The following is a 70768-nucleotide window of genomic DNA, read 5'->3' as shown; positions in this document are numbered from 1 at the left end:
ATGTAGGAACCCCCTTAGAGCTCTGTTCCACCAGCACTACACATCCCCACACCTGCGCTCTGTTCTTGCCAGAGCCATGCAATACTCGGGTTAAAGCAGCTTCACTCTTCTGCCGGGATGAACTGGCCTCCCTTCCTGAGGGGGCATAAGGAACTTGAAATCATTTTCAATTTTTAAAAGGTTGTGGGGTTTTTTAATCAGTATTTCCAACAAGTTTTCACAAATCAAAGAGAATAACAGTGCAAACGTTTGTGTTACTGGAGGACTGGTGTGTACCAGTGCAGCCACCCCCAAAACTAAGCGTCCCTGCTGCCTTCTGTGCCTCTAACCCAAGCGGTCAGATTTAAAAGCTCTGCGATTTCAAAGACTCAGGTAAAAATCCTTGCTGAACCCCTGGTTTCTGCGTATTGCTCCTGACATTTCACAATGCCTCCAGACAACTACATACCGCCCCGGAGATCCGTCACAGCTACCCAGGGAGTCACTCCCTGTGTCCCACAGCAGACTGCTGGGCCAGTTCCCGTGACCAGAATCACAGCGACCTCCAGCACGAAAAAGGAGTTGGACATTCAATTAGATGAGACGATTGCTTTTTGCTCTTGTGCCAGTTTGAAAACAAACTAGTGGGAGACACCAAGTCAGAATAACAATTTAATAAGAAAAAAAAAATTATAAAGGCAAATAACACTGGGTTAAACTGACAGAGTCAGGATACAACCTGACACCCTGTTAGTCAGGGTGGTGGCAGCAGTCTGGTAGAATGGCGGCTGCAGTCCCCCCGAAGCAGTGATCCCGTAGAGGGAAAAAAAAAAATAAAATAAAATAAAAAAAAAAATCTGCTCTTCCTCAGAAAAGTCCAGTGGTGGCTGAGCAGCTCCTGTCGTCTGGAAATCCAGTGGAAAAGAGAGATCTGGTATTCAGAATCTCCGGTTATACCCAGGATGGAATGCTGGTTTTCTCCCTCTGGGTGGAGCATCTCACCATGGGATAACGAGTCATGCTGCATGGCATGGATGGCCGTTAGCAGAAAGATAGTCTGGAGGGGGGGAAACAAGGAAACACTGCCCCACCTGATTTCGGCAGCTCATGAGGATGGGAATAGAATACACTGCAACCCAGGACAGCTCTGCAGGCTGAGGTTGAGAAAGGGGGAGGGAATCCCCGGTACTGGCAGGCTGAGGTGATCTCTACAGCCCTAGCTTCTGTGACTTTTTTGGTGACTTTGGATCTAAAACGGTAGAATAATGGGGGGGAAAAAACCCTCAATGTGGCTACAATCCTCTACCAAAATGAAACAAACAAAAAAACCCCACCCTGTGCACAGTTTTTTCTTCACTTATTCATTAAATGTGTACAGAATGAAGCTCATCTGAGCCACACACCAAATCTCATCGAAGTATCTGTCGATCAGGACAGCGAGTGATGTTAAGCAGACGCCCGCAGCCCCACTCCACCCCTGGTTAAGACAGACGGACTGCTCGACCAGAGCAACAGCCCACAGAACTCAGGGCACTGTACTCAGCAAAACATCTCAGCCAAAGCAGGTTACAACTTCCCAGTTAAATATACAGTGAGAGATAACGTTCAATTCTAAATGGCTTGAGAGAGACACAGGTGGGTTTTTTTGGCTGTTGTTGTAGCAAGAAACACGTTTGATGTTACTGCAAGGACAATAGGCAGTAAACAATAATTCAACATTCCTAATATTCTTTCACTTCCTCTTTCATTAGTGAAATGTAAAAAAAAAAATGTAAAGAAGGAAACAGATTTCCAACAAAATGTGGGGGAAAGAAGTAGAATGTAATATAAAGAGGGAAACAGACTATGAGAATAAATACTTTGAGTAAAAAGGTGATTATATTTGAGGTTAGCATCTGCCCCCTCCCATTAAATATCCAACTATAATGAAATCTTCTCCGTACCCAGACTGGTTATCAGAGTAGAACACATTTCAGGACACACTCAGCTGCTGAATCAGTGTGTTTGAGCATCAGATAATAGTCTCTCAAAAAAACATGGTACCTTCTGTTCAATATTCATTCATAAAGTTCAGATCAACACAGAACATACTCAAAATTGCAGCCAGTCCTGAATAAACAGGTACTAAGAAGCAGATTTTTTTTTTCCTAGTTGACTGTAGCTGGCTCATGTACTCTGCCGCCTTCTCTCACGTTACTAACTGACCGCAGATTTTTTATAAAACGTGTGCTACATCAACAAACAAGAAACATTTTACTCCCTTTTGAATTCAATGTTTATCCCATGTTTCCTCGTGTGTACTTTCAGCAGTAAACAAACCGGTTAAAGCTGTTCAGCTCTGAGGAGCCCTTACAGCAGTCTCAGGACAGCAGCTGGACACATCTTTTCCCACAGCGCACCAGATTCTCTCTGTCACGGCACCACCTGTACCGACACGGGGACTGAGTTCCTAACCCGCTTCCCAATTCTCCGACACAGATGAAGCTGCTCCTGTTCCGTCACCCTAACGATGTTTCTGGCCGCAGAGCCCGGCACCGCGCTGTACCTGCCCGCGGGGCTGTGCCGGCCCTCCGGTAACAGCCCTGCCGGCACTCTCGCCGGGACAGAGGGGATGCCACACCGCTGGACACACTGACACCACCGAGCCTCTAAGCCCACTACCCGTCTTTTTACAAAGAGGATGCGACTGTAAGAAAACCTTTCCATCCCTTTGATGCCACGAGCTCTTGTGCTCTTCTAGGTGAGCAGAGGGGGGAAGCGGCACCACAGGTCCCTACAGCAGTCAGCTTCTAGAGCAAAGCAGGATAACCTGCATCTCAGCATGCACAACTACTCGTGCTGTTACAGATGATTAAATTACCGGGACCTGTTAGAATCTAACTCCAGTATTTAACTCCCTGGTTCCCAGCAGGCAGTCTGCAGGGACATTCCCTGACAGAACACATGCCACAATTTAAATTGCAACAACTGCTTGGGTATAGAGTGGTTATGTTCAATGCTGCCATGAAGAACATTCCAGTACAGATGAAAAACACCTCTTCTCAGCATTACATTGACAGTAACGTCCAGACAGCTAAAAAACCCCAGGCTGTTCCTGTTACTCATCTTTCTATATTCATTCAACTTTGATTATTTAGCATGGATTTCAACACCCTTAATAAAGCCAAACATCTTTCCGTTCAATGGTTTCCAGGCTTTTTCGTTTATTCACTGAATCAGATAATTGTATCTGGTTATATATGTGATCACATCATTACACTTTTTATCTATTATTATCTATAGTAGATATATATCTATATATATCATTATATCCAACTATAGCATTATATCTTGATTCCTGAGCCTTTTGCTTTCTTTTCTCCCTCCCATTCCTGAGGGGGAAGGAGGGAGCAAGCAGATCCGCGGTGCTCAGTTGCCCTCTGGCCTCAAGCCACAACAGCCCTGACTGACCAGGGATCAACACCATGCCTACTCAAATACTGGAAAGCACAGCTTTATCTGCATATGCAATAACCCAAGCATGGCTTTTGAGATAACAGTCTACTCTTCTGGAATACATTTTTTAGGCTGCACAGATGCCTTAACCTCTGAAAAGCTGCTAGGGCTACTGTTCACAGCACCACTCTGATAATTTCCTAAAAAAATGTACAAACAAATCAGACCCGTTACTCAGATGGTTAAAAAAATTTGGGCTTGTAATTATTAAGAGATCTCAGCATCATGATGTCACTTTTTCTAAAATTCCTCTTAGCCAATATTCAGCTTTCTTAATAAGCAGCAACCAGGACCTCACGTTCTCAAAAAACTTCAGACCTCCTGCTCTGATCACAGTATTTACCATTCCTTCAAGGTCTAAACTGCCAAGAAAAAAAAACAAAAAAAAACACCAAAACCTGTTTCCAAGCTAAGTTTCTCAGTATGAGCAGACAGAAAACAAGGCAGAGTTGTTTCTCTGTTCAAGGAAAGACTAAAAGTCTAGGCCTGTGTGTGATACTGGATTGCTGGTACTCGTATAAACAGGGCATTAACTTGGCAGCCTTGGGAACTTCACCACTGATCAGATCAGATCAGCCGTCAGCTAACATGTTAACCAGGTGTCACCAGACAGTGCAACGAGACACAAGAACGTCAGTGGAATTGCTGCCTACTGAGGCGATGAACCAGATGTTCAATTACACCTATTCAGACTGGTCTTAAAAAAAAAAAAAAAAGTATTAGCTGCTTCAGCCCTATTTCCCCCCAAAATTCTAAAACATTAGTATAAACTATCATAGAGAAAGCTCCACACACAAAAATGGAGAAGGCTTTAAAAGAAGGGGAGAGCACATTTAAGCAAAGGTGTGTACTAAAGCTAAAATCTAAAAGACAAAGTGAGCTTTTACTTACAACTAACCTGTTCATACACATTAGCTTTCCGGGTGATCTTTACTACAACCAGGTCCCTCTCACAGACATTCCTCTGTTCTTAGCTGCCTCTTGAAGTAAAAGCACCAACAGACCAACACAGAAGATACTCTATGCTGATTATGCAGTCATTACTTGTCCTTTTTTAATTAAAAAAAAATCCCTCTGCCGTTAAGGGTAATCAATAGGCTTCACATAATGAACAAAATCTGTAATTCCGTGGGAATTCAGGACTTTCATAGATCCTTTACAACACAGTGATTTCTGTTGCCAGCTCTCATTTTTGGAGGGGCAAAAGTGATGAAGCTCACTTTCATTTTCTGTGGGTGCAAAATTACGGTAAGGTATTCAGATATCCACCAGAGTCCAGGAAAACTTCAACATGGAAACGTGTTCATAACAGTTTCAGTCACCTACTGACGGCACAAAGTCTCTTATAAAACCCCAGGTCAGCATCGACACCCACAGAAATACTGAGCCAAGGCACCAGGACACAGGACGGTATAAACATTCCCCCCTTCAATCTCCAGGGGATTCTGGACTTTATTAAACAGACGCCACCCAGCCTTCACCTCAGTGAGCTGGAAGAACCAATCAGACGCACGTTTTCGTAAGGAAAATGTGAATTCAGGGGGAAGCTTTGTCTCACACCGGGCCTGTGGAGCAAAGCCTAAGCAAAGCCCAGGCAGGGTCTGTGAGGCTCCTCCCGACCAGGCTGCGGACACAGGGCAGCGAGCGCCTGGACCCGCAGGCACCCGCGGGGGGAAGAGGCAAAAGGGCAGCGGGTAACAAGGAAAGCAGCTGCCCTCACAGCTGGCGCCTGGGGCGAAGAAACATCCGCGTCTGGTTAGCCAGACCCACAGTCACTCGATCTCCGAGTTAGACAAACGCCCCATCTTTCCCCCTCGGCACTCTCGGGAAAGCCCGACTCCGAGCGCACTCTCCCCACAGAAGCGCAGGGTTCAGGAACCCCCCAGCCCCAGCACAGCTGTGCCCGCAGCGCCCGCAGCCCCGCAGCCGAACCCCTCTCCAGCACCGCCTGGAGACAACCCAGAGGACACCTGGGCAGGGGCCCGGGCACCTCCTCTGCTGCCGAGGATGCAGGGAGCGCTGCTCAGGTCCTGGAGCCCGCTTTTCACCCTAAAAACTTGAGCCATCTTATCCCTTGGGCCGCATCCACATACGTTCCTCCAACAGATTTTAAGACACATTTCACTCAATATATAGGCTTGCACACAACAGTCTGCTATGAGAAAATGAACTGTAGCCGTATTTATTTTTTTAAGGCCCATCAAAACCAATTAAGTTAATTAAACTCTCTCCATCAGCTTTCTTAAGTCAGTCCTAATATGCAAGAACACGAAGATGGAAGAGGCCAGATCATTTGCCTACTCTAAGCTGTGAAAAAAATTAAATTAATGGACAGAATAATCAGCATGAGCAGTGCAAATGCTTCCATATTAAACATCTTTTAGTGTTAAACAGAAGATACCTGGACTGTGGACTCTTTGAAAGTGATCACTTTTTCATCCATCCATCAAAGAATGGATGAAAGTTTACCATGTGATAGTCTGCATCCCAGGAATAGCTCTCTTCTCAGATTTTAGGGACAGGGTAACCAGGATGAGCACTGCTTCACACCTCCTACAGAACAGCCCACACTAACCAGTGCCTTCATATTCAGATTTTATACAAACTCTTGTACTTCCAGCTACTAACTAAACTCCACCCTATTTCAAGAAGCTTCCTCTTGCCTGCACATACATTTCCGTATTTTTATTTATATTTATCAAGCTACTTTTTTTTCCTGTTAACTCAAACAAGCAGACTTTTTTTAAACCCCCAAGTTAAAACATTTTCTGACTCTTGAATAAGCTCCCTTCATTTTCTTTAAAACTTCCACAAGCTGACATCATATTTGGCAATGTAAGAAACCAAACCGACTCATCCCAGCAAGCAGTCTCACTGACGAAACACACAGCAGGAAAAACACCTCCTTTATTTCTGCTCGGCACTCCCCCATGCAGAGACATACTGTAGCCTCATCCCCCGTGTGAGATGGGGATTGCTTACCCACCACCTCAGCAAGTCACTATTTTTTTCATGTATTTTAAGAGTGACCTAAATCTTTGCTTCCTTTTCCTGCAATTTTCATTCATTTACCTTATTAAAATGAACGCTGTACCAGTGACTTCATCTTACTATGCAGCACAGACCAGTCTTTGAAATTGAGTTAATTCCTCGTATTCCGCTGACACAAACAGCCTTTTTGTTCATCTAGAATCTGAAAGTTTAAGAACTGGTTTTTGAAAAGAAGTGATGCTGGTCACGGCCACAGTGCTTTTCACATCCTTATCTGCGAAGGGGCCTGGGACATACACATGCTGTGTCAGAATGCAGGGGAGATCAAATTTAAAACACAAACACCCCGGGATTTTTTCTTCCTATGAATAGAGTTGAGAGGCTAAAACACCATTCGACATGAGAAATCTAATGTGAATCGGAAGTCATGGTACAGAACCTGAGATTAATTCAGCTGCCAAGAAATTGTTGCCATCGCCTGATACACAGAAAACAAGATCTGCCTTGTTTGGCCACGTGGGACAGTGGATTATCAAAGTTCAAAAACCAAAGAGAAGATCAGCAGCACTCCCTTAGCTCAGGGAGTAAGATTGTGACCTCGTACAATTCGTATTCTCCTGGGCACTGCGGACATAACCAGCTCTCACACAGACTTCCAGCTCTGAACTTCCACAGCTGGAATCAATTTTAATTTGAGGATGCTCCGTGACTGCAGAACTTGCATCTGGCGTGGCCACTCCTACAATGCAGCCAGCCCCCACACTGCACTCAGGCAGGGCAACATCTTCTGTCCAGGAAGAGCAGAAGGGACTGCCCCCAGAAAGAGTCCTCCCGTGTCCTACCATTTTCACACCAGAATTTCTGTCGCCTTGGTAACACTCCTTGGATTTCACTTCCATACGCTTGTCCTGCAATCCCTGGAAAACATCCAGACTTTCAACCTGCGCCACATACTTTGGCATCGAGCTTCCAGGTTACCCACCCACTGCACGAAGACCATGTTAGAAAGCATTGTTTTTTTAAAACTGGCTACACCTCACTCCATGTGTCACTGCCAGTGACAATCAATAAACACAGATAATATTTTATGCACAAAACCCAACTTAACTATTGTTTTGACTGCATTTTTTACATCACAACTGATCCAGTGAATGTATATACTGGGGAAGCAAAAATCCTTCAAAACATCTTGAAAACTCGGTAACTGCATTTCCTGAGAGCACTCATTCCTTCCATCAAGTTGTGGAATTCAAATTAACTACAGCCTTCTCTCCTAAATCCACACATTTAACTGACTGCCACCACGAAATTTAAAACATTTTCGGCATCTGTGCCCACAAAACAACCTTCCTGCGTAACAATCGTTCATAACTGATAAATTACAACAGGTCTTTCCAATACACCCCTACAGGAACCAGGGCACAACTGAGGCGCAGCCAGCACTGGCTGAAGCACAACTGACACGAACAAAGGCAAAACCATCAGAGGGCAAAAGCAAGAATCCCAGCTACAAACAGATGCTTCACCCCCAGGCACTCTGCTGCACCCGCAGACCTGTTTGTCTCAGCTGAAGTTTGCATTCCAACAGCCAGGTGCATTTTCTGCACGCAAGCTCAGCAAAGGGGTTCACAGGAGCACGGCAGTGCCCACCCGTCTGACAGAGCAACCCAACCCCTTTTTGTAGGGAAACACGCTCTGCAATAATCCCTGCGGGGCCCTGCCCGAACTGCTCTCCAAAACAAACAGCCACACCGGGAGGTTTTTGATGTTGCTGCTGTGCCAGACTCTCACACCATTACCCTTCTTTTTCACAGTCACTCTCTTGAATATTTATTCGGCATGTTCTCCACAGTAAATTGTGATCCACTGTAGGAGCTCAACCAAAATCAAATGAAAGCACGAGAAAACAAACTCGAGAATTCTGACACCCGTTTCCCACAGTAGTTTCCTTGCTCACCCTTCTTTAGTGAACAGCATCGTCCTCAGGCCTCCTTGCACTGAGGCTACAATACAATTGCCAATGCACAGTTTTCAGAAACATCTTGCCCACAACATATTAAACTCCTTAAAACCAGGGTGAGTAGGAGTTTTCTGTTATTTTCTCTCCTCTGGTTATTAAGCATTTAGAGATCTGGCAGTGTATTTTAGAAGCTGTGAACTTATATTTGCATTTTACTGTACTAGAGCGAGTAAATGAGAGAAATCCTTTGTTCTGAAGCATCCACTATTGCTGTTCTACATCCAGAACAGAGCGCAGCTTTCAACGGAAAGCTCCACAGCTTCCCTCCTGGCTGCACCGAGAACATGGGAATTTTACACGCGTGTGTACGTGCACCGGATTTACAGTATGTGTATGTACGCAGGATTTACCCCAGAGCTGATCCTTCCCGTGTCTAGGCAACGTTATGTATCCCTGTCAGCAACTCACCGGGTGGGTTAGCTAAACACTTCATTCACAGCCTAGTCCTCTTCACCTGCTGACACGCTTCATTTGAAACTGTTAGAGGTGTAAATGATGTCTCTCCTGACAAAGAGGAGTCAGAGGCATAATCAAGTTCTTAGGCCTTCAGCTACGCCACCTCAGGGGGCTGTTTGCACGCTCCTAGCCCACGTCAAACACTACATGGAAACAGTTCAAACTAACTTTTCTGTTCATTAAAGCGTAGCAGAGCTGCAGAGCTGACACTCTAAAACAGCCTTGCAGCTTCTGGGTCCGATTTCTGCCCAATAACAGTTTAATCTGTAACAAAATCTATCACAAACAACTGCACGTTAGACCCTTTTTGAGGGCCGTAAGCCAGTACTAAAGACTGGTGTGAAATTGGCTGAGGCCCGCCACAGACAGTCAGCCACCAAAACCAGACTGGACCCAGATCAGGATGTTAATTTTAAAATGAGGCTTTAGAGAGGATCGAGATTACCTTGTGGCTAAAGTGACTAATGCCTGAATTTCTTCTAACAGCCCTTTGGTGGTAGAGTAGAACAAAGGCTGAACAGCTGATTTTTCTTTCATTCCCCACCACCTCTCCTCTACGTCTTTTTCTTCCCCATCTCAGCAGATGCCCCAGAGTTTGCTCACTATAAAATAAAGATTAGCAGATAAAAAGAAGCCATTTGTGGTGTCAGCTCTTAACAGCTGACAAACTAATTTCTCTATATTCCTTTTACTTTGATTTAATGATGTAACAAAAACCATCAAAACCACACACGCTCAGTAGCTTCTGAAGATCATTCCCTGATGAAAATAAATGCTGTACAAACCAAACAGACGCCAAAATATTATTTAAGGATAGAATCAAGAGACCTCATTAAAATCAGCAGCAGTTTTGCCACTGGCTTACAGGGCCAACATTTCCCACAGAGCCTATAGCTGCCACGTTCAAAAAAGAAATAGCTTCAAAACGGTAACAAATGATGATGCTTGAGTCTCCTACCCGCAGCACAATCGCTGCACTAACTAGAGCTACAAACCCCTGCAGAAGTCCCACAAAACCACCCCACGTTATGTCGGCGCTTACGCCGAGGCAGAACCCTGCGGCCCCTTCGCACCCCACATCCCTCCCCCACATCTCCTGCTGGGCTGGAAACTGCGAAACCCAGAGCACGGGAGGTACCTGCAGCTCATTCACCTCCGACAGAGAGAGGAACATCAGGGGAGCAACCGCAGCCCCTTCAGAGGCTGCCTCTGGCAGACACACGCCTCTGCCCGCACATACCCCGTTTTTTCCCCAAATATCCGAGCAGCCACCAGCCAGTGATTCCAGCACAGCGTCTGCACTTCCACGGGCACGCTGCGGCTACCGGGGGCGTTACAGGGCAGCAATTTGTAAATGCCGTTTGCTATAGATCCTCTGGGTCCCAACCACACTTAAGTATCGAGAAATATTAAAATTTAATGTGCACTGATATTTATCAGCCATAGCTACTGGGTCATTTGATGCCCAGCCGATACCTTGCACTCCCAGCCGAAGGCACGATCTGCTCTCAAGGGGTCTGAGAGGTCTGCAAACCTGACAGAACCTACAGCCCCTTGCAGCATCGCTTTAAATTCATGTGTAGAAAGCCACACCATTTTCCCTACTGCCATTTTCTGCTGGCCACCAATATCGAGAGAAAAAACGTTAATATATCACTGGAAGAATCTGCTTACCAAGGGAGTTTGTTAATATTTCTGAACACTGCAAATTAAATGAGCTTGTTAGCGCTTTCATCCTTTCAATATATAGATTCTTATTTAAAATTCCTGTGTTGACAGCAGAATAAATATCATTTTTCTTGCACAGATTGAAGTAGTTAAAGAAAATGAAAGGCAATCTTATTTTTGGCAGCACCGTGGTTATTCCCTTTCCATTGTACGTGTGCCACAACACGTTCAGCTGGGCATCGAGAATCCAGCCTGCGTATTTTAAAGTTATAAATCTGTTCCAACAGTCACCAAGGCTCCTATTCAAATCAGGAGCAGTTCTGTCACAGGCTTAAATGTCCAAAACCTCCCCAAGAATTCAGAGTAAAACTTTGTTCTTCTCCTCCCTACTCATCAGTCACACGGTAAAAAATGAATGCAAAACATGTCAAATGAATAAATAAAAGAGCCAGGGTAGTTCAGCACCGCACTAAATATAGTGAGGAGACACTGCAGAATTTGCAACTCTTACCCAGTACACAGACAAAATTCGAAGCCCCACATGCGGGTTTAGGCTGCTGGCAGAGGGGCAGAAGCTGCTGTTACCCCCCCGGCACAGCACATTACCCCCCCAAGCCCCCTCCTGCCTGTGCCAGGTGCCTTCGCCTTTCCGGGGTCCAGGTGCTGCTGGCACGGCTCACGATGGCAGGGGAACATCATCTGCACAGTGTCATTGCTGCAGGGGTTCTGCTTCGAGTCACCACGTCCCAGGCAGCACAGAGACCAGGGGCCTGCCGGATACTTCTGCACTTCCACCCAAATCTAAACCCCACTGCACCATACACCATCAGCTGCCAGGCAAGAGGGTTCTCTCGTAACAGGCAAAGACAACCGGCTACCTCTTGCACAGGCTCAGTGCAGAGGTTTATGTCTTCTGAGACAAAAGCTTTTACTAAAAAAGAGATCTGAATTAATGATTTTTTCAGAAGGAACACAAGGCAGAGAGATGCCATTGGGATGGGGCAACCCAGAAATCACAGAAAGTGAGTTTCTCCTGAACATCTCACCTCTTTGCCGCTCTTCATCTTTCCATGGCTTCCAAGATGTGTGAAACTAATTTAATCAACTTTAAACAACGTCCTTATCAAACAGAACATGCCAAGAGGAAGAATTTAACCCGCGCATGGTGTGAGAGTACAGACAGTTGTCCTGTTCGTGTCTAATGCCTTTTGTTTCTGAGAAGAATATTTGACACGTGAAGTATATTCAGCAACTTGGCTCTCCCGTTTGCCTTCCTGACTTGCTTCTGGTGCCTCACCCTAAGGGTTATGCATCAGTCAGCGTATTTCATATCCTCCTCCTGGCCTTGAAAAAAGGCAACCAGCCACGAAGCTGTCTAAATGCTGCAAAATTACCAGGTGAGCCTCACTGTTCAAAGACAAACTCATCAATTACTTTACAGTGAGAACAAAGCTAACAAAGAATCAAGAAGGTATTTTTAGCACTAACCAAGCCCAATATATTCCAACACGCTTAAGTACCTACACAGCCATATTTTATCGAATATGTTCAGTTTCCTGAACAGAGACTCAAAAATCAACCCCCTTGCTTTTTTCACCCTTTCATCAGGGTCTGCTGATTCTATAGTAGGACTGTAAGTTGACTAGAAAGGCATGTCCTGGGCTTCCCTCTCCTTCCCAGCACTGACTGCAGATCCCTCCTCTCCCAAATCCTCCTGTGCACGAGGGGTGAGCTGCATTTGCCACTAACCATTCACAAGGGACAGCTGGCATGTGATCTGTCTATCTCCAAATAAAACTTGTGAGGACACAGGAGTGAGGAGATGGGCCAGCTCCATGTGAGGTGAGTTCCTCCGCTCTGTTTTTTCACCCAGAGACCAACGCTGTAACAAACTCTGATTTTGTTCCTCTCTGAAGACTGGGCAGCATCCCCATACCACCCTCATGAATTAGAAAAAGAACGGAGGAGTATTTAAGTAGCAGGTAGAACCACAACTCTGCCTAAGAAAAGACACTTTCCAGTGGCTCAGCCTTGCTTGCTGAGCTGATCTGCCAGGCTGCACCGTCTGCCAGAGCAGGCAGCGGGACTTCTAACAATGAGATCCAGTCACGCAGTGAAGAGATGAATTCACATCAGTTACAATACCTATGGAACAGCTCATTAAATCAGCCAGGCTGTGCCATCCAGCACCCCTGATGGTCTTAATCTAACCTCTCACCCTGGCCCTGGGGTCATCAGTGGGCAGCTGTGACCATAAGTGATGGAAAAGACATTTTCCCAGGAGAGTGTCTGTTTCCTGGAACTCAGGCATCACTGATTATTTGCCTGTGTTGCCCATTCCAATCTTGCCTTTCCAATCTTCTTATCCCCTAGAGGGGCTATGCAGCTTTTTAGTGACTTGAAATCAAGGTATGAAATCAGCAATATTCTGATTACAGGCAAGTTCTGGAGGTAACACCTGTGGGCTTATAACGACACCGCATTAGCACCGTATCGATCTACCATCTGCTGCTGTCTCTGCACAGGTAGGAGCCAATTCATCTAAGAGGTCACATTTTGTTTCCTTATTCCTGCAAAGCCTTGAAGTGTGTTACACTGGGAAGACATAAGGACTTTCAGGAATGCCAAAGCATTTGTACGCGTTTTTCAGAAATTATAACTTCTTTAAACATGAGTCTTTTCAAAGAAAATTGACCCAGCAGGTACACAAATCTCAGCTAACAGAAAGCACATGACATCCACCACATTTTAAGGTTCCCATTTGGCTAGTGGGGTCACTTCTGTTAAGAAGCACCTTGGAGCATGGTCACACCCTGACCTGCAAAGGACCCGTCACTTTACTCCCTGGGATGAGCAGTCTTTCCAGGCAGAGCACGCCACGTGTGCCTCTCCCATCTCTGTTCTTAGCACTCAGCCAAGGGTGCCCACAGGGCCCCAACCCGCAGGACAAATTAGAGGAGGGTTGGTTTTTTTTTTCTTTCCTCTGGTTTCCCTTCAGCCTCGAGGACTAGACTTGTACCACCACCTCATTTTGATGTGAGCTGCAGGCAGCTGTCAGATGGCAACACTGCTCACTAATACACGAGTGGGAATTGAGTCAGCAACTTGGGAAGTAAAGGTTTAGCTTCTGTAACTGCTCCTTTAAACCGCCCAGTCCCTAGAACCTAGGGAGCTATTTTACCTCTAAAAATAACCATGTTCTGGGAAAGAAGAACACACACATCATCCCCTCCAGCAAGGCAAACCTGTCTGATGCCAGCGCTTCAACCATTCCAAACACTGTGCTTCAAACAGCAAAAGTCACTTACCAACATACTCCGAGAGGAGCACAACAAAGAATGGAGTCACCAGGTCACTGATTCCCAGCCACCGGCTGCGTGTCGAATGGCTCAGATAAACAGGATTCTGTCAAAGATCTAGGGAAGAATGAGGGAGAGCAGGTACCTGCATTAGCCCTGCACAAAGGAAAGGCAGAAAAGCGTAACTGCTAAGCTCAGGGAGCAGAGATCATGCGCTGACAGGCTCTTCTGCAGCAATACGGGTGAGAAGCAGCATGCAAGTCCTCGGAGAGGCTCTGGTATGATCCACAGATCCCCCACACAGGCCAGCCCACATTTCACCAAACAAAGCAGCCCAGGCTCCTCAGAGCCTCTGTTTGAAGAAGTGCAGACCAGGCTTTGCAAGATCCAGGTGGCTTAAGACCCTTCCACCCCTAGGGCAGAGCAGCACACCCTGCTGAGCGTCAGGTGGAAAGCCAAGCCTGTTCCCAGCACAGTTCTCCCGGCAAAACATCACGGGTCAGGATGGTTCCCAGTACAGCAGCCTCCCCCCAACAACCGGCGTGTTATTTCCAGACTGCCCCAGCCCCAGGACACCGTGCTCTGACATAGGCACACACGCTGAGCTTGTTTCTGAGGAGGACAGATGCTCCTCACACCTCCCGGCCACCTCGCAAACCCCTCCCTGCCCGTGTTTCTCACATCCTGCTTCACACAAAAGAGGTTCCTTAGACACACAACTCATCTCCTCTGGTTCAAACACCTTGAATTGGTCTCAAAAGAAGAGCTTCAGGTCTTTCACCAGTTTTTGGCTACATCTCGCCACAAAAGAGCCGATCTCATCACTCCTGAGCTCCAGGTCTGATTTCAGAAACATGGGACAAACTTTCAGCAGGTATTCGCATCAGGAGCTGTCAGCCAGGGAAGTTTCCCTGCAAAACCAACTCCCTCGTGGCAGTGCTGGTCTAACCCCACACACCCCCCACGGCAAACGTGGGGCAGGAGCTTCGCTGCCCCTCTTACCTCCCGGATGAGCAGCTGCTGGAAGAGGGGGATGAGTGCGCTGGTCCTTGGAATGTCCATGTGGCTCTGGAAGAGCGGGTGGGTCACACACACCAGCTGTGCTTTCCGGGGGCACAGTAACTCCTCGGGGGCTAACAGAGGGGAATCCACCCCGCAGTGTCCCCCCAGGCAGGAGCTGCACTTGCTGACAAGCGCAGTGAGGGCTGCAGATGACGGCTGCACTGAGAAAATCAGAAAAACAGCTTAATCTCCAGTCTCCTCTGCTCAGGCACGGGCAGGTACCCTGAGCTGGGAAAGAGCTGGGGTCTGAATTCTAGTTACGAGGTCGATTTAGGGAAGGCTTCTGGAGCCCTGTCCCCTGTGCGCCCGCCTGCAGCTCCGCACAGCAGCGGGGCTCTTCTCAACCCCGGGCTCTGCCCAGGGACACGAGAAATCACAGCGCTGCCAGCTCACAGCAAAGGCTCCAGGCTCTCCCCTCTGAAGCAAAACCCTTCCAATCTGCACTTACGCATTTCATACAAAATCCACCAGCAATCCAAACAGCTCCGTCCACCAGAAAAACAACCCCTGGCTGCTATGGGGACGTGAGCAGCCGGGCACGTGTTATCAAGAGCAGAAACCCAGGGTCTGGAGCATCGCTTCACCGCGGGTGTCTCCCAGACACACACGACCCCAGAGATCCTGGCACCGCTGCCCGGGGTTCCTCCTGCACCAGAAAGAATTCCGACACTTCTACACGTTTCCTTCCGATTTACAGCGGCAGCAGCCGGGGCATTCATTCTGGTTTCTCGAGCCGTTACACTCTTCCCTTGATTAACAGCCATCCCCGGCCAGACTCCAAACCAGATCTCCGGGAACCTCGGCAGATGGGTCTGGAGGGGAACGCCCGGTACCGCCGGGGGTCCGACAGCGGCGTTCCCTCGAGACAGCTCACCTCCAGCTTTCCAAAACCCCCGAAAACACCCACAGCCCCGGTGCCACTGAGAAGCAGCGGGAAAACGGATCCTTCGCTCAACCTCGCTCTTGCCCAAAGTGCAATTTCCACGCGGCCCTGGCGCCCAGAAGCCCCCATTTTACTCGCACGGTTTAACTCTCCTCCGCGCTCTCGATCCGCCCCTCGCGCAGTTTCTCTCTCCCACGAACACGCGCAGGCCCTCCGCAGATCCCCCCCGCGTGTTCCCGGCCGCCCGCCCCGGGTCCCCGCGCAGAGCCCGCGGGAATCCCCCGCCCGGAGGAACCGGCGTCCCGGCCCCGAGCGGCCGCCCCCGGCCCCGCCGGCCCCTCCGGCAGCGCCGCCCCGCCGGCCCCGCGCCTCGCTCCGCGCCCCCCCGCGCACGGCCCGGCCGCCCCCCCGAGCGCAGCCCGACCGCGGGAGCGGAGCCGCGGGGCGATCCGCGCCGTCCCCGTCTGCCGCCGGCTCGGGCGGGGCGGCCGCCGCTCCCCCGCCGCGGGGCCGCGCGGGACCGCGCCTGCGCGGGGGGGCCGCGCCCCGTGCCCGCGGGTGCGCCTGCGCGGGAGCGTCCCGCGCGCCCGCGGCCGTCTCCGCGCGGGGCTCCGCGCCCGCCCGGCCCCGGTGCCCGGCGCCTCCGCCCCTGCGCGACGGGGCCGCTGCGCCCGCGGCGGGGGGGGCGGCCGCGTCTCCCGGGGCCGGTCGCGCGGGGCCGCGGCCGCGTCTCGGCTCCGGGCGGGGCCGGCGCTCCGCGGGCGGGGCCGCGTCCGCGCACGGTCCCCGCGCCGCCGCCGCCGGGCGCTCTCCGGGGCTGGAGCGGCGCCGCCCGCGCTGCCCTCATCACCGGATGGCGATGAGGGTCCGGCTCTCGGCGCGCAGAGCCCGGAGGCGACGCCGATCCGGGATTTCCGCCGACGGGCAGTTCGGCGCCGCGCTCTGACCCGGAGAGGAAAGCAAAGACGCTTCGCTCAGCTGAAGCCGCTGAAACGGCCTTTGTGGGGGGACCCTGAGTGCGAACACCAACACAGAACTCGGGGCGTTCCGCTCTGTCGCCCGGTGAAACTCCTTCTCGGTCCTCACCGCTCACGCAGAATTTCTCTCGCGACAGAGCTGCTGCGGTATCGCGTCTGTAAATCCCCGCTGCAGCCCATCCCCGGTCACTGAGCCGTCCCTGCCCCCGCATCCCTCGTGCTGCCCGTCTCCGTCCCTTCCCCGCCGAGAGGGCAGGGTGAGGGTCCTCGCCGGCACACCACCCCACAGCCTCTGGTCCCCGGCCCTGGGGCTCTCGTCTGGGAGTCCCAGCTTTGCCCCCTTCCCCCTTCAGACCCAGCTGAAAGCTCTCGCTGAGCCCCAAGATCCTTTTCCCCTCCGGGACGGGCGCACCCCACCTGATGCCAAAAGCTCCGGCGTCCTGTACCCTGACCCGTGACTGAACAACCCAAACCCCGCCAGTAACACCAGTCTCGGAGCCACCAGCTCATCTGTTGACTCCTCCCGTGATCTTCCTCACCCATCCCCGCAACTGCAGGGACGGAGGAGAGACACTCTTTGTGCTCCCGACCCCTTAACCAGTTCCCCAAGGCCCTGAAATCTCTCTTGGTTCATCTTGGACTACTCCTGCTAATATTAGCAGTACCCACCTGAAAAACCACGAGCGGTCGCTAGTCCTCGGGTCTCCCTAGCGGGGGAGTTAACCCCCTAACTGCAGTAACCTGCACGAGGGGAAACGTGCCCCTTCCTTGGGGCAGACACAGCCCTGCGTGCGCAGCGCAGCAGGTGCGCCATGAGGTCGGGCAGGGACGGGGCTTCAGAATTCAGCACATAAAAAAAATCCCCAGTGAAAACAAAAACCCAAACCAACGCCCCCAAAGCCGAAGCACCGCAGAGCTGGGCAGTGGGGTTTGACAGTTTGCAGGGTAAAAGCTCGAGCGAGGCGTTACCGCCGCTGACTGACAGCGACCGACTCCTTGTAATCCCGAGACCAACTTCCTCTCGCTCCGCGTTCGCCGCAGCCGAGCTGGAGGTGGCACAGCCCGCCGGCGGCTTCCTTCACCCCCGGCACCCAACACCCGCTCCGCGCCAACAGAGCCCGAGCAACGGGATCTGCCCGACTGAAATTTAATTTGGCTGACAACACCCGGCCCGTCGCAAGGTCGCTTCGAGGGTTGTTTCCTCGCCGTGCCCACACACGCTCCGCACCGGCCTGCGGCTGAATGGAAACGCAAAGGGCTGCGCAGCCCCTGCGATCCCTCCAGACTGCCAGGAGCAGTCGGCCCTGGAAACAGCCCGCAGAGTCCAGCCTTCCCCGTGGTGCTGGCGGCTGCCTGGTCCTGGCTGACGCGGCCCAGCGAGCCTTTGGGCGAGGCCTTCGGAGTTAGTCTCAGCTGGAGACAAACGGGCGGTCCCCGCAGCAGCCCCGCCACGGCACGGCCACCGGTACCCGGCACGCGGCATCCTTCATCCCGCCCCGCAGTAAGGGGATGTCTCCATCACATCAAGTAGTTTATTTTTATTTAAAACCACATTAAAAATGTAGAAGATTTCCGAATTCTCCTGTACAACATGAACTATTAAGAAAAAACCCGCAGGCTAAAACATATAAAGACTTGACAGTGCTGACAGCCCGGAGCAGCGCCCCCCTGCCCAGCCCCAAACAAGACACCCGCGGGGAAAAACAAAACACCTGGCAAGGGAACAACAGCAACCAGAACTATGTACAGAGACAGCTGGGGAGCAGGCAGCCGCTCCGCACCCCCCAGACAGAAACACTGCGCGTGGGGATGGACACGGGGCAGACACGGAGGGAAGGCCCGAAGAGAAAACCGGGGGATCAGCAGCTGTGGGAACAAGGGTGGGTTGGAAACCCACGAGAATTAGAAACAAATAAAAAAGTTATTATTCTGGCAGCTAGAACTCTCTCTTTAATTTACAAATCCGTGAAAATAAATAAAAAAAAAAACTGGGAAAAAGAAAAAAAGGTAAAACGTCTGTAAGAGTCGGTCAGAAGATCAGCACTGTCTCAACATTGTCATCAGGGACATGGACAGTGAGGTACCTGACAACGGCCTGCTTGGCCTTGCGACCCCTGGAGTGGGGTGTGGTGCCACGGCTCCTGAATGCAGAATGGTGTGGCACAGCGAGTGCCAGGCTGTTCCCCCGAGCGCTGACCCGGGTGACACGGGCAGTGCCGGGCTGTTCCCCCGAGCGCTGACCCGGGTGACACGCGCAGTGCCGGGCTGTTCCCCCGAGCGCTGACCCGGGTGACACGGGCAGTGCCGGGCTGTTCCCCCGGGCGCTGGCCCGGGTGACACGGGCAGTGCCGGCCTGTTCCCCCGAGCGCTGACCCGGGTGACACGGGCAGTGCCGGGCTGTTCCCCCGAGCGCTGACCCGGGTGACACGCGCAGTGCCGGGCTGTTCTGCAGTGCCTGAGCCGTGCAGTACAAAGAGTGCTGGGCTATTGTTCGGTGCCTGGGCCCAGCCAGAGCTGTTAGAGATAACCGCAGAGCCGCTGTCCAAAAAGACGGGTCGCGACTGTTGCCATAACATCGATGAAAAAATCGTGAACCTGAGACGAACTTTGCTTCATTATAATACCAGAACACCCCTCCTGGTGGAAGGCTGCCCGCCTCCAAGACTGACCACGCCTCGGACACCCCTCCCTGCGCATGTGCGATGGCCTCGCTCGAGAAGGGCGGAGACCCCCGAGGCGGAGGTGGAGCAAGGTGTGTTACTGAGCATAAAAGGATGGCTTCTGGACAACGAAAATGGGAAGCTTCCCCACCAAGGACCACGGCGATCGACGACGCAGCACCAGCTGGACCCGGGACCGTTAGGACGTCGTGAGATCAGTGGGGGTAGCTATAACCTCTCTCTCCCCTCTCTCTAAAACTTTACCTTTTTCCTACCTTTTACCCGTCTCTAACTATTGCATGCCACTTCACGGGCAACACAATAAAGTTTCACTGTTTGATTACTGCTATCCCCTTTGGTGTTGGTGTCCTGGTTCAGCTAGGATAGGGTTAAGTTTCCCCGGCAGAGAGGGGGAAGGGATCTCCAGCCGGGTTACTCACACCATGCTGAGTCAGGTCCGGCGCGGCAGCACGGGAAGCTTTTGCCTCTGTGGCTTTGGTGGCGGGGAGCAGCGCGAGCGGGCTGTCGGTACCCACTGCGGTATTTCTCTGTATATCTTCTGTCCTGTTTACTCTCATTACTGTTTATTGTTGTTATCATTGCTACTGTTGTTGTTCAGATTGTTTTATTACACTGTTGTATTAAATTTCTTCTTATTTTAACTCCGAGTTTGTGCCCTACTTGTGCCCGAGGGTGGGGGAGGGACAATGGCAACGTGGTCTCCGGTCCCGGCAGGGCTTAAAACTATCACAGGCGGTCACCTTAATTTTGCACTTTCGAGATCGTAGCAAACGAACCATCACGGGTCCAACGAGTGGACCGTGACAAACATCATCACTATTAACCACTGTAGATCAAACTTCACTCCTGTCTAACTCTGAAGACATTTACAGCTCTGTTCATTTGCATTGGTTGTGCATTCGTGAAGGCACTGGGAAGCAAAGAAACCCAGAAAATCCAGGTGAGGTGGAGGCACGGGAGGCGAGGGATCGCCTGCTTGGCTCCCAGCTGTCCTCTGACCTGTTTTATTTTTGAAAGGGGACAAGGAAGTCTATACCCAGGCGAGTCTGGGAAAAGCAGCAGTGTAGGAAAATTCAAGTATTTCCTCCCGCACAGTCCAGATCTCAGCTGAAGGCACTTGGCACGGTGACAGGGGAGGAGGCAGCCATTCGGCCACAGTACCTGCGCTCCCCCCAAGTCTTTCCCCCGTTGAAGCTTCTCTTTGCAGTAAGGTCTCTGATCCTCTCGCCATCCCGAATTCAGGTGCTCAGGAAGATGTTTGGGAGCCACCAAAAACAGTCGGTTTGCAATAAGGTCTCCTCTCTCCACCGATGACAGAACCAAAACCAAAACAAACAAAAAAAATTACTGGCAAGACCAGCAAATGAGACAGGGTCATTCAGATGGAGCCCAGGAGAGCTGGGCTGGATGGTGGCCACCAGCACTTGGAAGATCAGGTCTCAGCCCAGCTTCGGGACAGGATGTGCGTGGTCCCCACGATCCCTGCTCAGGCTACGGTGGCGAGGAAGCCTGGTCTTCTTGGCTTCTTATGGCCAGGAGAGGCCCGGAGCTGTTACCGGCCAGGGTCCCGGGCCAAAGCGTGCAGGTGGGGTGGCTGCCATCTCCTAGCGGTGGTGAGCGCCTTGCAGCCAGGAGTGGTTGAAAATGTCCTCCAAGGACGGTCTATCTGAAGGCTGCAAGGACAAACACCACCTGATGAGACGCTGGCACTCTGGGGAGAGAAACGAGACACCGCCGGTCAGAGAAGGCTCCTGTCCACCTTCCCCCACCGTCCGCAGTGCCCGGGCCACGCTGGCTGTGCTCAGAGCTACCCCAAACCTCCCGGTCCAGGAGCTGTTTTGGAGAGCAGGCTGGCAGGACACGTGCCACCTCCCCCAGCTGACCCCGACACACCACCCTCCTTCGCAGCCCTAAGAGCGGGGATGCTCGTGCGCCTGGTGCCATCTCCCAAACCCGCTGCCCGCCACGACGCCGGGTACCCACCGAGGGAGATCGGCTGGAGGAAAAAGAGCTGGCCCATGATGATGTCGTCATCCTGCTCGAAGGGGACGTCCCCGCAGACCAAGTTATAGAGCAGGACGCCCAGGGACCAGACTGTTGCTGAACGGCCGTGGTAGCGGTGGTAGCAGATCCACTCCGGCGGGCTGTACAGGCGTGTTCCTGCGGGAGACAGGCGGAGCTCGTCAGGCGGATGCTGCCGGCTCCCAGACCCTCACCCGAGCGTCCTTGGGGACACGGGGGCTGCACCGGTGGCGGGGGGACGACGCACAGTGTGACCCACCGCCGCCGCGCCAGCACGGGACTCCTGTTTACAAACTTTGGGTAGTAAAAGCAGTCACCAGTGCTGGAAGAGGGCAGCATGGGCCCTGGGAAGGCCCGACTGTTACTTTTAAAAAAAAAAAAAAAAAGAGAGAGAAAAAAAACCCCTACAGGTGGGAATAAACCATGCCTTTCCCCCCTGCCTTAGCCCAAAATAAAAAAAATTTTTAAAAGCCAAGGCAAACAAGGGGAGCAGAGCAGCCCAAGCCCTCCCACGCCTGCAAACCAAACCGGCGGCCAGCATACGGAATCGCAACAGCCCCATGCCTCCCCTCTCTGCTACCCCCACGGGTGTTTGTTTTTGTCAGGCTGGCTCCCCCCTCCCCAGCCCCAGGCAGGGTGGGTGGCAGCGGTGGGAGCCGGCTCCCCTTTCACAGCGTCCGCCCCGCGCCAAAACCCAACTTGGCAGCCGGATGAGTAATTAATTCCCCCCCCCTCCAAAGGGGGAACCGGTGCCCGGCCAGGCCGGGCCGTGCAGTGCCGGGAGCAGCCCCCCGGGTGTGGGCTCACCGGCAAATCTGGTGTAGGCCGCGTCCTGGAGGAAAGTGCCACAGCCGAAGTCGATGAGCTTCAGCTCACCGGTGGCGAGGTCGATGATAATGTTTTCCCCCTTGATGTCCCGGTGCAGCACACCGCAGGCGTCGCAGTGCCGCACGGCCTCCAGCACCTGCCGGAACAGCCCCCGCGCCACCTCCTCCGACAAGGATCCCCTCTGGATGGTGAAACGGGAGAGATCCTGCGCGAGCTCCGGACGCTCCATCACCAGCACGAAGCTGTCCGGCAGCTCGAACCAGTCGAGGAGGTGGATGACGCCGCGGAAGCCGGAGGAGCCCACGGCGTTCAGCAGCACGATCTCCATCGGGACTCGAGCGCCGCTGGGCTGCGGGGGGCCGCGGGGCCGTCAGAGGGACGGGACGGGGCGGGGGGCCGGCAGCCCCCGCCCGGGATGCCCCAGTGCCCCCACCCGACCCCACCGGTGCCCGGGCATCCCCCTGCCAAGGGGGTGCTCCAGCGCCCCCCGCCCGGACCCCCCGGTACCGGGCAGCCCCTCCCCGGGATGCTCCGCATCCCCCCGCGACTCCCCGCCCGCTCCCCCCGCGGTGTTCCCGTTCCCACCCTCTCGGGCCTCCCCTTATCCCCCGCCCCGCGACGCCCCGGTTTCTCCCGGCAGCCCCGGTCGCTCACCAGCTCACCCCACGCTGCGACGCGTTCCCGGGACACGTGTTTGATGGCCACCTGCAAGCCACGGGGAGCGGCGGGATGAGCCTCCTCCTCCCGCTCCTCCTCCCCCCGCCCCGCCGCCGTCCCGCCGCTTACCGGGCTGCCGTCGGAGAGGCGGGTGCCCGAGTACACGGAGCCGAAGCCGCCGCTCCCCAGTAGCGGCCCCTGCCGGTACAGCTCCTCCAGCCGCCCCTTCTCCTTCCCTGCGGGCCAGACCGGGCCGTCACCGCTCCGCCCCGGCCGCCCGACGGCCCCCGCCCGACCGGCCCCGCCCGACCGGCCCGGCCCGCTCCGACCTGGCGCCGCTGCGGCCGCGCGTCGCTCCCCGCCGCTCCCGGAACGGAGACGGGCCGCCGAGGCGATCTCCGGCACCGCGGCCCCCTCGCCCCGTGCCGGGGCCGGGCTCGGCCGCTCCCGACCCGGGCCGGGCACCGGGGGCTCGGGGCCGGCGCCCGGGCTGCCGAGCGGCTGCGGGCGGGCGGGGGAGCCCGGGGAGAAGGAGGCGGGGACGGGGCGGGCGGGGACGGAGGCGGCGGCCTCGGCCCAGCGGCTCCCCGCCGGCCCCGGGGGGAGCGGGGGCCGGGCCGGGGCCGGGCCGGGCCGGGGGGCGGCGCCAACGCGCCGGGACATCCAGCGGCGCCACCGCCAACAGGGGCGGCGGGTCCCGGCGCGGCGGGAAGGGGAAGGGGCCGGAGGCGCGCGGGGGGGTTTGGGGGCGACAAACGCCGGGACGGCCGGACCGCTGCTGATGCAGCCCATGGCTCGTCCGCTGCGCCACTGCCCGGCCGCGGGCCCCTCGCCCAGGGAGCGCCGGCACGTTCCGCGGTGGCCACGGCAACATCGCCCAGGGAGCCCCGGCACGTTCCGCGGTGGCCACGGCAACATCGCCCAGGGAGCCCCGGCACGTTCCGCGGTGGCCACGGCAACATCGCCCAGGGAGCCCCGCACGTTCCGCGGTGGCCACGGCAACATCGCCCAGGGAGCCCCGCACGTTCCGCGGTGGCCACGGCAACATCGCCCAGGGAGCCCCGCACGTTCCGCGGTGGCCACGGCTCACAGGATGCAAACGGGGCGGGGGCGCAGGGATGGGCTGCGGGCAGGTCTTGCCCGGCCCGGCCCTGCCACCAGCACCGCCCGGCTGGCAGCCACGGAGCTCCTCTGCCTTCCGCATCTGCACCATCGGCACTCTTCTAGTACAAGTGGCAACTCCAGCTGGGGACTCTTGACTAACAACCCTTTAAAATTTTTTTTTCCCTCCTCTTTTTTCCCCTCGGAAGTCACTGAGCCGCTTCCCCAGGTTCCAGAGATGAGATAAATGGATGGGGTCTCTGATTACCGGAGAGGAGGGTGCTCAGAGCCGCCCCGGCACAGAGAAGACCGGCACGTGGGGGCCAGGAAGAGGCCAGGAAAAATCGATGTGACACGCAGAGAGCTCTGGGGCACGTGCGCACACACACGCTGCCTGGAGACACCCGCGGGGGACAAAGAGAAGGTGCGATGCCCACCCGGGGCGTGCGCGCACCCGCGCTGCAAGAGACACGCTGGAACGCAGAGCGCAAGGCGCAGTGTTCACACACACCCCGAGTGTGCACGCACGCACACACACACACTCGCTGCCGCGTGCAGAATGCACCCGCCCGCCCCCCCGCACGCACCCACCCCGCGTGCACCCGCCCCTGCACCCAGTTTTTGCCCACGTCAGGGAGGTCGGAGCTATTGGCAAACCAGCCACCGGTCGGAGGTCACGCCGGATCCCAACCCGCGTCTCTAAAGAGTCGCCCGTTCTTTTGAGGGCTGACTGCTCCTTAATGGAAAGCTGCTCAAGAAGATCAGTATTTTTAACAACTGCAGAGATGCTGAGCTAGCAAGGAGTTTGCCTTGTGTTTATGTCACAGTCTGTGGGATCAAGGGCAGGCGGCCTCCGCAGGACAAAAAGCCACCTGCCTTTTAACAGCCATCCTCGGTGTCCTAGCCAAGCCTCAAGCAGCCGGGCTTTTGACTATGTAGAACCAAATAAAATGCAAGTGAAGTAATAAGGGGTTCTTGGAATTGTGTAGCTAAGACCGGGTCATTTGAAGGACATTATCTACACCAGTATTCCTACGAATGCTCACGATTCAGACTGTAGAAGCGCACCACTGACCCCTTTTCAAAGGGCACAATTCAGTAAGTTTATATTGAGCACACACGCAGGTATGGAAATAGGTACTAAGTCCACAACATTAAAAGCACAATCAACATCGGGCTAATTGGGTTTCTCCCTCCCACAGACAGATGCTTTACTGCTCACAGTAATAAATACCATCTGCTCTTTGCTAACGGGCAGTGACCCACCAACCTGTTTCTAACTTGGAGAGTCTGGAATGTAAAAGGAAGATCTAAAGGAGCTGTAATACAATGGCATTTCCAATATCTTGCTCTTCCTGAGCTGAATATGATTTCAAATTAGGTGAAAGATTTTCTTTGCCAGATGCTGTATTTGCAAAGTTCAGTTCTAAGTCAACAAGAATCAGGATAGGTCAGGGCTGAATGCCCAGCAATAAAATTAATGCATCTTCCCCATGTACGTTAGTGATACTGGACTGGTGAAATTGTAGCAGAAAACTCAAATTTCTTTTCAGTAGAGGAAATGGTAAGAACAGCTAATTTGGACCCAGTATGTTACTGAACTGATTTCACAGGCATGCATATAGTATCTAGTTTTGTAGACAGCATTGTATTAAATCACAAATGGTTTATATTAATCTAATTAAAAACTCTGTTAGTCAACCTGACTTTGTCTTTTGCTATTAATTATACTTACAGCAGCATTTATATATCGATTTACATATACCGAGCCCTACGCAACATTAATTTTAGTCTCAGGTCATAACCAAAGCAAAGCATCACTTTCAATTGACTGACATGCAAACTCACACAGCTCTGTGGAAATTAAAACAGCAAGCAAAAGCACTCGGAAACACTTTGCAAAATGCTGGTTCTTCCCCCTCCCACCATACATTTCTATACTTTTTTTTTTTCTTTATTACTAAGGACAAATGCAAGAAAAGAGAATCTTTCTTCCTTAGACCTCACCACCTTCTACTTTTTCTACACTTAGAGAGCAAAACCAAATCTCTTTCTAGATTTTGTAACAAGGATTTGGCTGATCTCAAGGGTAATGCAACAAAATATTTTAAGAGGAGCAAAGCACTCCAGAACAACGCTGTCAAGGTGAAAACAGTTAATACTGAGTCAATGCAAAGACCCGGGCTGGTGCTCATTCTGCTCCCAAGGTGTGCAGACAGGACATCTGCTGATTCCTACTGAAATGTCAACTGCGTGGCAAGTGAAAACTCTACAAATTTAAGACAACAGACACTGTCCTCCACTTGTCTGTTCAATCCAACGCGGCAGCACAGAACACAAACTCAGACAATGCAAAATAAAACTGTTGGATATATTGCCACTGTTCTTCAGCTTCTCCTCAAAAGCCCCGCACTGCAGCACTCCGGTCCAAGAGCAGACTGCACACTAACTCTTTTTCTGAGCTGTTTACTCACTGCGAGGAGCTTAGGGAAGAAAAACTGACCAGCATTAACTCGGAATCTGGCACAGACGGGTTCCCATCACAAACACACCGGGCACATGAAGATCCTCTCCCCTCGCAGAACTGGACCTGCCCTGGCTCGCTCTGCAGCGTGAAACCAGAGGGGCTGGGGAGCCTCCTCCTCCGCAGGACACGGGGTGACTGCAGCAGCAGGAACCAGCACAGCAGGTTCTTGAACTTCGATTTCATTGAACACTGCTGATTGCAGAAACACGCTTCATGTATACACAGAATCACTCTGCAATTGGACATAAACGTAACAGATCTGCTGACTGTGAACAATCAGTCATGGTGTTAAAGGTGCACACAAGGAACGTGTTTTCCCCCCATTATCAGTACGTGTCAGTGTTTAGAATTTGCCAGGTTGATAGCCCATAGTACTCCCTAACTGCGATTCAGAACACCTACTCAGTCTCATCGCAAAACTAGAAATTGGAGAGTTTTAGAACATTTGAGTGTCAAAAGCATCTCAAAACCTGAGACTGCGTCGCTGGTGGCCTCCCTCTACAAGTGACATAACCGGGCTTCAGACAGTCACCGTGAGACTGAAAAAAGTACTTTCAGGGCAACCCCTCGGAGGAAGGGTAAGACACACTGTATGTGAGCCATGAGCTGGCAGCACGAGCTGGACGGCCCCAGTGGCTTTGAGTAACACAGGCTGCCAGATCTAACAGTATCTAGGCAGTGCTGGCACTGCACAACAGCAGCTGTGAACAAAACTGTGCCGGCGAGCTCCTCCCTGATAAAAGAGCCAATGCTCCTCTTCCTGCACTTGCACCTTCTTTGCTTATCCCTGCACTCCCGGCTAAGATCTGATTCTCACTTAAAAGAATATTACAGAAGTAATATTGAAATCTGCTCCAACACAAGATTAAGCAATGCCTCAGGTGTATTCAATAACTCCCTAGCTTATCTAATATTTATTCCCCTGCAATTATCCTGCTACAGCACATCTACTGCCTTCAAGAAGGATGAATGTGTTTGCAAAATATGTCTGAAAGAGATCAACCAAGGCAAAACCAGGGCAGGGAGTGTTTCCCGTTCAGGCTGTCAGGCCAGCGTGTCCCCAGCCCCAGCTGTTAAGGAAGCCGGGAGTTCTCTCCTGCAAGGGTTGCCGTGACACAGTCAGCCATACCAAAGTAACTCCCTTGCTGTCTAGGCAGACAGTCCAGCCTTTGAAACTCACTTTCCTGTTGGCATCTGACCCGGCTGGGCAGCCGGTGGCTGTCTAAAGAATTTCAAGCCCATCGCCCCACGCAGTGCTGCTGTCTGCCCTGAACCTGGGTCCCTCGGGGGAGGCTGCTGGAAATCCCCAGCTTAGCTGCCTCATTCATTAACCGCATCAGCTTTGGGATTTCACACAGATTTACGAAATTCATAAATTCCAGGTCTGGAGCTCGGTGTTCAATGCCCAGAACCTGCCTGGACAGAAGAAGCAACATCTAGTCCTCTTGGGAACCTCTGTCTCACAGCACTCCTCTACGTTCCTCTAGGAAATCACTGCCTGCAAGTTCCCTCACGGAGTTATAAATGCTGGAGCGTTTGGATTTCCAGCTCTCAAGCATTTATACCATGATGGGTCCCTTATATTTGTCTCTCTGCAAAAGCTGTAAGCACTGAAAAGAGCTAAAGAAAAACCACAACTGCTATGAAAAAAAAAAATTTAAAAAAAAAAAAAAAAGGGAAACAATAAGCAAAATTAGCTTTCAACAGACACTGGAGAAAAATGCAAGTGTAACTCTACGTGGAACATGATATTCTGTGGAAATCTCAAAGGCCTTTGAAGTTCTGGATTTAATAAACACCATATCTGACTTCGATCATTTAGATCACAGCAAAGTGGAGCAAACAATTAGTTCCACACATGTAAGTTCCTGGGAATGATTTCCCACTGCAAATTTATTTACAAAGCAATCCTATTCCCCTTAAAATGTAATATATCTGTAAATAACATGGCACCAAACTGAGCACAGAGCAGAGCACTTCCACCTGCAACACTGCAATCAGCGGGCAGCTACTGACCGGCGACATCTTCTCCAGTTCAAGTGCTGCACAGGGACACCGACAGCCTAGGAAATGCACTCTCACATTGAAGCACCAGCCACAAACTCACAATTAAAACCACGTTATCATCATTAGATTCAGATTAAAACCTGCCTCATGAAAAGCTTATTCAAAAGCCTGCACATAACTAAGTTTCATTTTAAACATCTAAATTTGGAGATATTTGCCTCCGAGGATAACTTTCCTCTTTGCCAGGTTTTTTCTTATGACATGTAACATCCTGTTTTATTTATAATCACAGCAGCCAACGGGTTTTTCTGAACGTGTTTTAACAGTATAATTTCCAGACTAAGGTTTGTCAAGTGCTTGTAGATGCAGCGTGTGGCTATTGCACGCTGTTTGGTTATTCTTAGGCTTGTCCATCCCACACTTAGAATAACAGAAAGCAGCTTTCTCATTAATCTTTAGCAAATGCAGAACAAAGGAACTCCAAGTGTGCCAGCAAACACAGATGCCCAAATCCTAGAGCAGCTTTCAGCTGCTCAGTTCCAGGTTCCCAGCTGTCAAGCCTGGTGAGCCTCAAACCTTACTATTCTCTGAGAAACACCAGAGAATATGTATCACATGCAAGTTTCTGATTTAGTGCATCCACACAGAAAAAGTACCATGAGAAGAGAAATGACAGGAAAAATGACTGTGAAAAGTAACAGTGATAAATTAAGAAAAGGATTGTTCTACGGAAATCCTATTTCCAAACCACGGAGGTATTGGGGAAGAAAAAGGAAAAATAAAAAAAGAACAGAAATATGCTATCTTGGATGTCAGTTTGTGGACTACACTGGGAAAGAGCACAACTCATTACTTATTTATTATCACCTAGAACCATAGAATGGTTTGGGTTGGAAGGGACCTTAAAGATCATCCAGCTCCAACCCCCCGTCCCGGGCAGGGACACTTCCCCCTCGCCCAGGTTGCCCAAAGCCCCGTCCAACCTGGCCTTGAGCCCTTCCAGGGAGGGGGCACCACAGCTGCTCCGGGCAACCTGTGCCAGGGCCTCACCCCCCTCACTGTAAAAAAAACGTACGCTCCTTCTGTCCAGCGCGAACATACTCCTTCAGTTCTAACCCGCTGCCCTCTGCTCTGGCACTACAGGCCCTGGTAAAAAGCCTCTCTCCATCTTGCTTAAAACCTCCCTTTACATATAGAAAGGCCGCTCTAAGGTCTCCCCGGAGCCTTCTCTCCTCCCGCTGAACCCCCCAACTCTCCCAGCCTGTCCTCACGGGGGGGCTCCAGCCCCCCAGCATCTCCGTGGCCTCCTCTGGCCCCGCTCGAGCAGGTCCGTGTCCTTCTGCTGTTGGTGCCCCGGAGCTGGACCCAGCCCTGCAGGGGGGTCTCCCAGAGGGGAACAGAGGGGGAGAATCCCCCCCTCGCCCTGCTGGCCATGCTTCTTGTGACGCAGCCCAGGAGACGATTGTCTTCCTGGGCTGGGAGTGCACGCTGCCAGCTCACGTCCAATTTTTGCCCACCAATATCCCAAAGTCCCTCTGCACAGAGCTGCTCTCCACCCACCCACCCATCCATCCCCCAGTCTGTACTGATACCACCTCAGCCCAGGTGCAGGACCGTGCACTTGGCATAATGCCTGGTGCACGTGGGAGACTATAGAATTGTTTGATAAACTGAGACAGAACTTTTATGAAGACCTCCAAAAAAAAAAAAAAGCGCAAAGTAGAGATTTTGTAAAGAAACCCCTAATACGGAAAGTTTTGTCTTTTTGAAGTTAAACTTTGGCGGGGGGGGGGGGGGAATATTTAAGGCAGCCGTAATTAAAATTCATTCAAATTAAGAATTTGTCTCAGATGACATGAATACCACATTAATATCTGTAATATATTCACATTTACTCTTGAGCTCAGGAAAGGAACAAAATACCCTCAAAGCAAAAACCCACAACATGCAAGTGTGGCTCAATTTACTTCCCTTGATAAACGGTACTGTGGGCTAGCAAAGTATAATACCCCCCTGCAAAAGCACAGATTAAATCTACCTTTCGTTATTCTGACTTTAAAAAGAATGAAAACTTGTATGAAATACTGCACCATGGAAACTGGTTCAAACATTTAAATTCAAACAGAAAACTCGTTTTAGCAAAGCAGGGAAAAAAAAATCACTCTTAAGAGTGTGATTGAAATTTAGCATTTTGCTCTACAGCTCAATTTTTCTTTTAAAACCCCCCAAACACCAGCAATGTTACACTCTATTCCCAGTGTATGTGCGGCCTGAACAGAATCCTCCAGGAAGCCCTCAGCGATGGGAAGAGCTGCTCGGGGCCGCGACTGAGCCTACAGGAGCCAGTTAACCCCGGAGCCCTGATGCAGCTTGAGCACAGTCTGTCTTCATGCACAAACCCCATGGATGCTGCTGAAACCTCCAACTGTGAGCTGCTGCCTTGTGGCACTGAAGTGACACCTGACAAGTCGGACACCACAGACGCCCGATAACCAGCTTTGCACTGACTTTCATTCTTGGGAATGTTGGTGGCATCTTTTAGAAAAGGTTTTTCCCTGTGAGTTTTACCAGACAGCTTCAGGTTTTCTTACCTGTGCCTTCTGTTCTGAGCTAAGCCACATCTGAACTCATTTTTACTTGGCATCTTAAATAGTGTCATACTTAGTCCCACCACGCCTGCACTCTGAGAGAACTCAGTGCTTTCTACAGTGCAAGGAGAATAGAAACGATTTTGAAGTAGGTTTTTTTCCCCTGTAAAGTATCAGTGAGGTCACAGCCCCCAAAACCCACCTTCAGAAGCTTCTGACATTTTTAATAGTTTTCATTTAACTCAAGAAAAGGAAAGAAAACACAAAGCTGCTGGAAAGGATGAATACAACTACACGGCGGTTATGTTTTTCTACACCGTTTAAAAGAAGAGCTACACTGTAGAGCAATGTGAATATTACCTAAAGAAGAAAACCAGGTTTTTCAACAGCAAAAAGACCAACCATCGTCAGGGAAGAGAACAACTGAAATCCGCATCTGGGGAAAGATGCTCAGAAGACTGAAGACTTAGTATTAGGTTTCAGCGAAACAGTAAATCAGTCTGGAAAGTTCTGGCAGCTACAATTCTGCAGAATTTGAGGGAAAAGTGGTGCAAAATCAGTAAAGAATGTGGTTTCACATAAAACAGGGACTCCTACTGCCAGTGTTACTGAAGAGAAGAACGCTTATCACGTTGGTCGGCAGAACAAGATGGTCGGCAGAACAAATTTCCACCTGCTGTATTAAGGCAAAGCAATAATTCCAAGCACTTTGAGGACTTCAGGTAAAGCCCTTTGTACAAAAGAAAAATTCTATTCATGTTTCAAGAGCGTATTTTTTTGAGAAATTGAGATAAAAGGCAGACATGAACATCACCATGATTGCATACTATGAAATGCCCGTTGAAATCTATCAAACATACTTGTATTGAGGAAACCATTAAGGCTTGCAGCCCATGTCAAAAATAAAATCAAACGGAAGGAAAACACCCTTATTGTTGTCATGTGAAAAATCACCACTCAGAAATGCCATGGGCAAAATTCTGATTATGTTAATTGAGGAGGGGGGGAAAAGGGCAAGAAAAAAAGAAAAATCAAACCATGAAGCTGTAAGACTTTGTTGGATTTTTTCCTAAATGACTGTTCTCCCTTTCCTGCAATAACATAAAGATGCTACTATGCATAATATGACCCTGCATATCAATCTATTAGTTTATTAAACTGCCGTATCTGATATAGGATGTTCTGCAGCAAGCCACAGTTCAGTGGTGGTGTTAAGTAACATACAGGGAAGTATGACGTAAGATAGACCACAAATATACGATATCCCCAACTTCAAAAAGTGAAAAGAAAATATTAAAATAGAAATCTGCCTCTTAAAATGCTTCTGAAGCTCGACTCTGATCCACAGCCAGTACTGTCAGAGTGGTACAAATCATGAGGAAAAGGTCAGCAGGCAACAATTCAGCAAAGACTGTTGGCAGTAAGGCTCACTCTGGCAGAAACTGCTGCAGGAATCTATCGCCCAGGATGTAACTGATCTAAGAAAAGTGAACAAACACCCCATCTGATTTGGCATGCTAGATGGGGTCCATGTTTCCGTTCAGTCAAGCGGGTTAAGCCTGTCCTTAAGTCCCAGCTCTGGTCTCCACCCAGCTCGGTGCTGGGCCAAGAGCACAGCACGCAGCATCGCTGCTCTCTAGGCCAAATTCTTGGGTTCTTGAGACACCGACACAGCGCGAGAGGGCAGAGCACAGCGCTGTGCCCCAACAGGCCGGCTGCCCTCCACAGCCCAGGGCAAGAGAACTGCGGCGCTTCCACCGGCACCCCCCTGTCTCACAGGGGAGACGCAGCAGCGCCTGTCTGCACCTGCCAGGGCCCGCAACGGGACGACCAACAGCTCACCTGGAATTTCAGTCAGGCCACATATTTCACCTCTCTGACAGCTAGAGCACTCCGCTAAGCCATCTGGGGGGAAAAAATAATCTTATTGCATTGTAGCTTTCCCTAATTTTCACTCCACTTCTTGGGTTGAAACCAGCAAATGGACGAACCTGAATTACCCTTTAACGAGTAATACTGCAAGTGCTGCAGAGAGCCAGGAAAGCCCTACCATAAACAGACTGTGATACAGCCTTCCAGTGTGCTATAAAATGTGCAGTTACATATTTTAATTACGTTTATTACATAAGAGGAGAGAATTAACGTTAATTGAACCTTAAATGACCCAATTGGACTCATGCCACTTGTTTTACTGCGCAGACCCCTAAGATGCAGAAGCTGGCATAACAACCTGACCTCAGAACCGCCAGTCACGTCCCCTTTTTTAATCCACTGCTTTATGCCATCTTTTTACTATTTGCAGTTTGAACCTGGTTTTATCATCTCCAAAATTGCTGTTTCAGCTTATGGCTAGCACAGAAGTAGCTTTAAAGACACGGGGCAGTGCGGCCTGTGCCCTGGTGCTCACACACTGTGAAGGTTGCTGCTCTCCCAGCAGCTGCAGCCTCCACAGTCAAACGCTCCCTCGGTACCATCTCGGCACGTCTGACCTTTCTGCTGGGAGAGCCCGTCACGCTGCATAACATGTTCAACATCATCCCATCCTCGTCCTGAAAAGGCATTAAGTAATTCGAGGTGTGGTGATACTCACATGCTTTGGACCCCACTTCTGTCAGAAGATGAATTACATTCAATTTGGGGATACAGCAGAATGCTTGGAAATTCCAGCACCTGAGTAAGTTCATCTCCACGGGTGTCAGACACAGAGCAGTCATTTCTGGAACAGTCACCCTTGAGCAGGCATCCCCATGAGAACTCCATCTCACCAAAGCAGCATTAGCAGTGCTGTACTGAATGATCCACGCACTGGGGCGTGGACAAAGGCTTACAGCCTGAAACGGGATAATCAAATGATGGAAGTGAAGATATTTCCATAAGGTAGTGCACTACTCTACTGCTACTGCGTTATGTACATCATTTTTTGCAGAAAAAATATAAGTATGTAATATATATTAAAATACATCGAAAATATTACGTATTACGTAAAATATGATTTTAAAGTATAAATATCTATACACCCAGTAACTATTTATCTGCTTGTATGGATAAGCAGAGTATATAGCACGTGAAGTAAACGTTACACCCTTTAAAAGGTGAAAAAAAGTCTCCACCGATCCAAGCAGCACCATTTACAGAATGAAGCGCTATTTGGGGGTTTTCTACCCAAGGGTATCACAGTCTAACCTTCAGTTACTGCATGTATATTGTTCCCTCTTTGCAAGAGAATTCACTGGCTTTCAAAGTACACGTTTGCTAAGACCACGGATCAAATGGTCCTAAACTGCTTCAGATTTTTTTTTTCTTTAATCACATCTATCTTCCTTTTCTCCTCTTAAGCAAGCCCACCTTTCATGACTAACAACTTAGGGACAACATAAACACTTACCAAGGTCGCTTTGTTATACTCCTTCTAACATTTCACAGTACCTTGTTTTCCCTAAATAGGGTTATCTATCGCCCGGGACTTACCCGCATTGCATCCTGCAGAGCAAAAGCACTTCCTAAGGTAATGAACACAGACCATGTTGTCAAACCATGATTAAAAACCCCTATTTCCCTCTAAAAAAAAAAAAAAAAAAAAAAAATCAAACTTCAGTCCGTTCTAAACCCTGTGGTATATTCTGCTGATTCCCACGACTCCTGAGCTATGAGCTGCATCAGCCCGTCGGTGTCTTTGCACAGTGACTCCGACAGCCCGCGAAGGGCACCGCAGAGATTGCCACGAACTGCGGGGAGCTCTGAGCCCAGGCTGCAGCGCCCGGCGCAGCACTGACACACAGAAATCCTAAGGGACCTCTATGCATCTACAGCCTGCAGCCATCCTGCTCCTTTTTTACTGAAAAGTATCCAAACGTAGATCTATAAACCCAATTTCTAACGAAACTGAGAGATCTCCAATACATGCTCTAAACATCAGTGTCTTTCCAGAGTCAACCTTCCAGTTCTTTACATTTCTCGGGGCAGCAAAGTAAACAATGATTAACACAAACTATTTTGTGAACAAAGATTTCTTCTCACCCGATGTAAACATCAGGAAGACAAACCCAGTAACCAGAAAAGTGACCACTCACAGATTAATATTAACGTCTGAATTTACATTAATGTTTCACATTAATCTGGTTTTGTTTAGACAGAGGAAACTAATACATTTGAAAGTATATTTTCACAAGTAGTTTTCAGTGGAAAACTTGATAAAAATTAAAAAGTATCGGAGGCCTGACTTTAGCAGGTCCCAGGCTTGACCAACAGCCTTTCACAGCCTGGGCTGAGGACAGGATTGTCACATTCTGTATTGCCAGGACAACTTTCATACCGACACCTTATTACTGGCCCAGGTTTTGAATAGAAAGATACACCTATATGAACTAAATCTGCCTTTCTGTATGAAAAGAGTGAATCTCCAAGAGCCCAAAGAAATCCAAACCCCACATAAGCCAATGTATTAGCTGAAATCTGAACAGAAGACAAAATGAATTGGCATCACATCAACAGTTTCCAGACTGGACAGAACAATTTCTGCAGGCTTGTATGAAAGACTACTAATGCTCACTGAGTGCACAGGCTAAGGAATTACACACCTTCTGAACAATCCTGCCCTGCCCTGCCAGGAGCTTTATGATGCCGAGCTACAGGAGACCAACTGACGCGACCGGAGGTTTAACAAACTCATGCTGTGCCACAGAGGAGAATCTAGATTTTTAAGATGAAAGTTAAAGGCCTGATTCTCATTGCCGTCAGAACGCCAGCTGAAACTCTGAGGTCAATTGTACCGTCATTGCATAGAGAGAAACCAGCTCCCTCACGGCCCAAGCAGTGATGAGATTTCCATGGGGAGAGATGCTCTTCCCGGGGCTCCTCCTCCCAAGAGTCTTTTCCCTTTATCTTTGTATTACAAAACACCCAACTGCCTTGGGAACCCCTTGCACAGTCTATTAGTAAAGCCACACATATACAGAAAATTTGCTCGCGCCAAAAAATATATGGACAATTAGCTGGCACAGCCCCGGTGCCACTGAGAAGCAGCGGGAAAACGGATCCTTCGCTCAACCTCGCTCTTGCCCAAAGTGCAATTTCCACGCGGCCCTGGCGCCCAGAAGCCCCCATTTTACTCGCACGGTTTAACTCTCCTCCGCGCTCTCGATCCGCCCCTCGCGCAGTTTCTCTCTCCCACGAACACGCGCAGGCCCTCCGCAGATCCCCCCCGCGTGTTCCCGGCCGCCCGCCCCGGGTCCCCGCGCAGAGCCCGCGGGAATCCCCCGCCCGGAGGAACCGGCGTCCCGGCCCCGAGCGGCCGCCCCCGGCCCCGCCGGCCCCTCCGGCAGCGCCGCCCCGCCGGCCCCGCGCCTCGCTCCGCGCCCCCCCGCGCACGGCCCGGCCGCCCCCCCGAGCGCAGCCCGACCGCGGGAGCGGAGCCGCGGGGCGATCCGCGCCGTCCCCGTCTGCCGCCGGCTCGGGCGGGGCGGCCGCCGCTCCCCCGCCGCGGGGCCGCGCGGGACCGCGCCTGCGCGGGGGGGCCGCGCCCCGTGCCCGCGGGTGCGCCTGCGCGGGAGCGTCCCGCGCGCCCGCGGCCGTCTCCGCGCGGGGCTCCGCGCCCGCCCGGCCCCGGTGCCCGGCGCCTCCGCCCCTGCGCGACGGGGCCGCTGCGCCCGCGGCGGGGGGGGCGGCCGCGTCTCCCGGGGCCGGTCGCGCGGGGCCGCGGCCGCGTCTCGGCTCCGGGCGGGGCCGGCGCTCCGCGGGCGGGGCCGCGTCCGCGCACGGTCCCCGCGCCGCCGCCGCCGGGCGCTCTCCGGGGCTGGAGCGGCGCCGCCCGCGCTGCCCTCATCACCGGATGGCGATGAGGGTCCGGCTCTCGGCGCGCAGAGCCCGGAGGCGACGCCGATCCGGGATTTCCGCCGACGGGCAGTTCGGCGCCGCGCTCTGACCCGGAGAGGAAAGCAAAGACGCTTCGCTCAGCTGAAGCCGCTGAAACGGCCTTTGTGGGGGGACCTGGAGTGCGAACACCAACACAGAACTCGGGGCGTTCCGCTCTGTCGCCCGGTGAAACTCCTTCTCGGTCCTCACCGCTCACGCAGAATTTCTCTCGCGACAGAGCTGCTGCGGTATCGCGTCTGTAAATCCCCGCTGCAGCCCATCCCCGGTCACTGAGCCGTCCCTGCCCCCGCATCCCTCGTGCTGCCCGTCTCCGTCCCTTCCCCGCCGAGAGGGCAGGGTGAGGGTCCTCGCCGGCACACCACCCCACAGCCTCTGGTCCCCGGCCCTGGGGCTCTCGTCTGGGAGTCCCAGCTTTGCCCCCTTCCCCCTTCAGACCCAGCTGAAAGCTCTCGCTGAGCCCCAAGATCCTTTTCCCCTCCGGGACGGGCGCACCCCACCTGATGCCAAAAGCTCCGGCGTCCTGTACCCTGACCCGTGACTGAACAACCCAAACCCCGCCAGTAACACCAGTCTCGGAGCCACCAGCTCATCTGTTGACTCCTCCCGTGATCTTCCTCACCCATCCCCGCAACTGCAGGGACGGAGGAGAGACACTCTTTGTGCTCCCGACCCCTTAACCAGTTCCCCAAGGCCCTGAAATCTCTCTTGGTTCATCTTGGACTACTCCTGCTAATATTAGCAGTACCCACCTGAAAAACCACGAGCGGTTGCTAGTCCTGGGGTCTCCCTAGCGGGGGAGTTAACCCCCTAACTGCAGTAACCTGCACGAGGGGAAACGTGCCCCTTCCTTGGGGCAGACACAGCCCTGCGTGCGCAGCGCAGCAGGTGCGCCATGAGGTCGGGCAGGGACGGGGCTTCAGAATTCAGCACATAAAAAAAATCCCCAGTGAAAACAAAAACCCAAACCAACGCCCCCAAAGCCGAAGCACCGCAGAGCTGGGCAGTGGGGTTTGACAGTTTGCAGGGTAAAAGCTCGAGCGAGGCGTTACCGCCGCTGACTGACAGCGACCGACTCCTTGTAATCCCGAGACCAACTTCCTCTCGCTCCGCGTTCGCCGCAGCCGAGCTGGAGGTGGCACAGCCCGCCGGCGGCTTCCTTCACCCCCGGCACCCAACACCCGCTCCGCGCCAACAGAGCCCGAGCAACGGGATCTGCCCGACTGAAATTTAATTTGGCTGACAACACCCGGCCCGTCGCAAGGTCGCTTCGAGGGTTGTTTCCTCGCCGTGCCCACACACGCTCCGCACCGGCCTGCGGCTGAATGGAAACGCAAAGGGCTGCGCAGCCCCTGCGATCCCTCCAGACTGCCAGGAGCAGTCGGCCCTGGAAACAGCCCGCAGAGTCCAGCCTTCCCCGTGGTGCTGGCGGCTGCCTGGTCCTGGCTGACGCGGCCCAGCGAGCCTTTGGGCGAGGCCTTCGGAGTTAGTCTCAGCTGGAGACAAACGGGCGGTCCCCGCAGCAGCCCCGCCACGGCACGGCCACCGGTACCCGGCACGCGGCATCCTTCATCCCGCCCCGCAGTAAGGGGATGTCTCCATCACATCAAGTAGTTTATTTTTATTTAAAACCACATTAAAAATGTAGAAGATTTCCGAATTCTCCTGTACAACATGAACTATTAAGAAAAAACCCGCAGGCTAAAACATATAAAGACTTGACAGTGCTGACAGCCCGGAGCAGCGCCCCCCTGCCCAGCCCCAAACAAGACACCCGCGGGGAAAAACAAAACACCTGGCAAGGGAACAACAGCAACCAGAACTATGTACAGAGACAGCTGGGGAGCAGGCAGCCGCTCCGCACCCCCCAGACAGAAACACTGCGCGTGGGGATGGACACGGGGCAGACACGGAGGGAAGGCCCGAAGAGAAAACCGGGGGATCAGCAGCTGTGGGAACAAGGGTGGGTTGGAAACCCACGAGAATTAGAAACAAATAAAAAAGTTATTATTCTGGCAGCTAGAACTCTCTCTTTAATTTACAAATCCATGAAAATAAATAAAAACAAAAACTGGGAAAAAGAAAAAAAGGTAAAACGTCTGTAAGAGTCGGTCAGAAGATCAGCACTGTCTCAACATTGTCATCAGGGACATGGACAGTGAGGTACCTGACAACGGCCTGCTTGGCCTTGCGACCCCTGGAGTGGGGTGTGGTGCCACGGCTCCTGAATGCAGAATGGTGTGGCACAGCGAGTGCCGGGCTGTTCCCCCGAGCGCTGACCCGGGTGACACGGGCAGTGCCGGGCTGTTCCCCTGAGCGCTGACCCGGGTGACACGGGCAGTGCCGGGCTGTTCCCCCGAGCGCTGACCCGGGTGACACGGGCAGTGCCGGGCTGTTCCCCCGGGCGCTGACCCGGGTGACACGGGCAGTGCCGGGCTGTTCCCCCGAGCGCTGACCCGGGTGACACGGGCAGTGCCGGGCTGTTCCCCCGAGCGCTGACCCGGGTGACACGCGCAGTGCCGGGCTGTTCCCCCGAGCGCTGACCCGGGTGACACGCGCAGTGCCGGGCTGTTCTGCAGTGCCTGAGCCGTGCAGTACAAAGAGTGCTGGGCTATTGTTCGGTGCCTGGGCCCAGCCAGAGCTGTTAGAGATAACCGCAGAGCCGCTGTCCAAAAAGACGGGTCGCGACTGTTGCCATAACATCGATGAAGAAATCGTGAACCTGAGACGAACTTTGCTTCATTATAATACCAGAACACCCCTCCTGGTGGAAGGCTGCCCGCCTCCAAGACTGACCACGCCTCGGACACCCCTCCCTGCGCATGTGCGATGGCCTCGCTCGAGAAGGGCGGAGACCCCCGAGGCGGAGGTGGAGCAAGGTGTGTTACTGAGCATAAAAGGATGGCTTCTGGACAACGAAAATGGGAAGCTTCCCCACCAAGGACCACGGCGATCGACGACGCAGCACCAGCTGGACCCGGGACCGTTAGGACGTCGTGAGATCAGTGGGGGTAGCTATAACCTCTCTCTCCCCTCTCTCTAAAACTTTACCTTTTTCCTACCTTTTACCCGTCTCTAACTATTGCATGCCACTTCACGGGCAACACAATAAAGTTTCACTGTTTGATTACTGCTATCCCCTTTGGTGTTGGTGTCCTGGTTCAGCTAGGATAGGGTTAAGTTTCCCCGGCAGAGAGGGGGAAGGGATCTCCAGCCGGGTTACTCACACCATGCTGAGTCAGGTCCGGCGCGGCAGCACGGGAAGCTTTTGCCTTTGTGGCTTTGGTGGCGGGGAGCAGCGCGAGCGGGCTGTCGGTACCCACTGCGGTATTTCTCTGTATATCTTCTGTCCTGTTTACTCTCATTACTGTTTATTGTTGTTATCATTGCTACTGTTGTTGTTCAGATTGTTTTATTACACTGTTGTATTAAATTTCTTCTTATTTTAACCCCGAGTTTGTGCCCTACTTGTGCCCGAGGGTGGGGGAGGGACAATGGCAACGTGGTCTCCGGTCCCGGCAGGGCTTAAAACTATCACAGGCGGTCACCTTAATTTTGCACTTTCGAGATCGTAGCAAACGAACCATCACGGGTCCAACGAGTGGACCGTGACAAACATCATCACTATTAACCACTGTAGATCAAACTTCACTCCTGTCTAACTCTGAAGACATTTACAGCTCTGTTCATTTGCATTGGTTGTGCATTCGTGAAGGCACTGGGAAGCAAAGAAACCCAGAAAATCCAGGTGAGGTGGAGGCACGGGAGGTGAGGGATCGCCTGCTTGGCTCCCAGCTGTCCTCTGACCTGTTTTATTTTTGAAAGGGGACAAGGAAGTCTATACCCAGGCGAGTCTGGGAAAAGCAGCAGTGTAGGAAAATTCAAGTATTTCCTCCCGCACAGTCCAGATCTCAGCTGAAGGCACTTGGCACGGTGACAGGGGAGGAGGCAGCCATTCGGCCACAGTACCTGCGCTCCCCCCAAGTCTTTCCCCCGTTGAAGCTTCTCTTTGCAGTAAGGTCTCTGATCCTCTCGCCATCCCGAATTCAGGTGCTCAGGAAGATGTTTGGGAGCCACCAAAAACAGACGGTTTGCAATAAGGTCTCCTCTCTCCACCGATGACAGAACCAAAACCAAAACAAACAAAAAAAATTACTGGCAAGACCAGCAAATGAGACAGGGTCATTCAGATGGAGCCCAGGAGAGCTGGGCTGGATGGTGGCCACCAGCACTTGGAAGATCAGGTCTCAGCCCAGCTTCGGGACAGGATGTGCGTGGTCCCCACGATCCCTGCTCAGGCTACGGTGGCGAGGAAGCCTGGTCTTCTTGGCTCCTTATGGCCAGGAGAGGCCCGGAGCTGTTACCGGCCAGGGTCCCGGGCCAAAGCGTGCAGGTGGGGTGGCTGCCATCTCCTAGCGGTGGTGAGCGCCTTGCAGCCAGGAGTGGTTGAAAATGTCCTCCAAGGACGGTCTATCTGAAGGCTGCAAGGACAAACACCACCTGATGAGATGCTGGCACTCTGGGGAGAGAAACGAGACACCGCCGGTCAGAGAAGGCTCCTGTCCACCTTCCCCCACCGTCCGCAGTGCCCGGGCCATGCTGGCTGTGCTCAGAGCTACCCCAAACCTCCCGGTCCAGGAGCTGTTTTGGAGAGCAGGCTGGCAGGACACGTGCCACCTCCCCCAGCTGACCCCGACACACCACCCTCCTTCGCAGCCCTAAGAGCGGGGATGCTCGTGCGCCTGGTGCCATCTCCCAAACCCGCTGCCCGCCACGACGCCGGGTACCCACCGAGGGAGATCGGCTGGAGGAAAAAGAGCTGGCCCATGATGATGTCGTCATCCTGCTCGAAGGGGACGTCCCCGCAGACCAAGTTATAGAGCAGGACGCCCAGGGACCAGACTGTTGCTGAACGGCCGTGGTAGCGGTGGTAGCAGATCCACTCCGGCGGGCTGTACAGGCGTGTTCCTGCGGGAGACAGGCGGAGCTCGTCAGGCGGATGCTGCCGGCTGCCGGACCCTCACCCGAGCGTCCTTGGGGACACGGGGGCTGCACCGGTGGCGGGGGGACGACGCACAGTGTGACCCACCGCCCCCGCGCCAGCACGGGACTCCTGTTTACAAACTTTGGGTGGTAAAAAACAGTCACCGGTGCTGGAAGAGGGCAGCATGGGCCTGGGGAAGGCCCGACTGTTACATTTAAAAAAAAAAAAAAAAAAGAGAGAAAAAAAACCCCCTACAGGTGGGAATAAACCATGCCTTTCCCCCCTGCCTTAGCCCAAAATAAAAAAAATTTTTAAAAGCCAAGGCAAACAAGGGGAGCAGAGCAGCCCAAGCCCTCCCACGCCTGCAAACCAAACCGGCGGCCAGCATACGGAATCGCAACAGCCCCATGCCTCCCCTCTCTGCTACCCCCACGGGTGTTTGTTTTTGTCAGGCTGGCTCCCCCCTCCCCAGCCCCGGGCAGGGTGGGTGGCAGCGGTGGGAGCCGGCTCCCCTTTCACAGCGTCCGCCCCGCGCCAAAACCCAACTTGGCAGCCGGATGAGTAATTAATTCCCCCCCCCTCCAAAGGGGGAACCGGTGCCCGGCCAGGCCGGGCCGTGCAGTGCCGGGAGCAGCCCCCCGGGTGTGGGCTCACCGGCAAATCTGGTGTAGGCCGCGTCCTGGAGGAAAGTGCCACAGCCGAAGTCGATGAGCTTCAGCTCACCGGTGGCGAGGTCGATGATAATGTTTTCCCCCTTGATGTCCCGGTGCAGCACACCGCAGGCGTCGCAGTGCCGCACGGCCTCCAGCACCTGCCGGAACAGCCCCCGCGCCACCTCCTCCGACAAGGATCCCCTCTGGATGGTGAAACGGGAGAGATCCTGCGCGAGCTCCGGACGCTCCATCACCAGCACGAAGCTGTCCGGCAGCTCGAACCAGTCGAGGAGGTGGATGACGCCGCGGAAGCCGGAGGAGCCCACGGCGTTCAGCAGCACGATCTCCATCGGGACTCGAGCGCCGCTGGGCTGCGGGGGGCCGCGGGGCCGTCAGAGGGACGGGACGGGACAGGGCGGGGGGCCGGCAGCCCCCGCCCGGGATGCCCCAGTGCCCCCACCCGACCCCACCGGTGCCCGGGCATCCCCCTGCCAAGGGGGTGCTCCAGCGCCCCCCGCCCGGACCCCCCGGTACCGGGCAGCCCCTCCCCGGGATGCTCCGCGTCCCCCCGCGACTCCCCGCCCGCTCCCCCCGCGGTGTTCCCGTTCCCACCCTCTCGGGCCTCCCCTTATCCCCCGCCCCGCGACGCCCCGGTTTCTCCCGGCAGCCCCGGTCGCTCACCAGCTCACCCCACGCTGCGACGCGTTCCCGGGACACGTGTTTGATGGCCACCTGCAAGCCACGGGGAGCGGCGGGATGAGCCTCCTCCTCCCGCTCCTCCTCCCCCCGCCCCGCCGCCGTCCCGCCGCTTACCGGGCTGCCGTCGGAGAGGCGGGTGCCCGAGTACACGGAGCCGAAGCCGCCGCTCCCCAGTAGCGGCCCCTGCCGGTACAGCTCCTCCAGCCGCCCCTTCTCCTTCCCTGCGGGCCAGACCGGGCCGTCACCGCTCCGCCCCGGCCGCCCGACGGCCCCCGCCCGACCGGCCCGGCCCGACCGGCCCGGCCCGCTCCGACCTGGCGCCGCTGCGGCCGCGCGTCGCTCCCCGCCGCTCCCGGAACGGAGACGGGCCGCCGAGGCGATCTCCGGCACCGCGGCCCCCTCGCCCCGTGCCGGGGCCGGGCTCGGCCGCTCCCGACCCGGGCCGGGCACCGGGGGCTCGGGGCCGGCGCCCGGGCTGCCGAGCGGCTGCGGGCGGGCGGGGGAGCCCGGGGAGAAGGAGGCGGGGACGGGGCGGGCGGGGACGGAGGCGGCGGCCTCGGCCCAGCGGCTCCCCGCCGGCCCCGGGGGGAGCGGGGGCCGGGCCGGGGCCGGGCCGGGCCGGGGGGCGGCGCCAACGCGCCGGGACATCCAGCGGCGCCACCGCCAACAGGGGCGGCGGGTCCCGGCGCGGCGGGAAGGGGAAGGGGCCGGAGGCGCGCGGGGGGGTTTGGGGGCGACAAACGCCGGGACGGCCGGACCGCTGCTGATGCAGCCCATGGCTCGTCCGCTGCGCCACTGCCCGGCCGCGGGCCCCTCGCCCAGGGAGCGCCGGCACGTTCCGCGGTGGCCACGGCAACATCGCCCAGGGAGCCCCGGCACGTTCCGCGGTGGCCACGGCAACATCGCCCAGGGAGCCCCGGCACGTTCCGCGGTGGCCACGGCAACATCGCCCAGGGAGCCCCGGCACGTTCCGCGGTGGCCACGGCAACATCGCCCAGGGAGCCCCGCACGTTCCGCGGTGGCCACGGCAACATCGCCCAGGGAGCCCCGGCACGTTCCGCGGTGGCCACGGCAACATCGCCCAGGGAGCCCCGGCACGTTCCGCGGTGGCCACGGCAACATCGCCCAGGGAGCCCCGCACGTTCCGCGGTGGCCACGGCAACATCGCCCAGGGAGCCCCGGCACGTTCCGCGGTGGCCACGGCAACATCGCCCAGGGAGCCCCGGCACGTTCCGCGGTGGCCACGGCTCACAGGATGCAAACGGGGCGGGGGCGCAGGGATGGGCTGCGGGCAGGTCTTGCCCGGCCCGGCCCTGCCACCAGCACCGCCCGGCTGGCAGCCACGGAGCTCCTCTGCCTTCCGCATCTGCACCATCGGCACTCTTCTAGTACAAGTGGCAACTCCAGCTGGGGACTCTTGACTAACAACCCTTTAAAATTTTTTTTTCCCTCCTCTTTTTTCCCCTCGGAAGTCACCGAGCTGCTTCCCCAGGTTCCAGAGATGAGATAAATGGATGGGGTCTCTGATTACCGGAGAGGAGGGTGCTCAGAGCCGCCCCGGCACAGAGAAGACCGGCACGTGGGGGCCAGGAACAGGCCAGGAAAAATCGATGTGACAAACAGAGACACGCTGGAACACAGAGCGCAAGGCGCAGTGTTCACACACACCCCGAGTGTGCACGCACGCACACACACACACACGCTGCCGCGTGCAGAATGCACCCGCCCGCCCCCCCGCACGCACCCACCCCGCGTGCACCCGCCCCTGCACCCAGTTTTTGCCCACGTCAGGGAGGTCGGAGCTATTGGCAAACCAGCCACCGGTCGGAGGTCACGCCGGATCCCAACCCGCGTCTCTAAAGAGTCGCCCGTTCTTTTGAGGGCTGACTGCTCCTTAATGGAAAGCTGCTCAAGAAGATCAGTATTTTTAACAACTGCAGAGATGCTGAGCTAGCAAGGAGTTTGCCTTGTGTTTATGTCACAGTCTGTGGGATCAAGGGCAGGCGGCCTCCGCAGGACAAAAAGCCACCTGCCTTTTAACAGCCATCCTCGGTGTCCTAGCCAAGCCTCAAGCAGCCGGGCTTTTGACTATGTAGAACCAAATAAAATGCAAGTGAAGTAATAAGGGGTTCTTGGAATTGTGTAGCTAAGACCGGGTCATTTGAAGGACATTATCTACACCAGTATTCCTACGAATGCTCACGATTCAGACTGTAGAAGCGCACCACTGACCCCTTTTCAAAGGGCACAATTCAGTAAGTTTATATTGAGCACACACGCAGGTATGGAAATAGGTACTAAGTCCACAACATTAAAAGCACAATCAACATCGGGCTAATTGGGTTTCTCCCTCCCACAGACAGATGCTTTACTGCTCACAGTAATAAATACCATCTGCTCTTTGCTAACGGGCAGTGACCCACCAACCTGTTTCTAACTTGGAGAGTCTGGAATGTAAAAGGAAGATCTAAAGGAGCTGTAATACAATGGCATTTCCAATATCTTGCTCTTACTGAGCTGAATATGATTTCAAATTAGGCGAAAGATTTTCTTTGCCAGATGCTGTATTTGCAAAGTTCAGTTCTAAGTCAACAAGAATCAGGATAGGTCAGGGCTGAATGCCCAGCAATAAAATTAATGCATCTTCCCCATGTACGTTAGTGATACTGGACTGGTGAAATTGTAGCAGAAAACTCAAATTTCTTTTCACTCGAGGAAATGGTAAGAACAGCTAATTTGGACCCAGTATGTTACTGAACTGATTTCACAGGCATGCATATAGTATCTAGTTTTGTAGACAGCATTGTATTAAATCACAAATGGTTTATATTAATCTAATTAAAAACTCTGTTAGTCAACCTGACTTTGTCTTTTGCTATTAATTATACTTACAGCAGCATTTATATATCGATTTACATATACCGAGCCCTACGCAACATTAATTTTAGTCTCAGGTCATAACCAAAGCAAAGCATCACTTTCAATTGACTGACATGCAAACTCACACAGCTCTGTGGAAATTAAAACAGCAAGCAAAAGCACTCGGAAACACTTTGCAAAATGCTGGTTCTTCCCCCTCCCACCATACATTTCTATACTTTTTTTTTCTTTATCACTAAGGACAAATGCAAGAAAAGAGAATCTTTCTTCCTTAGACCTCACCACCTTCTACTTTTTCTACACTTAGAGAGCAAAACCAAATCTCTTTCTAGATTTTGTAACAAGGATTTGGCTGATCTCAAGGGTAATGCAACAAAATATTTTAAGAGGAGCAAAGCACTCCAGAACAACGCTGTCAAGGTGAAAACAGTTAATACTGAGTCAATGCAAAGACCCGGGCTGGTGCTCATTCTGCTCCCAAGGTGTGCAGACAGGACATCTGCTGATTCCTACTGAAATGTCAACTGCGTGGCAAGTGAAAACTCTACAAATTTAAGACAACAGACACTGTCCTCCACTTGTCTGTTCAATCCAACGTGGCAGCACAGAACACAAACTCAGACAATGCAAAATAAAACTGTTGGATATATTGCCACTGTTCTTCAGCTTCTCCTCAAAAGCCCCGCACTGCAGCACTCCGGTCCAAGAGCAGACTGCACACTAACTCTTTTTCTGAGCTGTTTACTCACTGCGAGGAGCTTAGGGAAGAAAAACTGACCAGCATTAACTCGGAATCTGGCACAGACGGGTTCCCATCACAAACACACCGGGCACATGAAGATCCTCTCCCCTCGCAGAACTGGACCTGCCCTGGCTCGCTCTGCAGCGTGAAACCAGAGGGGCTGGGGAGCCTCCTCCTCCGCAGGACACGGGGTGACTGCAGCAGCAGGAACCAGCACAGCAGGTTCTTGAACTTCAATTTCATTGAACACTGCTGATTGCAGAAACACGCTTCATGTATACACAGAATCGCTCTGCAATTGGACATAAACGTAACAGATCTGCTGACTGTGAACAATCAGTCACGGTGTTAAAGGTGCACACAAGGAACGTGTTTTCCCCCCATTATCAGTACGTGTCAGTGTTTAGAATTTGCCAGGTTGATAGCCCATAGTACTCCCTAACTGCGATTCAGAACACCTACTCAGTCTCATCGCAAAACTAGAAATTGGAGAGTTTTAGAACATTTGAGTGTCAAAAGCATCTCAAAACCTGAGACTGCGTCGCTGGTGGCCTCCCTCTACAAGTGACATAACCGGGCTTCAGACAGTCACCGTGAGACTGAAAAAAGTACTTTCAGGGCAACCCCTCGGAGGAAGGGTAAGACACACTGTATGTGAGCCATGAGCTGGCAGCACGAGCTGGACGGCCCCAGTGGCTTTGAGTAACACAGGCTGCCAGATCTAACAGTATCTAGGCAGTGCTGGCACTGCACAACAGCAGCTGTGAACAAAACGGTGCCGGCGAGCTCCTCCCTGATAAAAGAGCCAATGCTCCTCTTCCTGCACTTGCACCTTCTTTGCTTATCCCTGCACTCCCGGCTAAGATCTGATTCTCACTTAAAAGAATATTACAGAAGTAATATTGAAATCTGCTCCAACACAAGATTAAGCAATGCCTCAGGTGTATTCAATAACTCCCTAGCTTATCTAATATTTATTCCCCTGCAATTATCCTGCTACAGCACATCTACTGCCTTCAAGAAGGATGAATGTGTTTGCAAAATATGTCTGAAAGAGATCAACCAAGGCAAAACCAGGGCAGGGAGTGTTTCCCGTTCAGGCTGTCAGGCCAGCGTGTCCCCAGCCCCAGCTGTTAAGGAAGCCGGGAGTTCTCTCCTGCAAGGGTTGCCGTGACACAGTCAGCCATACCAAAGTAACTCCCTTGCTGTCTAGGCAGACAGTCCAGCCTTTGAAACTCACTTTCCTGTTGGCATCTGACCCGGCTGGGCAGCCGGTGGCTGTCTAAAGAATTTCAAGCCCATCGCCCCACGCAGTGCTGCTGTCTGCCCTGAACCTGGGTCCCTCGGGGGAGGTTGCTGGAAATCCCCAGCTTAGCTGCCTCATTCATTAACCGCATCAGCTTTGGGATTTCACACAGATTTACGAAATTCATCAATTCCAGGTCTGGAGCTCGGTGTTCAATGCCCAGACCCTGCCTGGACAGAAGCAGCAACATCTAGTCCTCTTGGGAACCTCTGTCTCACAGCACTCCTCTACGTTCCTCTAGGAAATCACTGCCTGCAAGTTCCCTCACAGAGTTATAAATGCTGGAGCGTTTGGATTTCCAGCTCTCAAGCATTTATACCATGATGGGTCCCTTATATTTGTCTCTCTGCAAAAGCTGTAAGCACTGAAAAGAGCTAAAGAAAAACCACAACTGCTATGAAAAAAAAAAATTAAAAAAAAAAGGGAAACAATAAGCAAAATTAGCTTTCAACAGACACTGGAGAAAAATGCAAGTGTAACTCTACGTGGAACATGATATTCTGTGGAAATCTCAAAGGCCTTTGAAGTTCTGGATTTAATAAACACCATATCTGACTTCGATCATTTAGATCACAGCAAAGTGGAGCAAACAATTAGTTCCACACATGTAAGTTCCTGGGAATGATTTCCCACTGCAAATTTATTTACAAAACAATCCTATTCCCCTTAAAATGTAATATATCTGTAAATAACATGGCACCAAACTGAGCACAGAGCAGAGCACTTCCACCTGCAACACTGCAATCAGCGGGCAGCTACTGACCGGCGACATCTTCTCCAGTTCAAGTGCTGCACAGGGACACCGACAGCCTAGGAAATGCACTCTCACATTGAAGCACCAGCCACAAACTCACAATTAAAACCACGTTTTCATCATTAGATTCAGATTAAAACCTGCCTCATGAAAAGCTTATTCAAAAGCCTGCACAGAACTAAGTTTCATTTTAAACATCTAGATTTGGAGATATTTGCCTCCGAGGATAACTTTCCTCTTGGCCAGGTTTTTTCTTATGACATGTAACATCCTGTTTTACTTATAATCACAGCAGCCAACGGGTTTTTCTGAACGTGTTTTAACAGTATAATTTCCAGACTAAGGTTTGTCAAGTGCTTGTAGATGCAGCGTGTGGCTATTGCACGCTGTTTGGTTATTCTTAGGCTTGTCCATCCCACACTTAGAATAACAGAAAGCAGCTTTCTCATTAATCTTTAGCAAATGCAGAACAAAGGAACTCCAAGTGTGCCAGCAAACACAGATGCCCAAATCCTAGAGCAGCTTTCAGCTGCTCAGTTCCAGGTTCCCAGCTGTCAAGCCTGGTGAGCCTCAAACCTTACTATTCTCTGAGAAACACCAGAGAATATTTATCACATGCAAGTTTCTGATTTAGTGCATCCACACAGAAAAAGTACCATGAGAAGAGAAATGACAGGAAAAATGACTGTGAAAAATAACAGTGATAAATTAAGAAAAGGATTGTTCTACGGAAATCCTATTTCCAAACCACGGAGGTATTGGGGAAGAAAAAGGAAAAATAAAAAAAGAACAGAAATATGCTATCTTGGATGTCAGTTTGTGGACTACACTGGGAAAGAGCACAATTCATTACTTATTTATTATCACTTAGAACCATAGAATGGTTTGGGTTGGAAGGGACCTTAAAGATCATCCAGCTCCAACCCCCCGTCCCGGGCAGGGACACTTCCCCCTCGCCCAGGTTGCCCAAAGCCCCGTCCAACCTGGCCTTGAGCCCTTCCAGGGAGGGGGCACCACAGCTGCTCCGGGCAACCTGTGCCAGGGCCTCACCCCCCTCACTGTAAAAAAAACGTACGCTCCTTCTGTCCAGCGCGAACATACTCCTTCAGTTCTAACCCGCTGCCCTCTGCTCTGGCACTACAGGCCCTGGTAAAAAGCCTCTCTCCATCTTGCTTAAAACCTCCCTTTACATATAGAAAGGCCGCTCTAAGGTCTCCCCGGAGCCTTCTCTCCTCCCGCTGAACCCCCCAACTCTCCCAGCCTGTCCTCACGGGGGGGCTCCAGCCCCCCAGCATCTCCGTGGCCTCCTCTGGCCCCGCTCGAGCAGGTCCGTGTCCTTCTGCTGTTGGTGCCCCGGAGCTGGACCCAGCCCTGCAGGGGGGTCTCCCAGAGGGGAACAGAGGGGGAGAATCCCCCCCTCGCCCTGCTGGCCATGCTTCTTGTGACGCAGCCCAGGAGACGATTGTCTTCCTGGGCTGGGAGTGCACGCTGCCAGCTCACGTCCAATTTTTGCCCACCAATATCCCAAAGTCCCTCTGCACAGAGCTGCTCTCCACCCACCCACCCATCCATCCCCCAGTCTGTACTGATACCACCTCAGCCCAGGTGCAGGACCGTGCACTTGGCATAATGCCTGGTGCACGTGGGAGACTATAGAATTGTTTGATAAACTGAGACAGAACTTTTATGAAGACCTCCAAAAGAAAAAAAAAGTGTATAGTAGGATTTTGTAAAGAAACCCCTAATACGGAAAGTTTTGTCTTTTTGAAGTTAAACTTTGGCGGGGGGGGGGGGGGGGAATATTTAAGGCAGCCGTAATCAAAATTCATTCAAATTAAGAATTTGTCTCAGATGACATGAATACCACATTAATATCTGTAATATATTCACATTTACTCTTGAGCTCAGGAAAGGAACAAAATACCCTCAAAGCAAAAACCCACAACATGCAAGTGTGGCTCAATTTACTTCCCTTGATAAACGGTACTGTGGGCTAGCAAAGTATAATACCCCCCTGCAAAAGCACAGATTAAATCTACCTTTCGTTATTCTGACTTTAAAAAGAATGAAAACTTGTATGAAATACTGCACCATGGAAACTGGTTCAAACATTTAAATTCAAACAGAAAACTCGTTTTAGCAAAGCAGGGAAAAAAAATCACTCTTAAGAGTGTGATTGAAATTTAGCATTTTGCTCTACAGCTCAATTTTTCTTTTAAAACCCCCCAAACACCAGCAATGTTACACTCTATTCCCAGTGTATGTGCGGCCTGAACAGAATCCTCCAGGAAGCCCTCAGCGATGGGAAGAGCTGCTCGGGGCCGCGACTGAGCCTACAGGAGCCAGTTAACCCCGGAGCCCTGATGCAGCTTGAGCACAGTCTGTCTTCATGCACAAACCCCATGGATGCTGCTGAAACCTCCAACTGTGAGCTGCTGCCTTGTGGCACTGAAGTGACACCTGACAAGTCGGACACCACAGACGCCCGATAACCAGCTTTGCACTGACTTTCATTCTTGGGAATGTTGGTGGCATCTTTTAGAAAAGGTTTTTCCCTGTGAGTTTTACCAGACAGCTTCAGGTTTTCTTACCTGTGCCTTCTGTTCTGAGCTAAGCCACATCTGAACTCATTTTTACTTGACATCTTAAATAGTGTCATACTTAGTCCCACCACGCCTGCACTCTGAGAGAACTCAGTGCTTTCTACAGTGCAAGGAGAATAGAAACGATTTTGAAGTAGGTTTTTTTCCCCTGTAAAGTATCAGTGAGGTCACAGCCCCCAAAACCCACCTTCAGAAGCTTCTGACATTTTTAATAGTTTTCATTTAACTCAAGAAAAGGAAAGAAAACACAAAGCTGCTGGAAAGGATGAATACAACTACACGGCGGTTATGTTTTTCTACACCGTTTAAAAGAAGAGCTACACTGTAGAGCAATGTGAATATTACCTAAAGAAGAAAACCAGGTTTTTCAACAGCACAAAGACCAACCATCGTCAGGGAAGAGAACAACTGAAATCCGCATCTGGGGAAAGATGCTCAGAAGACTGAAGACTTAGTATTAGGTTTCAGCGAAACAGTAAATCAGTCTGGAAAGTTCTGGCAGCTACAATTCTGCAGAATTTGAGGGAAAAGTGGTGCAAAATCAGTAAAGAATGTGGTTTCACATAAAACAGGGACTCCTACTGCCAGTGTTACTGAAGAGAAGAACGCTTATCACAAGATGGTCGGCAGAACAAATTTCCACCTGCTGTATTAAGGCAAAGCAATAATTCCAAGCACTTTGAGGACTTCAGGTAAAGCCCTTTGTACAAAAGAAAAATTCTATTCATGTTTCAAGAGCGTATTTTTTTGAGAAATTGAGATAAAAGGCATACAGGAACATCACCATGATTGCATACTATGAAATGCCCGTTGAAATCTATCAAACATACTTGTATTGAGGAAACCATTAACGCTTGTAGCCCATGTCAAAAATAAAATCAAACGGAAGGAAAACACCCTTACTGTTGTCATGTGAAAAATCACCACTCAGAAATGCCATGGGCAAAATTCTGATTATGTTAATTGAGGAGGGGGGGAAAAGGGCAAGAAAAAAAAAATCAAACCATGAAGCTGTAAGACTTTGTTGGATTTTTTCCTAAATGACTGTTCTCCCTTTCCTGCAATAACATAAAGATGCTACTATGCATAATATGACCCTGCATATCAATCTATTAGTTTATTAAACTGCCGTATCTGATATAGGATGTTCTGCAGCAAGCCACAGTTCAGTGGTGGTGTTAAGTAACATACAGGGAAGTATGACGTAAGATAGATCACAAATATACGATATCCCCAACTTCAAAAAGTGAAAAGAAAATATTAAAATAGAAATCTGCCTCTTAAAATGGTTCTGAAGCTCGACTCTGATCCACAGCCAGTACTGTCAGAGTGGTACAAATCATGAGGAAAAGGTCAGCAGGCAACAATTCAGCAAAGACTGTTGGCAGTAAGGCTCACTCTGGCAGAAACTGCTGCAGGAATCTATCGCCCAGGATGTAACTGATCTAAGAAAAGTGAACAAACACCCCATCTGATTTGGCATGCTAGATGGGGTCCATGTTTCCGTTCAGTCAAGCGGGTTAAGCCTGTCCTTAAGTCCCAGCTCTGGTCTCCACCCAGCTCGGTGCTGGGCCAAGAGCACAGCACGCAGCATCGCTGCTCTCTAGGCCAAATTCTTGGGTTCTTGAGACACCGACACAGCGCGAGAGGGCAGAGCACAGCGCTGTGCCCCAACAGGCCGGCTGCCCTCCACAGCCCAGGGCAAGAGAACTGCGGCGCTTCCACCGGCACCCCCCTGTCTCACAGGGGAGACGCAGCAGCGCCTGTCTGCACCTGCCAGGGCCCGCAACGGGACGACCAACAGCTCACCTGGAATTTCAGTCAGGCCACATATTTCACCTCTCTGACAGCTAGAGCACCCCGCTAAGCCATCTGGGGGGAAAAAATAATCTTATTGCATTGTAGCTTTCCCTAATTTTCACTCCACTTCTTGGGTTGAAACCAGCAAATGGACGAACCTGAATTACCCTTTAACGAGTAATACTGCAAGTGCTGCAGAGAGCCAGGAAAGCCCTACCATAAACAGACTGTGATACAGCCTTCCAGTGTGTTATAAAATGTGCAGTTACATATTTTAATTACGTTTATTACATAAGAGGAGAGAGTTAACGTTAATTGAACCTTAAATGACCCAACTGGACTCATGCCACTTGTTTTACTGCACAGACCCCTAAGATGCAGAAGCTGGCATAACAACCTGACCTCAGAACCGCCAGTCACGTCCCCTTTTTTAATCCACTGCTTTATGCCATCTTTTTACTATTTGCAGTTTGAAGCTGGTTTTATCATCTCCAAAATTTCTGTTTCAGCTTATGGCTAGCACAGAAGTAGCTTTAAAGACACGGGGCAGTGCGGCCTGTGCCCTGGTGCTCACACACTGTGAAGGTTGCTGCTCTCCCAGCCGCTGCAGCCTCCACAGTCAAACGCTCCCTCGGTACCATCTCGGCACGTCTGACCTTTCTGCTGGGAGAGCCCGTCACGCTGCATAACATGTTCAACATCATCCCATCCTCGTCCTGAAAAGGCATTAAGTAATTCGAGGTGTGGTGATACTCACATGCTTTGGACCCCACTTCTGTCAGAAGATGAATTACATTCAATTTGGGGATACAGCAGAATGCTTGGAAATTCCAGCACCTGAGTAAGTTCATCTCCACGGGTGTCAGACACAGAGCAGTCATTTCTGGAACAGTCACCCTTGAGCAGGCATCCCCATGAGAACTCCATCTCACCAAAGCAGCATTAGCAGTGCTGTACTGAATGATCCACGCACTGGGGCGTGGACAAAGGCTTACAGCCTGAAACGGGATAATCAAATGATGGAAGTGAAGATATTTCCATAAGGTAGTGCACTACTCTACTGCTACTGCGTTATGTACATCATTTTTTGTAGAAAAAATATAAGTATGTAATATATATTAAAATACATCGAAAATATTACGTATTACATAAAATATGATTTTAAAGTATAAATATCTATGCACCCAGTAACTATTTATCTGCTTGTATGGATAAGCAGAGTATATAGCACGTGAAGTAAACGTTACACCCTTTAAAAGGTGAAAAACAGTCTCCAACTGCACGTTCATTCTAACACCTTCCCTGTGCTCTGCCCTGTCTCTCCCAGTCCCCCCCCAGCCAATCCTCTTCCCTCCTAAAGATGCAGGATCCAGCACCGGCCTTTCCCCTCACCACAGCGCCTCCTGCTCAACGTTTCCGACCCCCTTCTCCAGCCAAACTGCCACCTTCGCTGCCAGCTGAGGCCTCCACGGAGAAAATAAAACACCTCCTCCTCCCCACAGAGCTGCTGAGGATGGGAAAGGAACACAAACCGGACTGCGAGCGGCCGGAGGCGGGGAAGGTCACCCACTCTACCGGCTGCTCAGAGCAGGGCTGGAGGAGGCGTCACTGTGCAGGGGAAGGCAGCGCCGAGGGACACGCTGGGAGAGCAGCGCCGGCACGGCAGAACCTGGGCAATCCTTCTCACCTGGGATGAGAAGACCCCTGGCAGAAATCAGTCAAAGTCCAAGGTCACACCTCCTGACGCCAGTACACTCCAGGCCAAAGTGTGAAGGCTCCACTGTGTAAAGAAAGAAGGAAACTCCGTACCTAAAAGTTCCATCTGTTCAATGTTACCGTACGACCTTTGAAAATAAAAAGCATAAAGAAACTATTACCTGGCTAACCATAGTATTCCAGAGGACTGCAAATATTACTGCAAGGAAGATCTCAGTTTCTGTTCAGCATAAACTGGGAGCTTCTCTGAAAAACAGACTGTTGTCTTGAATTACTGCATAGCTATACAGAGAGGTATATAGGGCAGACACCTATAGCGTGGCTCTGAACACAGGAAATACAACAGCTTCAAAATTACGTAACTGTTCACAGAAGCTTCTCAGAAATAGTCCAACTTCATTTCAGTTTTTCTTAAATCACCAACAGCATTTTCAAACGCTTATTAGCAGCTACTTTTATCTAGCCATTTTAATGGAATAGAACTTAATTAAAAGCTTCCACAAGTCCTTCTTAAGGGTTCAGTACTTCCAGCTTTCATCAGTTTCTTAGAACTAAAGTAACAACATTTTACACCTGCTAAACCAGAATTTAATTCTTCACTTTTTTGTTTTAATTTTCTTCTCTAGATCCTTTTCTGTACCGCTCCTCCCTTCTCCCCTTACAATCTTCTGTCATTTTTCTCTCCTTTTCCCACCTTTTCTGCATTGTTTTGTTCCTTTTCCCCCTTCTTCCCTCTCTCCATCCCACTTTTTCATTATTTATAAAAACCCTTTAAAGGCTGTGAGAAGGGACAGAGGTAAACTGTCAAGAACAGAAAAGTTGCAGCCAAAAATTGGTATTAGCTTCTAATTATTTTCTCTCTCTGTTATTGTTCCATTTGACCCCATCCCAGGCACAGCTGTGCCCGGCCCTGAGGAGGCGAGGGGCTGTTATAAGCGGTTCCCAGCAACGGGGAGGGCAGGAGCCAGGCTCCTTAACGTTATCAGTCCTTCTCTCCAGAGACGGGGGTACAGCCCGGGAAGGGGGGTGGAATCAGAAAAATCCAGAAAAACTGGCAACATCAGCCTACACTATCAGAAATACAGAGCATAAAAATTGACACGGGGAGAGGTAAGCAGGGGAGTGCAGTGACCCAGGCCAGCAGCGTGCTCAGCCCGTGGCACAGCTGCGGGCACACACAGGCTGACGTGCTCCCGCTTTTGACAGAGCTGGGGAGGGACTATCACACAGCAGCAACATCTACGCCTTCTGAAGAAAGACCCGGCACAGCTCATGCTTTGAGCTTCAAACCCGTGTCCTCAGAGGTCACGGAGACACCATGTCACTGCCCTGGCATCGCTCTGGGGCTGGGCACGTGTTCAGCCTTTCCCAGGACACTTGTGCCCTGGCCACCAGGGATCAGGTCAGACCTGTTTACAGGCTGTGACACAGCCCAGGTGCCAGAGCACATCTGGGGTCAGTCGATATCATCTGCACGTGGCTTAAAGGAGAAGAGCACAGTGCCACGCACAGGGATTTGATCCAGCTCTGGGCCCCAGCAGCCCCTTCCCAGCAGGTGCGGGGCTAGGAAGCTCTGTGGGCACGTGGAGCCCGACCACGGCCCCTCCTGCTCAGGAACGGCCGCTCCCTTCCACGCATCACACGGTGCTCGGCGCCTGGGGAGCTCACAGCTGACTGGGCTTTCTGCTCAGCTATCCAGCTATTCTGCCTTCTGCCCACTCACTGCAAAGATTATCCATTTTCCAAATTCTCGAGTTTAAAAATATCTCCTCCGAGGCATAAAGGAAGAGAGACGGATGGGTACAGTAGGGGTTCCCTCAGTGAATGCACCAAGGGACCAGGCACGAGAGTCACTGACTCACGTCATCCCCAGGACAGACAGACACTCTTCTCCTGCCAGGGAAACGTTCACGTTGCCAAACACCAGCACCTGCTGTTGCCGAGGCTGTGGCCGTCCAGACAAGCCTCAGCAAATGCCTCTGACCTTCCTTCAGCAGTTGGTCCTGAACTCCGGGAGTCACACTGCCCTGCGCCTTCAGCAGCTCCACCGATCCAAGCAGCACCATTTACAGAATGAAGCGCTATTTGGGGGTTTTCTACCCAAGGGTATCACAGTCTAACCTTCAGTTACTGCATGTATATTGTTCCCTCTTTGCAAGAGAATTCACTGGCTTTCAAAGTACACGTTTGCTAAGACCACGGATCAAATGGTCCTAAACTGCTTCAGATTTTTTTTTTTCTTTAATCACATCTATCTTCCTTTTCTCCTCTTAAGCAAGCCCACCTTTCATGACTAACAACTTAGGGACAACATAAACACTTACCAAGGTCGCTTTGTTATACTCCTTCTAACATTTCACAGTACCTTGTTTTCCCTAAATAGGGTTATCTATCGCCCGGGACTTACCCGCATTGCATCCTGCAGAGCAAAAGCACTTCCTAAGGTAATGAACACAGACCATGTTGTCAAACCATGATTAAAAAACCCCTATTTCCCTTTAAAAAAAAAAAAAAAAAAAATCAAACTTCAGTCCGTTCTAAACCCTGTGGTATATTCTGCTGATTCCCACGACTCCTGAGCTATGAGCTGCATCAGCCCGTCGGTGTCTTTGCACAGTGACTCCGACAGCCTGCGAAGGGCACCGCAGAGATTGCCACGAACTGCGGGGAGCTCTGAGCCCAGGCTGCAGCGCCCGGCGCAGCACTGACACACAGAAATCCTAAGGGACCTCTATGCATCTACAGCCTGCAGCCATCCTGCTCCTTTTTTACTGAAAAGTATCCAAACGTAGATCTATAAACCCAATTTCTAACGAAACTGAGAGATCTCCAATACATGCTCTAAACATCAGTGTCTTTCCAGAGTCAACCTTCCAGTTCTTTACATTTCTCGGGGCAGCAAAGTAAACAATGATTAACACAAACTATTTTGTGAACAAAGATTTCTTCTCACCCGATGTAAACATCAGGAAGACAAACCCAGTAACCAGAAAAGTGACCACTCACAGATTAATATTAACGTCTGAATTTACATTAATGTTTCACATTAATCTGGTTTTGTTTAGACAGAGGAAACTAATACATTTGAAAGTATATTTTCACAAGTAGTTTTCAGTGGAAAACTTGATAAAAATTAAAAAGTATCGGAGGCCTGACTTTAGCAGGTCCCAGGCTTGACCAACAGCCTTTCACAGCCTGGGCTGAGGACAGGATTGTCACATTCTGTATTGCCAGGACAACTTTCATACCGACACCTTATTACTGGCCCAGGTTTTGAATAGAAAGATACACCTATATGAACTAAATCTGCCTTTCTGTATGAAAAGAAGTGAATCTCCAAGAGCCCAAAGAAATCCAAACCCCACATAAGCCAATGTATTAGCTGAAATCTGAACAGAAGACAAAATGAATTGGCATCACATCAACAGTTTCCAGACTGGACAGAACAATTTCTGCAGGCTTGTATGAAAGACTACTAATGCTCACTGAGTGCACAGGCTAAGGAATTACACACCTTCTGAACAATCCTGCCCTGCCCTGCCAGGAGCTTTATGATGCCGAGCTACAGGAGACCAACTGACGCGACCGGAGGTTTAACAAACTCATGCTGTGCCACAGAGGAGAATCTAGATTTTTAAGATGAAAGTTAAAGGCCTGATTCTCATTGCCGTCAGAACGCCAGCTGAAACTCTGAGGTCAATTGTACCGTCATTGCATAGAGAGAAACCAGCTCCCTCACGGCCCAAGCAGTGATGAGATTTCCATGGGGAGAGATGCTCTTCCCGGGGCTCCTCCTCCCAAGAGTCTTTTCCCTTTATCTCTGTATTACAAAACACCCAACTGCCTTGGGAACCCCTTGCACAGTCTATTAGTAAAGCCACACATATACAGAAAATTTGCTCGTGCCAAAAAATATATGGACAATTAGCTGGCACAGCCCCGGTGCCACTGAGAAGCAGCGGGAAAACGGATCCTTCGCTCAACCTCGCTCTTGCCCAAAGTGCAATTTCCACGCGGCCCTGGCGCCCAGAAGCCCCCATTTTACTCGCACGGTTTAACTCTCCTCCGCGCTCTCGATCCGCCCCTCGCGCAGTTTCTCTCTCCCACGAACACGCGCAGGCCCTCCGCAGATCCCCCCCGCGTGTTCCCGGCCGCCCGCCCCGGGTCCCCGCGCAGAGCCCGCGGGAATCCCCCGCCCGGAGGAACCGGCGTCCCGGCCCCGAGCGGCCGCCCCCGGCCCCGCCGGCCCCTCCGGCAGCGCCGCCCCGCCGGCCCCGCGCCTCGCTCCGCGCCCCCCCGCGCACGGCCCGGCCGCCCCCCCGAGCGCAGCCCGACCGCGGGAGCGGAGCCGCGGGGCGATCCGCGCCGTCCCCGTCTGCCGCCGGCTCGGGCGGGGCGGCCGCCGCTCCCCCGCCGCGGGGCCGCGCGGGACCGCGCCTGCGCGGGGGGGCCGCGCCCCGTGCCCGCGGGTGCGCCTGCGCGGGAGCGTCCCGCGCGCCCGCGGCCGTCTCCGCGCGGGGCTCCGCGCCCGCCCGGCCCCGGTGCCCGGCGCCTCCGCCCCTGCGCGACGGGGCCGCTGCGCCCGCGGCGGGGGGGGCGGCCGCGTCTCCCGGGGCCGGTCGCGCGGGGCCGCGGCCGCGTCTCGGCTCCGGGCGGGGCCGGCGCTCCGCGGGCGGGGCCGCGTCCGCGCACGGTCCCCGCGCCGCCGCCGCCGGGCGCTCTCCGGGGCTGGAGCGGCGCCGCCCGGCCCTGCCCGCGCTGCCCGCGCTGCCCGCCCCCCCGCAGCGCCGGCCGGGCCGCGGGCGGGGCTCGGTGCGAACGGGCCATGCACAAGGCGACCGCTCGCCCCGCACCGGCCAACAGCCCGCTCCCGGCCGGTGACCCCGACAGAGCGGAGATCCCGCCGCCGCCAGACACGGCCCCGGGGCTGTGCTCCCTCCCGGCCGGAGAAAATTAACTCTCTCCCAGCCAAAACCGGGAAACTCTTGCCGAGGTGAAAGCTACTCGGGCCGCGGGGGAGAGACTGGGCACGGGCGAGCGAACGCCGCGGGTGACCGCCAGGGAGAGACGGGGCAGGCTGGAGGGTTTCTGTCGGATCGCAGCGGAAGGTCCGGGCTCCGTGCCGGGGTGTGAGAACCTCTGGGACCAGCCGGGGGGCAGGAAGGTGCTGAGGGGACACGATGGGGGCCAGGGGGTCCCCGCCCCGCCCAGCGGAACCCTGCCCCACCCGGCCTGGGTGACGCGTCACAATGTGACCCCTTTGTGACATCGCTCCGTGTCACCCCCGGCACCGTATCTGAGCAGCGCAGCCCCGCAGTGCCTGACAAGACGGGGAAGGGACAGGGCGGGAGCGCAGCGAGGAGACTCCTGAGCACAGCCCGCGTCTTTTCCCGTCGCTCCCTAAAGCTGAACCCCCACCGTCCCTCAGCCGTTTCTGAGGATGGCAGAGAGACCCCCCAGCAGCCCCAGGGTGGTTTGGGAGGAGGTGGGGGCTCCCCAGGAGAGCAGCTCTCTGCCGGAGCCCTGCGAGGTGTCCCTGGTCCAGGCCCTGCGGATCGGTGAGCGAGGGGGCCGATGCCAGGACCCCGTTTCCCCCGTTTCAAGCTCTTTTCACCCCTTGGGAGGCTGGTTGGCCGAGATGGCCGTTGTCTCACCGACTCCTCCGTGTTTCCGTGTAGACGAGACGCTGCCAGAGGAGATTCCAGAGGAAGCGGGATGGGATTCTGAGGGCGCCTGGTTGCTTTCTTTACTTGACTGCAGCGACATGGGAACGGTAACGAGCTCCCCCCTCGCCGGGACCCTTGTCCGTGTCATCGGCTTGTGCGAGCAAAGGGACCCAGAGGTGGTCGAGCTGCTCAGCCAAGCTCAGCGTGACACGCCTTCCCCCGTCCTTCCTCCCGTAGGTGTTTGGCGAATACTTCCGGCCTTCGCAGAAGACGGACGTTCTCCTCGTGGGCATCGAGGCCTTGACGGCAGACGATGCGCACGACAGGCAGATGGGCGGTGACATCGTGGACATGGCCATGACAGACCCCGTGTCCTGGCTGACGGATGTAAGTGCCCCGTGGCTGGACTGTCCTTCTGTGCCAAGACGTGTCAAATCTTCCCTCCTGCCCTAACCCGGCTCTCTCGGGCACCCAAAGCCAGGTCAAGGCAGCAGGGAGGGGTGGGAAGGGCAGCACCATCCTCACCCGTGTCCCCTCCAGGTGCCAGAAATCCTGAGACACATCCACAGAAATGTGGAGCACATCCACACGGAGCCAGCCCGGCGCAGCCTGCACTCGCTGCTGCTGCTGCTGACGGAGTGGAGCCCCAGGGAGGTGGTCAGGAGCCTGTTGGGCATCTCTCCAATGAGTGACAGGTACCGGCCCCGACAGCCTTGAGGGCTCGTTCCCCACGGGGAGAGTGGCCCAGAGGCCGTCTGGCTGCCAGACCCACAGAAAACTGCGGGCTATCCCCGAGGGGCAGGGCTCTCCATCCCACCACGCTTCCCCCTGCAGCCAGAGCCGGCCCAAGCGGAGCCCGTGCCCCGTGGGAACAGAACCTCACCCCCTCTGCCTCCCCGGGCACCCCGAAATGAGAGGGTGGGCAGGGCCGGGGTCTGGAGGCGCCGAGGCAGCTCTGCTGAGCGAGTTGGCTCTGGCTCCGCAGGGCGGCCGTGGCCATGTGGGAGGTGCTGGTCTCCGTGCCCTGGGCTCTGCGGAGAGTCATGTCGGAGCTGCTCGGCGTGCTGCAGGACTGGCGGCTGAGCAGGGTGTTCAGCTCTGCCACGGAGGACGCCTGCATCTACCCCTTGGCTGTGAGTGACCCACGCCCAGCCCCACCGCTCTGCCTTCCTCCTCCTCCTCCTCCTCCTTCCCCTGCTCAGCACCAGCCAGACCCCCGTGCCACAGGCTCAGGGCCACCCCGTGCTGGTTTGGCCCCACCAAGCCCGTCCCGGCACAGGCAGCGCTCTGCCCTCCCCCCTGCCGGCATCCCCCTGCCCAGCTCCGCAGCCTGGAGACCCCGGGAAGGGGCAGAAACCAGCGTCGAGGCGGTTGCTGGTCCTGGGTCAGAGACGTGGGGACTCGGAGGTGGCTTCAAGGGGAGAGGAGACCCTTGCCATGGAGCGTGCTGGTGCGGGGAGGGAGCCCTGCAGCTCTGCTGGTCTCTCACCGCTGTCTCCATTGTAGCTCCTGGCCTGCGCTAACATTGACACGGAGGAGTTTGCTGCCCTCTACAAGGCCCAGAGGTACCTGAGGCGTCCCAGCCCGGTGTTCCTTTCGATGGTGCTCACGGGCCTCAACACGCTGTCGAAAACACCTGAAATGGTGAGTGGGGGGTCGGCAAGGGGAGCCACATCGGCAGGTGGGGGCTGGGGCTGTGGGGGGGTCTTTCACCGCTTCACAAAAAGGCAACGGTGTGTTTCGTACAGGCCAGAAAACTCGCGGTGCTGCTCCCCGACATCCTGGAGACCCTGACAGATGCCAATGCCAATGTCAAGACGAAGGCCCTGGTGTTGTTCATCAGCGTGATGGGTCACATGGAGAGGGAAGAGGCCAACCTCATCTCCCTGAGCCTGGCGGAGAAGCTCCTGCCCCTCTTCGATGATGTAAGGCTGCCGTGGGCGCCTGAGCCGAGGCGATGGCTGCAAGGTGGCTGCCCTTGAGTGTGGCCATGCGGGAAGCGTTTGGGCAGGGGTCCCCCCCTTGCTCCTCTTGTGTAGCCTTTGGGGGCTCTTCCCCTCCCCGCTCCTCTTCCGCGGCCTTTCAGGGCTCCGGGGCCGTTGAGCCGCAGCTGCAGGTCTGGCCGACGGCTCCTGCGTTCAGGATCCGGCCCCAGAGCAGCTCCTCTCCCCCGGCCACGCTAACGCCCCTGCTCCCTGTGGGCGAGGAGCGGCTGGTGCTGAGCTCCCTCTGTCCTCCTCCCTGCCAGGAGTGCAGCCGCGTGCGGGAGCTCTCCATCCGCCTCTTCCAAGACATGATGAAGACCGTGGTGGGGAGAAACAAGAAAAAAATGTTGAAGACAGTGCAGAGTGTGCTGCTCCCACTGTTACTGCACACCAACGAGGAGATCGAGAGCGTGGCCAAGGTGCAGTGACAGCGATTGGTGTCACGGGGAAGGGTGTGCTGACACCACGGGGGTGGCCTGGGCCTGAGGGACAATGGGAAGGTGTCACCGCAGGGTCCCGCTGCACTGGTCCCCGTGCTGCAGAGCTGGAGGGGGAGGTGGGGACCCCCTGCCCCACAGGAAGGGTCCCTGCAGCCCCAGCACGAGCAGGGCCAGAGAACCTGGCACAGGCAGTTCCCTGCTCAGCCGGGGCCGGCTCCCAGAGCGCGGCATGGCCCCAGCAATGAAGGGGAGCCGGTCCCGGGATCACCCCGTGCCCCCAGCTCAAAGCCAGGCCCAGAGCAGGAGGATGCCAGGTCTCCTTCCCTGGGCTCTGGGGCCATCTCCCAGCCTCTGCTTCTCCGCAGGCTTCCCGGGACACCCTCCACGCTTCTGCCAAGTTCCTGGGCCTGAGGAGGCTCAGCTCTGTGGCCAAGACAGGGCAGACACCCCTGATCGGAGAGTGCTTGGTGAGGACAACCCCCAAACCCCCGGGGCGGGCTGGACGGGGGCTGCAGCCGTGCCCGGGGGGGCTGTGCCGCTCTGCATCGCCGCCCTGCCCCGGCCCCGCTGCTCCAGCTGCAGCCTCCTTCCCTGCCCTCCAGCACGCAGCCCCCAGGGGCTCTTCTCCAGGAGAGCCCGGCCCAGCTGGGCCCTGGCAGCGGGACGGAGGGGTCTCGGCACCCCCAGCCCCCTCTGCCCGCGGCTCTCTCTGGCCCCCAGCCCCACGGGGCTCCTGGCTGGGAGACGGGAGTCACTGGGAGGGAGCTGGGGTGCTGGCGGGAGGGACTGGTCCGGACTGCTGTGGAGGGTCCGCACCAGCCCCGTGCCCTTGTGCTCCCTCAGATAACGCACAGGAGGAGCAGGGTGGAGGAGTATCTGCTCCAGAGCCTGCCCTACCTGAAGGACCCTCAGGCCACCGTGCGGGAGGAGGCCGTCAGGTTCATCGGTGAGTCCCCAGGGACCCATTTCTGGCCGACCAGACCCAGTCGCCACTGGTGGGGCTCGCTGGGGGTCTTGATGGGTCCCAGAGCCCTCGGGAGCTGTCCTTGCCGGGGGACAGCCCTGCCCAGGGGGAGCAGAGCTCTGACATTAGCTCTGTGCCCCAGGTCTTGCTGCGCGGCGCCAGAGCATCCTCAGCCAGGAGAGGCTGTGGCACATCTGCGATGGTGAGTAGGGGACAGAACCCGGGCAGGTGCTGCCGTGCCCAGCCCCGCCCCAAGAAAACGCTCCGGGGGCAGAGGAGTAGTTTCAGAATGTTTTTTCAAGAGCAGTTGCACAAAGTTGTGTGTGTCTTTGACACACAGGTTAGCATATCTCTTTAGTAAGGTCTTGAAATGGGAGGAATTTTGTTTTCTCCCCAGAAAGGAAGGGAATTTGTGGGGGAAGGACAGCCGTCTCTGTCCTGCCCCTTGCCAGGAGGCTGATGATGTCCAGACTCCACACTGATGCTCAGATCAATACACGGGCTCGTTGAGGCCACACACAACTCTAGACCAGCTCGTATGGCAAACAGAAAAATGACTCTGTGGTCTGGCCCAGTCCTGAGCTCCTTTGTGTGTCGGAGGCACACGGGTCATTCCTGAGCAGCAGCTTCAGCCGCTCTGGTTCTCTCACCAGCTCCTCCTGGCCAGGGAAGAAGATGGATGGGGCTGGCATGGGCTGGGGGGGGTCCTGGGGGTCTCTGCAGGCACTGGGGGCTCACGTCTGCTCTGCTCCCTTCTCTCGCAGCGCTCCTGCCCTTGGGGAAAGACACGGAACTCTCCATCAGGTCCCTGGCAGCCAAGACCATCTCGGTCCTGACCATAGAGCAGAGTCCGACATCGAGATGGAGCCTGCGGTCGCTGTGCTGCTGGCTCTGATGAGCCTTCAAGAGACCAAACGCTCTGGAAACAGGCTGTCCTTGAATAATTATTTTTTTAAAAATAAAGCTGGAGCCACAAGCCGCTGGGACTCCGTAGCGTCCTTCCCACGGGGACCCCCCTGAGTGTGCTGAGCAGGGTCCCCCCCGGCCTCTGCCGCTGCCCCCAGGACCGCACACCCGCACCCAGCCCGGAGAGGAGGAGGAGGAGGAGGGAAGCTTGGGCCCATCCTGCCCCTCCTGAGACACCTCAGGGCACAAAAAAGCTCCCGTGCGCCGAGCTGGCACGTCGCCATTTTTCCCAGCACCAAATCCTCTCTTGTACTGGGGAGCTGGGCTGGATTTCACTGGGCACTGGTTAGTTGTTAGAACATTGTAAGGCCAAACTGGGGCATTCTGGGGTCCAAAGAGAATTTTGGGGCAAAGTTTGGGGGCTTTTGGGGGTGCTGGTGCAGCGCTGCCCGCCCCTGCCCGCGCTGCCTGCGCTGCCCGCACCCCCAGCAGCGATGGCCGGGCCGCAGGCGGGGGGCGCTGGGCGGGGGTTCGGTTTCTCCCGGCACTGTCTGGGCTCGTCCTGCCCAGCGCGGCCGCGCTGAGGCTCCTCCAACCCCGGGGTGCTGAGCGGGGCAGTGCCAGGGGCCCAGCGCCGCCCCCCGCTGTCTGCTCGGCCCCGGGGTGCAGAGGGGGTTCAGGTTTCTCCCGCCGTGGCTGGCAGCTCCCGGCAGCAGAGGACTCCCTGAGCCACGGCCTGGCTGCGGCGGGCGCGGGAGCAGGGCACGGGGCTGGGGGTGGGTGTCATTCTGGGGTCTCTCGTTGCCAGGCGCCCCCAGACGGCGTCGAACCGGGGAAGCTCCGCTCGATGCGTTCACCGGCCCGTGACGCCCTTGCTGGAGCTCCCTTCGGAACACACAAGTTGTTCTGTGTCTGGGCGCTGCCGTCCCCGCCCCTGCAGCCCCACCAAACCCACCACGACATTTGGGTGCCCTGCCAGTCTGCCGAGAGCCCGGGCAGAAAGAGCCGTTCTGCCCCGCGGGGATGTCCCAGGCGACGTCAGCACGAAGCGCAGGACAGCTGTATCCTGCCACCCCTCTGGAAACGACACCCCCCTTGGAGAGAGCTGAGAGGTCACACCCAAGCCGGCGCTGAGGGCCCTTTCTCCGTGCCCCGTCTGCTGGCAGAGCACGGAACCAGAAACGAGACTGCGGCCAGGCAGATCAGCCCTGCGGAACAGGAACAGAGGGGCCAGGAATGAGAACGACAGCAGCTAAGGCGTCAAAATCACGCCAGAAACCTGGGACGTGGCCCCTGAACTGCGGTTCTGTACCATCAGTGACAGGGGAAGGCTGAGCCACAGCCGTGCGCCCTCCCGTCTCACCAGCTGGCAGCAGCGCATCTCCAGAAGGGCCGGGACACTTCCACGCAGCCAAGAGTGGGTGCCAGTCCCACACCGACACCGGCACTCTGGGGATTTAACCCTTTGCAGAGGCAAGAGGGCAGCCGTCAGCTGCCACGGCAGAACAACTCTTTGGCAGCTCCCCGAGGAAAAGGCAGCAGATCAAACACTGCAGCCCCCAGCTCCAGACCAGCGTCTGTGCTCAGACAGGAGCTGCCCTTGGATCCGAGGGGCGACTTCGCCCAGAGCCACGCGAGCCTGATCCACCCAGAGATACTTGTACTGCTGCAGTACCTCGTGCGTGCAGCACACAGGCCTCTCGCTGCCCGAGCAGAGCAGGGAGAGAGGAGAGAGTCGTCTGAATGATGCCTCAGCCAAAGTCACAGGCAGCAGTGGACTGTCGCTGCCTGCGTACAAACCCACGCCACGCTGACTCAGCCGTGCTCACCACCAGAACAGCATAAAGAATTTGATGGCTGTGCTCACTCCTTATTCATCAGCTGGACTACGATACGTGGTTTGCCTGGTTTGCAATACTCTGTGATCAGAGCGTTGCCATATTTTATCAGTCGGCGAAAACTAATTTCTCGCAAAACTGCTGGAGGACTCCACCTCCCCTCCCCGGTCTAAATCCCCTCCCAGCGGCTGCAGGAAACGCAGATCCCTGTTTGTCGGTGACCTCCAGTGGTGTCCTGATCCGATATCGGGGAGGGTTCTTAAACAATCTGACTTGCGGAAAAACTAACTCCACAACTGTGAAGTTGTAAAGTAGGTACGTTTATTCAGCGCCGGGCGCATGGGGGATCGCTCCTCCACAAGCATGCGCACCCCTTGCAGCTCTCGTCCTGCTTATATATTACAAAATAATGCATATTCATAGAATGCTTATACATAAACATAATATTTCCCCGCCTCCCCTCGCTTCTCATGGTAATTAGGTCTCCTCCTCTTGCGTCTGCGCGTTCAGCTCCTTTGGTGGTCGCAAGTTCCTGGGCGAGGGTCATACAGATGAAGTAGCTCCTCTTCCTCGCTGAATGAACTTTTTACCTTATTCTTCTGCGCAGCCTCAGTTGTTCCCTGGCTCCTAGCTAAACCGCAAGGCCAATTAGTGTTAGGATTTGAGGTGATCTATTGCTGATTTGTACTACTTCAAGGACAATAGGAAGCTTCTGTTTGAGCCAGAAGATAATATCTTCGCAACAGTGTCAGCCCCTGGTATGTCTTCACGTATAGCCCCCTCATCTTGGCGCAAGCTCTGCGCCATCTAATTAAAATTGTTTAAATTCCCTATCTCATAACCTGACAGATCAACCCCGCAGACACCACAGACCCCTACAGACAGCAAAACCCACCGAGTTCAAGGGAAAAGGACAAGCACAGCCCCACATCAGAACGTCTGAAGAGCCCAAAAGGTGACAACAAAGCTTTTTTTTGAGGAAAAATCAGAACCATGACAAAGTTGGGGGGTTTAGACGAAAGCTTTCCCCTTCCCCAGCGATCCCGCCCCCCCTGCAGGGAAATCGGGCCCAGCCCCTGCGCTCAGCCCTGCTGGGCCGGAGCCACCACCACGAGGGCTGGGGCTGCTGGGGCTGGGGCTGCTGCCGCCTTTGCAGGAGAAACATTCCGTCAGCCCTCCAGAACAACGCCAGTGTTTCCAGAGGAGGAATTCCCACTGGCCGGGCGAACCAAATCTCTGCAGGAACATCCCTCAGGGGAGGCCCTGGAGAGCTGGAGGCCTCCTGCCCGGGCCGCCTCCCTGGAGCCCACGGAGCCCTGGCAGAGTGTCGCAGGCAGTAGGCCCTGTGGGGCCAGGGGACCCCGGGGGGCTCCAGCACGTTGTGTCCCCCCAGCACCTGCCCACACTCCTGCCTGTGCCGTGAGGGGGCACTGGGGACCGGGGGGTTATTGGGGGGGTGTTACTGGGGTTCTGTGGGAGGTGTGGGGGATATTGGGGTCCTGGGGGGTATTTGGGTCCTAGGGGGAGTGCAATGGAGTCGTGGGTGGGTGAGGTTGGGGAGGGGTTTGGGGGGGGCGAGGCTGTTTTGGAGCTACCTGGAGGTGGCAAAAGCAGTTTGGGTGGGTTGCAGGGGGGATTTGGGGTTCCTGGGGTTCCCGGGGTACCTGTGCCCCCCCCCCCCCCCCCCGGCGGGAGCTGCTGCCCCAGGGGTACCCCGAGAGCATCAGCCCCGACCCCCTCCAGTACCAGTGCTGGGACGCCGTGGGGTGGGGGACGGCGCCTCCACTGTCACCAGGGCCACCCTCACCTGGGCGCTGCAGGGTGAGTTCCCCCTGATCCCCAACCCCCCTTTTCACCCCGAAATGGCCCTTGGTCCCCAGATCCGTGTTTGGCCCCCAAACCCCGTGTTTTATCCCCAAATTTCCCCATTTGACATCCAAAATCATTTTTGACCCCCAAATCTCCCACTTTGAACCCAAGTGTTCCCGCTTTGACCCCCAAATCAGCCTCAGCACCCTCAAAACTCTCATGTTTCATTCTCAGAATCTATCTTGAAAGTCAAACCCCCCCAGTTTTGCTCCAAAATCTGTTCTAGCAACCGCAAAAGCCTTCCAGTTTCACCCCCAAATCTTCCTTGGACCCAGAATCCCCGTTTTCACCCAGAATGTTCTAGTTTGACTGCCACATCTCCCACACTCACCCCAAAATCTCTTTTGGAACCACAGAATCCCCCCGTTTGTCCCCAGAATTTACTCCAGCACCCCCAAAACCACCCAGTTCCATCCCCAAATCCCCCCATAGTTTGACCCCAAAACATCCCTGTAGGCAAAATCCCTTTTTCCCCCCTGTACCCCAAATTCCCTCATTTCACCCCAAATCCCCCCATACCTGCAATTGCCCCTTTCCACCCCAAACTCCACCATGGCCCAAATCCCTCAGTTTCATCCCAAACTCCATGTTCCCAAAATCTCTCAATTTCACCCCCAAATTCCTGTCATACCTCAAATCCTCCAGTTTTATACCCCCCCCCCCCCCAAAATCCACCCGGTTCACCCCAAACCTCTCTTGTCTGTGGGCACTCAGGGAGCTGTGGGGGCAGGATCTGTAGCACGCTTGGGGTGTCTCTTGAGATTTTGGGGGTCCGGGTGGTTTTGGGAATATAGAGGAAGTTTGGGGTGGTTTAGTAGGTTTGGGGTGATATGGGGGATAAGGGGGGATATGGGGAAGTTTTGGGGATGATTTAGGGGATATGGGGGAGTTGGGGGTTATTTGGGGGGATACGTGTGGTTTTGGGGTAATATGGATGATATGGGGTGATACGGGTGTGTTTTGGGATGATTGGGGGGATTGTGGAGTTTTGGGGTGATATGTATGGGGGTATATAGATGTTTTGGGGGATATGGGGTGTTTTGGGTTGATTTGAGAGGGCATGGGGATATGGGGTGATTTGGAGGGATATAGGGGCTTTGGGGTAATATGGGGGTATAACGGGTGTTTTGAAATGATCTGGGGAGGTTTTGGGGTGATTTGGGGGATATATTTGGTGATGTGAGGAGGGTTTGGGTGTATAGTGTGTTTGGGGGTGATATGGGGGTGTTTGATGGGATATGGAGGGTTTTTAGGTTGATTTAGGTGTTTGTGGAGGATTTGGGGTGATTTGGGGGGATATGGGGAAGTTTTGGAGTGGTTTGGGGGGATATGGTGGGTTGGGGGATATGGGGGTGTGATTTGGTGGGATATCGGGGTGTTTGGGGGAGATATGTTGGGGTGATTTAGGGGCATAAGGGGTGGTTGGGGTGATTTGGGGGGATATGTGGGCTTGGGGGATATTGGGGGTGATTTGGGGTGATATGGGTGGTTTTGGGGGTGATTTGGTGGCATATGAGTGGTTTGGGGGCATATGAAGACGTTTTAGTGGTGATTTAAGGTATATGGTCGTTTTTGGGGTGGTTTGGGGGTATTATGTGGGATATGGGGGTATATGGGGAAGTTTTGGATTGATTTGGGGGACCTGGATCGATTTTGGGATGATTTGGGTGGATATGGTGGGGTTGATGGAATATGGGGAAGTGATTAGGAGGAGTACGGGGCAGTTGAGTTGATTTGGGGGAAGATGAGGGAGTGGGGGATATTGGGGGTGATTTGGGGCAATATGGGTGTTTTTGGGGGTGATTTGTAGGGATATGGGGGGTGTTTGGGGGATATATGTTGGGGTGATTTCAG

At 53.6% G+C, this 70768-nt stretch overlaps 2 protein-coding genes across 2 annotated transcripts; both read left to right on the top strand.

The window, feature by feature from the left end:
- The first annotated feature begins 60884 nt into the window (after positions 1–60884).
- LOC141972301 (uncharacterized) lies at positions 60885–62435 on the top strand. Its single transcript, XM_074930187.1, has 5 exons — positions 60885–61019; positions 61150–61299; positions 61453–61607; positions 61898–62049; positions 62419–62435. The coding sequence occupies exons 1-5, from the start codon at positions 60885–60887 to the stop codon at positions 62433–62435; spliced, it is 609 nt and encodes a 202-aa protein (XP_074786288.1).
- Positions 62367–65196, top strand: LOC141972300 (maestro heat-like repeat-containing protein family member 7). The gene is made up of 7 exons (XM_074930186.1): positions 62367–62556; positions 62661–62837; positions 63161–63316; positions 63703–63804; positions 64181–64283; positions 64444–64503; positions 65066–65196. The coding sequence occupies exons 1-7, from the start codon at positions 62512–62514 to the stop codon at positions 65194–65196; spliced, it is 774 nt and encodes a 257-aa protein (XP_074786287.1). The 5' UTR covers positions 62367–62511.
- The last annotated feature ends 5572 nt before the right edge of the window (positions 65197–70768 follow it).

The sequence above is a fragment of the Athene noctua genome, chromosome 32 (genome assembly GCF_965140245.1).
Source record: "Athene noctua chromosome 32, bAthNoc1.hap1.1, whole genome shotgun sequence".
In the NCBI taxonomy this organism is placed as follows: domain Eukaryota; kingdom Metazoa; phylum Chordata; class Aves; order Strigiformes; family Strigidae; genus Athene; species Athene noctua.
Note: the sequence above shows the minus strand (reverse complement) of the source record. Positions and strands in the feature narration are given on the sequence as shown.

Bases quoted from the DNA above. Each gene is read 5' to 3' on its own strand.
- LOC141972300 (XM_074930186.1), top strand. From the start codon at position 62,512: ATGGTGCTCACGGGCCTCAACACGCTGTCGAAAACACCTGAAATG. The intron at 62,557-62,660 runs GTGAGTGGGGGG...TGTTTCGTACAG, and splicing joins TGTCGAAAACACCTGAAATG to GCCAGAAAACTCGCGGTGCT. The intron at 63,317-63,702 runs GTGCAGTGACAG...GCTTCTCCGCAG, and splicing joins AGATCGAGAGCGTGGCCAAG to GCTTCCCGGGACACCCTCCA.
- LOC141972301 (XM_074930187.1), top strand. From the start codon at position 60,885: ATGGCCGTTGTCTCACCGACTCCTCCGTGTTTCCGTGTAGACGAGACG. The intron at 61,300-61,452 runs GTAAGTGCCCCG...TGTCCCCTCCAG, and splicing joins CCGTGTCCTGGCTGACGGAT to GTGCCAGAAATCCTGAGACA. The intron at 61,608-61,897 runs GTACCGGCCCCG...CTGGCTCCGCAG, and splicing joins ATCTCTCCAATGAGTGACAG to GGCGGCCGTGGCCATGTGGG.